The following is a 72,089-nucleotide window of genomic DNA, read 5'->3' as shown; positions in this document are numbered from 1 at the left end:
ATATATTTTTGGGCTGAGAATACATGCGCGGCTTTTATAAATGTTTACAAAATAGATACAAGTACTTAAAAATATATTCTACGTTGAGTTGTACCACTGGCATATTTCCCTGTAGCTTGGTAACTACTATTTACATGTGTATTGTAAACGCGAATCCTGTTGATAGATCTATCGGGCCTAACAACCCCAACCGGACTGGACGACCAGTATTCAACGGTTGCACAGTACTTCGTTTCGGTGACTACACTTGGTACGGTGTAGTGAGATTTCATAATAAAGGGAATATGCGACGTGATTAAATGTTAAGTACGGTTACCAGGTGCTCAACCACTTAGAATGCTTTACATACACTTGCGAGTGTATTATGTTTATGATTATGAAATCTTGTGGTCTATTAAAATATTGAATTGATTGTTATGATAAACCTATGAACTCACCAACCTTTTGGTAGACACTTTAAAGCATGTTTATTCTCAGGTACGAATTAAGTCTTCCGCTGTGCATTTGCTCAATTTAAGGACATTACTTGGAGTTGATCATCGCAATGGGACCAAATGTTGATGACTTCGTCCAGGGGGATAAGGACGGGTCCTCACAGTTGGTATCAGAGCGTTGGTCCTAGCGAACCAGGTCTTGCATTAGTATGTCTAACTGATAGTTGTTAGGATGCATTAGCGAGTCTGGACTTCGACCTTAGCTGCATATTATACGTATTGTTACCTGCTTATCATTCATAAGTCTAGACACGACTTCCTACACTTATTTGATAGATAGTGTACAGATAAATTCATATCTTAGCGTATCTGTTACTGTAGACTTTATCTGACACGTTTCTTTAAATCCCTTCGTAATCTACGTGATCTTCTGTACTATGTATAGGTATTCTATGTAATTAGAATATCATCCGATATCCGAAGATCATTTCATATCGAAAAATCCTTTATTCAATCGTACGCAATGGAACTCACAACTAGTTCAAGTCCCTCGGATTCCGATATGGAGTCCCACTCCAGCCCCAGAAGCAGCGTCACCAGAATGAATCAATCAATCAGCCATCCCCAATTCATCTAATGGATTCGAAGTAAACTTAATCAATGGAGACGAGAAAAAGGTAATCCTTTCCATCAACCTTATTCACCTCTCGGCGAAGAACCTGAAGCACTTACCGATGAACCTATCCGAAACACCATTTTTAGACTCATCTCCAGGGTAGCTCGTCACGATTATCTTTTATCTAAAATTCTAAACCTTATTCATCCGCTCGTTCCAACCGACAACCATCCTGGAATAATAGAAGAAGTCAACGAACTTCGCGCTCGAGAAATCAATTTGGAGAATATGGTGCAAAATTTACCAGCTTCAGCAACATCACCGGCACCAACATTACCATCAATAACAACACCAGTACCACTAACAACCCAAGTTTCAACATCACATGCCTCAACATCTCATTCTGTACCTCGAGCATAACCATCGTTCTACGTATCATTCTATCTACTTTATCTTCGTTCTACATATCGTTCTACATCGATTATCTTCCCTTAACATAGCGTATGTAATTTCTAAAGTTTTAGAGATTATGTAATCTAGTATTAACGATAAATCAAATGAGTTTAATATCTTATTGACTCATTAAATCCATGATTACATCTGAAGAAAATATATATGTATGTATATTTTCATAAAGATTGTAATTAAAAATATCTCTCGTACAAACTGTTAATATTGAAAATATTTTAACGGGTAGGTAATACCCGAGGAATATTTAGATTTCACATTAATAAGTATACTGTACATTCTTCCAAATCTAATTCAATAGTCATTTACGATCCTATTTACAACCACCGATATACGTATCCGTTCACCACAGAATAACCATTTTCATTCAATTTCATATTTGAATTTTGACTTATCAGAATTCAACAAGTGGCATAATGAAGAAAATATTGAACAAAATAAAATTTGTTAGAAACAAACAAATTAACTATGAGAATTTTGTTAAGAATCCACGCTAACTGTTCCTAGCTAATTGTTCCTAGCTAACAGATTACATTTTATTTATCGCAGTTTAATTATCGCAATTTACATTCCCGCAATTTTATTTATAGTCATTTAATTTCTGTTATTTACTTTACGCACTTTATTTATCGTCATTTAATTTCTGTTATTTATTTTTACGCACTTTAAATATCGGGACACGTATACAAGGTTTTGACATATCATATCGACGCATCTATATATATTTTGTGGAATAACCATAGACACTCTATATGCAGTTATGCGGGAGTTAGCTATACATGGTTGAGGTTGATTCTACAATAATATATATAGTTTGAGTTGTGATCGAGTCTGAGACGTATACGGGTCACGAAATGTATTAATTAATTCGAATATTATATATTAAACTATATATGAATTATTGGACTGTTAACTGTAGACTATCGACTGTGGACTAATAATATTGGACAATTAAAATGAATTCAAATATTGATTATAACATATGAAACTAAACATTTCTTCAAGTTTGCCACTTGATTTCATTTTAAACTTCATTTGTATCTTGGCGATTACAATCTGCGTTCAAACCTTTCATAATTCTTGAAAAAATCTCAATCGAGAGGATGAACCAACCGCACTTCATCTACAGAAGAAAAGATCGATGCATATAGCTATGCATCTAAAAACCCTCGAAACCTGAGTAAACGATAAACACGAATCTGTGCTACCTCCTTTGGCGTTGATATTATCGAAAATAACTTTACCATCCCTCTCTAAAATAGCCAATTTTGTCACAGCTCCAACAAGACTTTTCACTCAAAACAACCTTATTATAACCTTGATATATATGCGTGCTCTTTTATTGTTACCGGGGAACCTTTCATATTCCACCGTATTACCATCAGTGTTTAATCATCTAAAAACACAATTCTCCTGAATCTACCTCAGATTAATAACCAATGATTCAGATATCGTAGCATTGAATGCAGAGGAAACAAGAAAATGGTAGTTGGTCTAAACGGCCAAAAGTTTGATGATAAGGAAAGGAGTGTTAGGAGCGCTCGATAGAAAATTTGGTACTGAAAAATAGATTGAGCTAACCATGAAGGAGACCAAGGACCAATACAAGGACCAAACCCTATATTCAAAGGATCCAGGTGATTCTGGATCCGATGAAATTTTTAGAGAATATCTTGTTCCGAAGTCATGTTAAAATCTTGCGGAAAATTTTTCTTCATCAATCTTCGAACTTAGAAATTCCAAAATATCATCATAAATATCTTCGATATTTCTGAGGATATTTTCATAAATATTCTTGTCCAAAATTATCTACCTCTTCGTGTTTTCTGTATTCCATTATATTGAAAAAATTCTGTAAAATCTAAGTATAAATTATGAATGAATTGTGGAGAAGTGTTTGGAACTGAAGCATGAGTTAGTATAATATAATGCGCTTGACCAACGTGATTATATTACAGTAAGTCATGCTGAGTTTCTAATGAAATGTGATGATGGTTCACAGTAGATTATACCATCATCATGTGTCATGTTACATAACTCGTTCATTCTACATAACCTCCAAACATATCAAGAAGAATATATTCTTGATAGTTCTATCTTCAGTAATTTTGATAAATTTAAAAATCAAATCGTGCTATCACGTTCCTTCCTGCTTAGAACATTATAATCATTCAAAATTCTATATCTACGAATTCTGGATCATTATTCGTTTGACTTGAAGTCGAGAAGAGAAAACAAAAGCATAGAGCTTCGAAATATAAGGCAGAATATAAAGCCCGATAACAACGCATAAATTACAAACCGTGTATGTTAATGTTTATTGCAACATAAAGATACGGGAGAATTAAAAACACTATAACCCCAAAGGCGAAGTAGAAGAAAGTAGATTCCTCTGGTGGAAGTTGGAAAAGGAGAATGAATGTTGCGATAGTAAGGATGAGGACACGGATCAGAACTGGATTAAGCATTTTCACAATCGTTTGAAAGTATGGATCAAGAAAGAAAGAATTGGAGTGGTGAAAATAATGGAACGAAAGAAGTTCATTTATAGAGAAGATACCAGACAAAGCAATCGAGACAGATAATCACATTAAATTAAAGAGGATCCTAATTTTTCCCATAAATCCCGAAGAACCAAATCCTATAGATTTCCAAGATTTTCTTTAAATTCCATGAATTCCAGAATTTCACCATGACTACGTCAAAAGTTAGATCTCTATCTCAATCTTTTGTAATAGCTTCACTCGTACGCTTCACATGATCGAATCGTTTTATCTATATTAATCAATAATGATAAAACTCTATTTATCAACTCATATTCGTCATGAAAACATTTTTATTGTTAGCCATGACGATCGCATTCAAATTTCGGGACGAAATTTATTTAACGGGTAGGTACTGTCACGACCCAAAAAATTTCGACTAATTTTAAACCAAACTCTCAATACGATTTAATTATTAGAATTAAAGATGTAAAATATTATATGAAATAATAAAAATTGTTTATAAAATGAGTCTATATATATAATGTAAGTTAAATAAAATTATTAATTATTAAATGATTGTAACCCTCGTTGATCATTCGATTATTATTTAGATAAACTTAATTCCAACTTATGTGATTTTAAAAAGATAAACGATGATTCATAATTAAGATATATAAAATTTGGGATCATTAAAAATATTTTTACTTTGAAGAGTTGAGTTTTAGTACTCCGTATATATTACTTGAAATTAAAAATAAAATATAGACGAACCTTTTTGATCAGGTTTACAGGTAATGAGTGGAATAATTAAATATAGTCAATCCAAAAATTTGAGATTTTTAGGAACACTTTTAGATATTAACTATTTAGCAATGGACACAATATAGCCATAAAGGATAAAACTATCGGTATAAAATTCCAAGTAATATGGTTGCATTACTGTGTGACACTGTGTAAGATTGAATTACTATTCTTAATTGGTATTCTGTTTTTGTTTCTTCTCCTCATCATTTAGAATCTTACAGTGTGTATATATTATATATATAATTACATATATTACTTGATGAACTTGCACATCATAATTTTCACTCCACCCATATTCTTTATTAAATGAAACCACAAAACAACCATAACAATCAATTTGATCATCACCTTCGTGTGTTATTTATCCTTCTTACGTCGACAGCCGCAAGCAACCATCATCACCATTCGACCTCTTTCAACCCACCATTCTCCACTCCATCACCTTACCTTGATCATAACCGGGAACCACCTCACCACCATATCCGTCAACACCATCACTGCAACCATTCCAACCACCACCATCTACAAATGCCACCTTGAACCACCACCTCTAACGAGTGACCCAAAACATCATATTCTGTTCGACACAACCACAAGCTATCTCCTCTTTCCTCTGGTCTATAACCACCATAACCACCACTATTTCAACCACCTTCTCGATGCAAATGTTTTCTATCTCAGCCTGTCACCAAGTGTTCTCCAAACCTCCATTTAAATTTATTTTTTTTTCTTGCCTCCTGCTTATGTCCCATTACTGCTACGATTGATACTGCTACTATTTTATTTTATTGGGTTTTGTTTTGATTAAAACCCACAGACTCAGGATCAAACCCATCATCGCTGTTCTTGCTACTCACTTTTTCTGTTATCTGTTTCAGCCATAAACACCGACACCACCATTGAAACTGCAACCTTTGCAGCCGTAAAACAAATCCCTAAACCGCCATCCTATTCTCTCTCCCTCTTTCCTTCATTAAACCCTAAACACCCCAATATCGAACAAACCTGTAGCTGCAATCTTTCCGTCTTCATTTGACTACTATTGCAGTTATTGTGATCGGTATTTAAAGCTATTCAAACAGCAGTAGCTTTTCTTCTGTAAAAACCGTCACCATAAACGAGCCAAACACCCATCTATCGTTATTATTGTTCTTGATATTTTTCTTTTTTTTTTCTCTTTTTCGTTTGGCCAACACATGACATACAGATCACCCACTTGATTTTTATTAAAGATATAAAATAATGATGGAGATAAAAGTGACGGCTTTAATTCTGTTACGTGCAAACTGAAATCATTCAATTCCTATTTTGGGCCGTATCCCTTTGTTTACTGTTTGGGCTTAGACATTTCTGTTGGACTATTAGATTAGTATTGGGCTTTTTGATCATTTGGACTGCTGGTGAATTAAATCTTTGGCCCGTACATATATAAGGTGTAATTAGAATTAGATATTGATTAAGTAATGATAAGATGATGATAGTTATGATATACGCACAATGAAGATAAATAACGAGGATAGAGGATAATGACTATGATATAATGATAATAGAAATGATTATGATATAAGAATGATGATGGTATTTGATCATGATAATGATAATGAAATGATAAGTGGTTGATGAAGATGAACTAGTTAATCATGCGGGATGGTTGAGTGTGTTATGGGTTAATGAGAGGTCACGGGTTCGAGACCAAGCAGAGGCAGTTTTTATACTTTTGAAGCTTTTCCTTTTAAAGGTAGTATTTTACTACTAGTATTAATATTTTGATCATTATTATTATTATTGTTAAAATAAGTATTATTATTATTATTATTATTATTATTATTATTATTATTATTATTATTATCGTTATTATTATTAATATTATATTATTATTATTATTATTATTATTATTATTAACATTATTATCATAAATATTATTTTCTTTGCAAACTAAAAGACATTTATATATTTTTACAACTATATTAGATACTATTTTGTTCTAATAAAATGTTATTATAATTATGTTACAAAAAATTTATAAAGATATTTTAAGTTGAATCGTATATATAAATATTAATTTTAATACATTTTTAAGCATTTATATATAATATTATAACATATATTATATCCTAATTAAAATACTTTAATAGGAATATGTTGTATAAATATTAATTATTAATTTATTTACCAATATAACATATAAATTATTAATATAATAAGTATATTAATAAAATTAATATATAAACTTGTTAATTGTTATTATGTGTTTTAATATATATAACTGATTTAGGTTCATGAATCCGAGGCCAACCCTATAGTTGTTCAATGACGTCATATGTATTTTTACTACAAAATATAGTATGGTGAGTTTCATTTGCTCCCTTTTTAATTGCTTTTGCAATATATATTTTTGGGCTGAGAATACATGCGCTGCTTTTATAAATGTTTACAAAATAGACACAAGTACTTAAAAATATATTCTACGTTGAGTTGTACCACTGGCATATTTCCCTGTAGCTTGGTAACTACTATTTACATGTGTATTGTAAACGCGAATCCTGTTGATAGATCTATCGGGCCTGACAACCCCAACCGGACTGGACGACCAGTATTCAACGGTTGCACAGTACTTCGTTTCGGTGACTACACTTGGTACGGTGTAGTGAGATTTCATAATAAGGGGAATATGCGACGTGATTAAATGTTAAGTACGGTTACCAGGTGCTCAACCACTTCGAATGCTTTACATACACTTGCGAGTGTATTATATTTATGATTATGAAATCTTGTGGTCTATTAAAATATTGAAATGATTGTTATGATAAACCTATGAACTCACCAACCTTTTGGTTGACACTTTAAAGCATGTTTATTCTCAGGTACGAATTAAGTCTTCCGCCTTGCAATTGCTCAATTTAAGGACATTACTTGGAGTCGATCATCGCAATGGGACCAAATGTTGATGACTTCGTCCAGGGGGATAAGGACGGGTCCTCACAGGATTATGGGTTATCAACATTGGACAATTAAAATGAATTAAAATATTGATTAAAACATATGAAACTAAACAATTCTTCAAGTTTGCCACTTGATTTCCTCTTAAACCTCATTTGTATCTTGACGATTACAATCTGCGTTCAAACCTTTCATGATTCTTGAAAACATCTCAATCGAGAGAATGAACCAACCGCACTTCATCTACGGAAGGAAAGATTAATACGTATAGTTATACACTTGAAAACACTCGGAACCTGAGTAAACGTTTAACACGTATCTGTGCTAGCTCCTTTGTCGTTGTTATTACTGAAAATAACTTTGCAATTCCTTTTTTAAATTAGCCAATTTTGTCACAGCTTTAGCAAGTCAACTTCGACTTTTCACTCAGATTAGCTTATTATAACCCTGATATATAATGTGTCTTTCGTCATCGATACCGGGAAACCGTTTATATCTCACCACGTTAGCAGTAAATTTACCAACAACTCCGTTGATCTTTGACTTTCCGAAAAATCACTATATTCAGTGAAACCCTATCATTTACTCATTTACATCTTATAACGAGAATACTATACCAACTACCGGGAATTAGCAATCAGTATTTTGAAATCTCGTAGCATTTCTACATCAATAATTATATGTATACATATAACAATTATCTCCTAGAATTACGATCTTCAATTCTGAAATTTTGAAAAGGCACCCAGTTTACGAATCGATACTCTGAATGTTGAAAAAGCTGAATGAAGCAGTAGAAACTATAGGCAACCGTAAACAACCTTAGTCATCAGAAGTTTGATGATAAAGAATAATATGTTGGAAAAGCTCAGAAACGTTGGAACTGGAAAACGGATAGAGTTAACCATGAAGGAGACCAAGGACAAATACAAGGACCATACCCTATATTCAAAGAATCCAGATAATTCTGGATCCGTTGAAATCTTTAGAGAATATCTTGCTCCGAAGTCATGTTAAAATCTTGCGGAAAATCTTTCTCCATCAACCATCGAACTTAGAAATTCCAAAATATCATCATCAATATCTTCGATATTTCTGTGGATATTTTCATAAATATTCTCGTCCGAAATTATATACCTCTTCGTGCTTCCTGTGTATCATTATATTGGAAACATTCAAGAGAAAATTTAGTACCAAAAAACAGATTATGCGAAACTATGAAGAAAGTCGTGGACAAATCACAAAGAATAAGTTTGACTTCAAAGAATCCAAATGATTCAATGTCTGCTAAAGTCTTTAGTGAATATCTTGCTCCTTACTCTAAACCCTTGCAGACAATAGTTTCTATCATCCGCTGATCTTAGATATTCCGAGATATTATCGTATCTTTCATTATAAATATCCTCCATATTTCTGGAGATATTTTTATAACTATTATTATCTGAAATCATCAATCTCTTCGTGCTATCAGTATTATATCATATAGAAACTGTTAGTTTCTATATTATGTAAACTTTCGAGCTTAAAATACGAATGTTATTGAAGTAGTGTTGGGAACTGATGCATGGGTTAGTATAATATAATGACATTTGATCAACGTGATTATATTACAGTAAGTCATGCTGAGTTTCTAATGGGACGTGATGATTCACAGATCCTAATGTCATCATGTGCCATGTTACATAACTCTTTCATTATGCTTAACTTCTGAACATATCAAGAAAGTATATTCTTGATAGTTCTATTCTCAGTGATTCTGGTAATTTGATAAATCAAATTTTGCTAATACATTAGTTCTTATTTAGAACACGATGTTTATTCGAAATTCCATACTTACGAATTCTGGACCGTTACTCGCTTTACTAGAGGTCGGGAGGATAATAAAAAGGCAAAGAGCTCCAAAATATAAGAGAAAATATAAAGCCCAACAACAACACCGAAATTACAAACCGTGGATATCAGTGTGTATAGCAATATAAAGACACGGGAGGATTATAAATACAATAATCCCTAAAGCATAGTAGAAATAAACGGATTCCTCCGGTGGAAGTTGGAAAAGGAGAATGATTGTTGCGATAATCAGGATAAGGACAAGGATCAGAACTGGATTAAGCATTTTTCTGATCTTTTGAATTTGGGAATTGAGTATTGAAGTGGTGAAAATTAATGGAACGGAAAAGGTAAAATTTATAGTGAAAATATCAGACAGAGGAATCGAGGCAGATCACCACATTTAATTATAGAAATCTAAATTTCCTTATTCGCAGGAGAATCAAATCTTTTAGATTTTGAAGATTTTCTTCAAATCCCTTAAATTCCGGAATTCAACCAAAACAACGTCAAAAGTTAAGACGCATCCTGTTTTCTAAATTCAATCGTGACTATGTCAAAATTTAAGATGTATCTTACTTTCAAAATTCAACCCTGACTCTGTCAAAAATTACGACGAATCTTTACTTATCCTATTTCAATCTGTTGTGATAATTTCACTCGTACGCTTCGAATAATTGAGTTGTTTTATTCAAATCACCTGATGGTGATAAAACTTTAATTATTGACTCATATTCGTCATGAAAACATTTTTATTGTTAGCCATGACGACCACACTCAAATTTCGGGATGAAATTTCTTTAACGGGTAGGTACAACGTGTTAAGCAATCAAACTTGTTAAGACTTGATTAATTGAAATAGGTTTCATATAGACAATTGACTATGATGACCCGTGAATTTCCGACCAAATTTAAACTTAATCTTTATATGTTTCCGACACGATAAGCAAAGTCTGTAATGTTGAGTCTTAAAATTTTTAAACTGTTTAGATGGATTCATTTGACCTTTAACTATCCCCGACGATTCACGAACAATGGTTGAAAATAAAGACGTATATATATATATATATATATATATATATATATATATATATATATATATATATATATATATATATATATATATATATATATATATATATATATATATATATATATATATATATATAGTATATACAAAGGATTAAAAATGTAAAATAATATATAGAATAGTTAAGTTGCTATTAGAATGAATATATATACATATCTATGAATGATTTCTATATATCTAATAATATATATATATATTAAAATGTGTAGGTATTAAATAAGCAAATAAATAGTATATATTATATAATCATCAGGTATTACATAAATAATAAAATATAATGATAACAAAGTAAATTTGATTACAAATCAAAATCTAGTTGTTGAAATAATATAAATATTATTTTCATTATCATTATTAATACGAATATCAATCTTTGTGTTATTACTTTTTATGGTTGTAAACATTAAAAGTCTAATAAATTTAAGGTTAGGATTCTCAAAAATAAAGGTTCTGAAAATAAATATTAGTATAAGAATGATTAAAAATTGTAATTTAAATGTAATTCAAATATTATTAGTTATTATTAATACGATATTATTTATTAATATTATTACTTTTATAATTGTCATTAACATTAAAAATCATTGTGATAATTATAAGTTATCATTATTATTATAAAAATTTATCAATTACAATACTATTATCACTTTTGATTAATATCATTACTATTAGTATTATTATTATTAACATATTGATTTATTCATTTATACTAAATATATTATGAAATCAGGTATATACAAATATTTACATATAAAAATTCAGTTACATATTTATATATAAAAATAGTTATGTAGATAAATATATATACTACAATTATCATTATTATTAATAAATTTAATTGTTATTAATATTAGGTTATATAAAAATAAATATAAAAATTAAATATATAAAAGAGAGGTCATTAGCTATCTTATCTGTTATCTATTTCTTCACATGCTTCCCTTTTTCCTTTTTTTCTTCCCTTACCCGTGAACTCGTGTCTCCCCAAACATACTTACAAAACTTTGTTTACTCAATAATTGTTGTGATAAAACAGGTACTAGTACATTCACAGTTCCTGTTGTTCTTGAAATCAAATCACAGTAGCAACTCTTTTATTTACTTATTTATTTTTTCTTCTTCGTAAACCCTTCTTAATTCATAATCCATTTTTGAACTAAACACAAAAATCTAATAATGCAGAAGTGTTGGGAATAATCCATTTGAACTATCTGCCAGTTTGCAAGCTCTAATTCTTTCGTGTGTTCACGAATTTGGAAGTCAAATTCGATTTAAAAAAAGAGTCAAATAATCGGTTCATAGAAAAATTTGTAATAGTGTTGATGTTTTAATTCAAATTGTCGATTCAGATAGTTTCTATTAACGATTTGAAATAAGTTTGGTGTTTTAATCGTTGGCTAAAACATTACCAAATTGAAAATCAAATTTTTTTTTTGTTATGCAGCAAAGAACACAGACTGGTGTTTCTTTTTTTATTTTTTTTATTTTATTTAATTTAAATTAATTGTTTATGTAAACGTTGTAAATCCTAAAACCTATCCAATGCCACGATGTTATGTTTGATTTCAATTTCTGAGTCGACTGATCAAATGGGAAAAGGGAAGGAGATGAACACAGTGTTTAACGGGTTATATAATTTCATAGGTGAATAATTTCAGAAATATTACAACAGAAGATTGGTTAAGGGTTAGTGTCGGGAAGCGAGGGGTCGCGGGTTCGAGACCCTGCTCAGTCATTATATATTTTTTAGGGACTTCTTTTAAGGTATCCTATTTTCTTTATTTGTTATTTATTATTGTTATTATTACTATTAATTGTTATTGATGTTGTTTTATTATTAATTATGATCATTGTATTAGTTATTATTATTGGTATCATTAACTTCATTAATGTAAATTACGATCTTATCATTATTATTATTAGTATTATCATTTAGGAAAGAAAAACTAGTAGTAATTTGATTAGTATTTAAAGTTTACAACATAATACGCAAAAATTATTATATGTTAGCTTGAAGAGTAAGGTTTGCGATAATTAAAAATATATATTTATATATGCATAGAAAACTCATAAAAGTTTAAACACTAATACTAAATATTACTATGAACCTACTTTTAATATATACCGACTAGTATACCTTTAAAGTGTAATTATTAATTACATATAAATTATGTATATATTAAAGTATAAAATATATTACAACTATAAACGAGAATTATGTATCAAATAAATATATAGCTTAATATAGATTAATGAAACATTAGTAAATTGGTAAATATAATTATAAGACGTGGTTAAGATTATAAGTATAAAATTCAAAGTTATAAATAAAAATATATTTAAGATACACAACCTAATTATATTAATGGTATTATGTACAAAATGAAATATATAAATAATTATGTTTAACACATATAACCTAACAAATATTTTTATATATATAAAAGGAATATAAGAAACATAAATATATCATTAATATAAAAATGATATAATTAATAAGTTAGATATATAAACTTATTCAATTACAATTATGTGTACTAATATATACACAAATGTTATAGGTTCGTGAATCCGAGGCCAACCCTACATTGTTCAATATTGTCATATGTATTTTTACTACAAAATACATTGAGTGAGTTTCATTTGCTCCCTTTTACTCTTTACATTTTTGGGACTGAGAATACATGCACTGCTTTTATAACTGTTTTACGAGATGGACACAAGTAATCGAAACTACATTCTATGGTTGGATTATCGAATCGAATATGCCCCTTTTTATTAAGTCTGGTAATCTAAGAATTAGGGAACAGACACCCTAATTGACGCGAACTCTAAAGATAGATCTATCGGGCCCAACAAGCCCCATCCAAAGTACCGGATGCTTTAGTACTTCGAAATTTATATAATGTTCGAAGGAGGATCCCGGAATGATGGGGATATTCTTATATGCATATTGTGAATATCGGTTACCAGGTGTTCAATCCATATGAATGATATTTTTGTCTCTATGCATGGGACGTATGTTTATGAAAAATGGAAATATTAAATCTTGTGGTCTATTAAAATTATGAAATGATTATTTATGTTAAACTAATGAACTCACCAACCTTTTGGTTGACACTTTAAAGCATGTTTATTCTCAGGTACGAAAGAAATCTTCCACTGTGCATTTGCTTATCTTAGAGATATTACTTGGAGTCATTCATGACATATTTCAAAAGACGTTACATTCGAGTCGTTGAGTTCATCAAGATTATTATTAAGTCAATTATAGTAAGATATATTACGAAATGGTATACATGTTGTCAACTTTCGATGTAACGAAAGATTTTATTTTCAAAAACGAATGCAATGTTTGTAAAATGTATCATATAGAGGTCAAGTACCTTGCGATGTAATCAACTGTTGTGAATCATTTATAATCGATATGGACTTCGTCCGGATGGATTAGGACGGGTCTCTACATTGACCACCCAAGTTGACCGGTGATTCACGAACATTAAAACTTGTAAAAACTATATGATGACATATATATGGTTATATATAGTTAACATGATTTTATTATAAGTAAGTATCTCATTAGGTATTTTAACAATGAGTTATATACATAAAAAATGAGACTGTTAAATTAAGAAACTCGAAAACGATATATATAACGATTATTGTTATAATAACGTCTTACTAGGTGCATATGAATCATATTAAGATATTGATACACTTGGTTAATTATGTTAAATGATAAGTAAATATATCATTAAGTGTATTAACAATGAACTACATATGTAAAAATAAGACTACTAACTTAATGATTTCGAAACGAGACATATATGTAACGATTATCGTTGTAACGACATTTAACTGTATATATATCATACTAAGATATATTATATATCATAATATCATGATAATGTAACAATTTAACATCTCATTTGATATAATAAACAATGGGTTAACAACATTTAACAAGATCGTTAACCTAAAGGTTTCAAAACAACATTTACATGTAACGACTAACGATGACTTAATGACTCAGTTAAAATGTATATACATGTAGTGTTTTAATATGTATTCATACACTTTTGAAAGACTTCAAGACACTTATTAAAATACTTCTACTTAACAAAAATACTTACAATTACATCCTCGTTCAGTTTCATCAACAATTCTACTCGTATGCACCCGTATTCGTACTCGTACAATACACATCTTTTAGATGTATGTACTATTGGTATATACACTCCAATGATTAGCTCTTAGCAGCCTATGTGAGTCACCTAACATATGTGGGAACCATCATTTGGCAACTAGCATGAAATATCTCATAAAATTACAAAAATATGAGTAATCATTCATGACTTATTTACATGAAAACAAAATTACATATCCTTTATATCTAATCCATATACCAACGACCAAAAACATTTATAAACACTTTCATTATTCAATTTTCTTCATCTAATTTATCTCTCTCAAGTTCCATCTTCAAGTTCTAAGTGTTCTTCATAAATTCCATAAGTATAGTTTCATAAAAATTAAGAATACTTCCAAGTTTGCAAGTCTACTTTCAAGCTTTCTAATCCATTCCAAGTAATCATCTAAGATTAAGGAACTTTTATTATTTACAGTAGGTTATCTTTCTAATTCAAGGTAATATTCATATTCAAACTTTGATTCAATTTCTACAACTATAACAATCTTATTTCGAGTGAAAATCTTACTTGAACTGTTTTCGTGTCATGATTCTGTTTCAAGAACTTTCAAGCCATCCAAGGATCCTTTGAAGCTAGATCCATTTTTCTTATTTCCAGTAGTTTTATCCAGAAAACTTGAGGTAGTAATGATGTTCATAACATCATTCGATTCATACATATAAAGCTATCTTATTCGAAGGTTTAAACTTGTAATCACTAGAACATAGTTTAGTTAATTCTAAACTTGTTCGCAAACAAAAGTCAATCCTTCTAACTTGAATTTTAAAATCAACTAAACACATGTTCTATATCTTTATGATATGCTAACTTAATGATTTAAAACCTGGAAACACGATGAACACCATAAAATCGGATATACGCCGTCGTAGTGAAACCGGGGGCTGTTTTGGTTTGGATAATTAAAAACTATGATAAACTTTGATTTAAAATTTGTTCTTCTGGGAAAATGATTTTTCATATGAACATGAAACTATATCCAAAAATCAAGGTTAAACTCACAGTGGAAGTATGTTTTCTAAAATGGTCATCTAGACGTCGTTCTTTCGACTGAAATAACTACCTTTACAAAAACGACTTGTAACTTATATTTCCGACTATAAACCTATACTTTTTCTGTTTAGATTCATAAAATAGAGTTCAATATGAAACAATAGCAATTTGATTCACTCAAAACGGATTTAAAATGAAGAAGTTATGGGTAAAACAAGATTGGATATTTTTGATCTTTTTAGCTACGGGAAATGTTTAACAAATCTATACAAATCATATCCTAGCTAACTTATATTGTATTATACATGTATTCTAATATATTATGTAATCTTGGGATACCATAGACACGTATGCAAATATTTTGACATATCATATCGACCCATGTATATATATTATTTGGAACAACCATAGACACTCTATATGCAGTAATGTTGGAGTTAGCGATACAGGGTTGAGGTTGATTCTAAAAAATATATATACTTTGAGTTGTGATCTAGCCTGAGACGTGTATACACTGGGTCGTGGACTGATTCAAGATAATATATATCGATTTATTTATGTACATCTAACTGTGGACAACTAGTTGTAGGTTACTAACGAGGACAGCTGACTTAATACACTCAAATCTTTAAAACATAATAAAAATGGTTGTAATTATATTTTGATCATACTTTGATATATATGTACATATTTGTATAGGTTCGTGAATCGATCCGTGGCCAAGTCTTATTTCCGAGGAAGGAAATATCTGTGAAAGTGAGTTATAGTCCCACTTTTAAAAATCTAATATTTTTGGGATGAGAATACATGCAGGTTTTATAAATGATTTACGAAATAGACACAAGTACGTGAAACTACATTCTATGGTTGAATTATCGAAATCGAATATGCCCCTTTTTATTAAGTCTGGTAATCTAAGAATTAGGGAACAGACACCCTAGTTGACGCGAATCTTAAAGATAAATCTATTGGGCCTAACAAACCCCATCCAAAGTACCGGATGCTTTAGTACTTCGAAATTTATATCATATCCGAAGGGTGTCCCGGAATGATGGGGATATTCTTATATATGCATCTTGTTAATGTCGGTTACCAGGTGTTCACCATATGAGTGATTTTTATCTCTATGTATGGGATGTGTATTGAAATATGAAATCTTGTGGTCTATTGTTACGATTTGATATATATAGGTTAAACCTATAACTCACCAACATTTTTGTTGACGTTTAAAGCATGTTTATTCTCAAGTGAATACTAAGAGCTTCCGCTGTTGCATACTAAAATGAGGACAAGATTTGGAGTCCATGATAGTATGATATTGTGTAAAAACTGCATTCAAGAAACATATGTCGATGTAATATATTTCTATTGTAAACCATTATGTAATGATCGTGTGTAAACAGTATATTTTAGATTATCATTATTTGATAATCTACGTAATGTTTTTAAAACCTTTATTGATAAAATAAAGGTTATGGTTGTTTTTAAAAATGAATGCAGTCTTTGAAAAACGTCTCATAGAGAGGTCAAAACCTCGCAACAAAATCAATTAATATGGAACGTTTATAATCAATATGAACGGGACATTTCAGTTGGTATCTGAGTGTTGGTCTTAGAGAACCAGAAAATTTGTATTAGTGTGTCTTATCGAGTTTGTTAGGATGCATTAGTGAGTCTGGATTTAGATCGTGTTTTCTTTAAAAATGATTGCTTAACATTTTTGTTGGAAACTATATATTATTAACATGTAAATATTATGTGATATATTAATCTCTTAACATGTTTAATATTGTGTGATTGATGTCTACCTCTAGCACAAATCCCATTGACTCACCTAATAATAATGAAGAGTCGAATATATATTGGCAAGATTCACAAGTTCCCGAAGAACCGGAAGAAGAGGAAACGGAACCGGAAGAAGAGGAACCGGAAGAAGAAGAGGTTCCGGAGGGGGGAATAGTAGGAACCACAGAAAACCTATCAAATAAAAGAAAATCCTCAACCAATGGACCAAAGTTAATAATGGTCAATGGTGTTTCCGCTAAGGAAGCAAAATATTGGGAAAATTACCAATTTTCTGATGAATCGGATCCTGATGAGGATTCCGATGATGTTATAGAAATTACCCCGACCCAATTTAATGAGGCAAAAGAAAATAATAAGGGAAAAGGCATCAAAATAGAGAAATCTGATTCCGACCCCGATGAGCTTTATATGTACCGTCAACACCTGTATTTTCAATATCGTGACAATAACCCGGGAACCTCTAAACCACCAGGTTTTTCTAAACCAATGTGAAAAATGACGACTCGTATTAGAGGAACATCATATATCCCTAGAATATTAGGAAAAAGAACCAAGTCCGAAGAAGAAGAAACCTGTGATTCAGATTAGAGGGGTGTGAGCATGTTGTGTAATAAATGTATTGTAGTGTGCTTGTACTTTTATGTTCTATGTAAAAATTGCTTGTATTGTTTGTTTTTACGAATCTAATCCTTGTCTATTTTACAGTATAAAAACAAAATGGACGTTAATTGTAGACAACTGAATATTTTAGAAGACCTACCAGAGGATATGATTGAGGAAATCTTGTCTAGAGTCAGTCAGAATTCATCAGCACATTTAGTTATGGCGAAATTAACTTGTCAAACATTTGAAAGACTTTCCAGAAATGCCTTAGTTTATAAAAGGTTTTCCTTTGATAGGTGGGGTATATCACATTGGGGAGACTTTAAGTTACGCCGTGTTTTCTTTAAAGTGTTAAATGCGGGGAACCCAAATGCAATTTTACGCTACGGGTTAAGAACCTATTTTGACTCAACATATCCCAACATAGGATTTCGTGAATTAGAAAGAGCTTCTAACATGCAACATAAAGAAGGATGTTATGCTTACGGGTTAGTGATGTTCGCTTCTTACTAAAGTGAGAAAAAGAACATCGGATTGCAGCTTTTAAATAAAACTTTCCCACAAGTGACGGATTCAGTAATTGGAGTGAGAAACAAGGTATTTAGATTATTACGGGGCTGTTGGACATTACGAAACCCTCGTCCTTTTGACGACATTACAACATGCTGCCTAGATAATGGTCATAACGGTTATTATCCACAAGACCAAGGATGGGAAGTCGTCTTAGTAAAACCAGAATGCATGACTTGTTTCTGGACTTATGAATTACGTTTCTTTATTTCCTTTGCTGAACAACTTGCGTATTAACTAGATTTATCTTCAGAACTGTCCTGTATCATAGTGTACTATATTTCATGTTATATGTAATATAGCGAAGTTGTAAGTTTGAAGAATATTTGTATGTGATATATTATTATAATCAATTTTTCATATGGAATTGTAGTAGTTGAATTTTATATTAGCTACTAAGTATGAACTTAACAGGTAGGTAGTACCCGAATTTAAACTTCTAAAACGCTAATATGAAGAAAAAGCTTTTATAAATGAGTTCATATTATGCTACGAGATACTATTGACTACTCTTAATATTCTGTATGATTAAATTGTTTCATTTGACTATTTTGAAGGAAATGGCACCGACTACTCGACACACCTTGAATATGAGCGAAGAGGAATTTCGTGCCTTTCTTGCTTCAAACATAGCCGCAGTACAGGCCGCGCTACATACCAACAATAACTCTGAATCTAGCAATACAGCTAACGGCGTAAGAAATCGTGTAGGATGCTCCTACAAGGAATTCACTGCCTGCAAACCTTCGAAATTTGTTGGGACCGAAGTACCAATCAGATTGAAACGGTGGACCGAGAAAGTTGAATCGGTGTTTGCCATAAGTAAGTGTGCTGAAGGAGACAAAGTGAAGTACGCTACGTATACCTTCACAGGTATTGCGTTAACATGGTGGAATACCTATCTAGAGCAAGTGGGACAAGATGCTGCTTACGCGCTACCGTGGTCAGCATTCAAGCACTTGATGAACGAGAAGTACCGTCCCAGAACCGAGGTCAATAAGCTCAAGTCAGAACTTAGAGGGTTACGAACACAGGGATTCGATATTACTTCGTACAAAAGATGAATCACAGAATTGTGCCTATTGTGTCCGAGAGCATTCGAAGATGAGGAAGAGAAGATCGACGCGTTTGTGAAAGGGTTACCGGAGAGAATCCAAGAAGATATAAGTTCACACGACCCTGCCTCCATACAAAAGGCATGTAGAATGGCTCACAAACTAGTGAACCAGATTGAGGGAAGAATTAAAGAACAGGCGGCCGAAGAGGCCAACGTGAAGTTAGTCAAAAGAAAGTGGGAGGAAAACGGTGATAAGAGTCACAAAAACAACAACAACTATCCCAACAATCGCAACATTAATCGCAACTACAACAAACGGCCCAACAACAACAACAACAACAACTACAACAATCATCCCAATAATAATAACAACCGCAACAACAACAACAATCAGAAGCAGTTATGCCAAAGGTGTGAAAAGTATCACTCGGGGTTCTGCACCAAATTTTGCAACAAGTGTAAAAGAAATGGTCATAGCGTGGTGAAGTGTGAGGTCTACAGACCAGGGGTTAACAGAACAAAAAGAACAAATGGTGTCGAAACGAGTAATGGCGGAGCAAGTAGTGTCGGAACAAGTTATGCCAATGTAGTTTGTTATAAATGTGGAAAACCGGGCCACATTATTAGAAAATGCCCGAACCATGAGAACACGAATGGACAAGGCCGCGGAAGAGTTTTCAATATTAATGCGGCAGAGGCACAGGAAGACCCGGAGCTTGTTACGGGTACGTTTCTTATTGACAATAAATCTGCTTACGTTTTATTTGATTCGGGTGCGGATAGAAGCTATATGAGCAGAGATTTTTGTCCTAAATTAAGTTGTCCATTGACGCCATTGGATAGTAAATTTTTACTCGAATTAGCAAACGGTAAATTAATTTCAGCAGATTATATATGTCGGAATCGAGAAATTAAACTGGGTAGCGAAATATTTAAGATTGATTTGATACCAGTAGAGTTAGGGAGTTTTGATGTAATAGTTGGCATGGACTGGCTGAAGGAGATGAAAGCAAAGATCGTATGTTACAAAAATGCAATTCGCATTGTACGAGAAGAAGGAGAACCCTTAATGGTGTATGGAGAAAAGGGCAACACGAAGCTACATCTTATTAGTAATTTGAAGGAACAAAAACTAATAAGAAAAGGTTGCTATGCTGTTCAAGCACACGTCGAGAAAGTACAAACTGAAGAAAAGGGCATCAACGATGTTCCCGTCGCAAAAGAATTTCCCGATGTATTTCTGAAAGAATTACCGGGACTACCTCCACATCGATCTGTTGAATTTCAAATAGATCTTGTACCAGGAGCTGCACCAATAGCTCGTGCTCCTTACAGACTCGCACCTAACGAGATGAAAGAACTGCAAAGTCAACTGCAAGAACTATTAGAACGTGGTTTCATTCGACCAAGCACATCACCATGGGGAGCTCATGTTTTGTTTGTCAAGAAGAAGGATGGTACATTTAGGTTGTGTATTGACTACAGAGAGTTGAATAAACTTACCATCAAAACCCGTTATCCACTACCGAGAATTGACGACTTATTTGATCAACTACAAGGCTCGTAGGTTTATTCGAAAATCGATTTACGTTCTGGATATCATCAAATGTGAGTAAAGGAGGATGATATTCCAAAAACTGCTTTTAGGACGCGTTATGGTCATTATGAGTTTATGGTTATGCCGTTTGGATTGACTAACGCACCAGCTGTGTTCATGGATCTTATGAACCGAGTGTGTGGGCCATATCTTGACAAGTTTGTCATTGTTTTCATCGATGACATACTTATTTACTCAAAGAATGATCAAGAGCACGAAGAACATTTGAGAAAAGTGCTAGAAGTATTGAGGAAAGAAAAACTGTACGCTAAGTTTTCAAAGTGTGGATTTTGGTTGGAAGAAGTTTAATTCCTCGGTCACATAGTGAACAAAGAAGGTATCCAGGTGGACCCGGCAAAGATCGAAACCGTTGAAAAGTGGGAAACCCCAAAAACTCCGAAGCATATACGTCAATTTTTAGGATTGGCTGGTTACTACAGAAGATTCATCCAAGATTTCTCCAAAATAGAAAAACCCTTGACTGCATTAACGCATAAAGGGAAGAAATTTGAATGGAAGGATGAACAAGAGAAGGCGTTTCAGTTATTGAAGAAAAAGCTAACTACGGCACCTATATTGTCATTGCCTGAAGGGAATGATGATTTTGTGATTTATTGTGATGCATCAAAGCAAGGTCTCGATTGTGTATTAATACAACGAACGGAGGTGATTGCATATGCGTCTAGACAATTGAAGATTCACGAGCAAAATTATACAACTCGCGATTTGGAATTGGGTGCTGTTGTTTTTGCATTAAAGACTTGGAGGCATTATTTATATGGGGTCAAAAGTATTATATATACCGACCACAAAAGTCTCCAACATATATTTAATCAGAAGCAACTGAATATGAGACAACGCAGGTGGATTGAACTGTTGAATGATTATGATTTTGAGATTTGATACCACTCGGGGAAGGCGAATGTGGTAGCCGACGCTTTGAGTAGAAAGGACAGAGAACCTATACGGGTAAAAGCTATGAATATAATTATTCGTACTAACCTTACTACTCAAATAAAGGAGGCGCAACAGGGGGTTGTAAAAGAAGGAAAGTTGAAGAATGAGATACCCAAAGGATCAGAGAAACATATTAATATTCGAGAAGACGGAACCCGATATAGGGCTGATAGAATTTGTGTACCAAGGTTTGGAGATGTGAGAGAAATGGTACTTAAAGAAGCACATAAAACCAGTTATTCAATACATCCCGGAGTGGGGAAGATGTATAAAGATCTCAAGAAACACTTTTGGTGGCCGGGTATGAAAGCCGATATTGCTAAATATGTAGGAGAATGTTTGAAGTGTTCTAAGGTCAAAGCTGAATATTAGAAACCATCAGGTCTACTACAACAACCTGAAATCCCGGAATGGAAATGGGAAAACATTACCATGGATTTCATTACTAAATTTCCAAGGACTGCAAGTGGTTATGATACTATTTGGGTAATAGTTGATTGTCTCACCAAGTCAGCACACTTCCTGCCAATGAGAGAAGATGACAAAATGGAGAAGTTGGCGCGATTGTATTTGAAGGAGGTTGTCTCCAGACATGAAATACTCGTCTCTATTATCTCTGATAGGGATGGTAGATTTGTTTCAAGGTTCTGGCAGACATTGCAACAAGCATTGGGGACTCGTCTAGACAGGAGTACTGCCTATCATCCACAAACTGATGGGCAGAGCGAAAGGACGATACAAACGCTTGAAGACATGCTACGAGCATGTGTTATTGATTTCGGAAACAGCTGGGATCGACACCTACCGTTAGCAGAATTTTCCTACAACAACAGTTATCATTCTAGTATTGAGATGGCGTCGTTTGAGGCACTTTATGTGTAACATCCCAATTATTTAAGGTATTATTTTATGTGAATTTTATTGCTAAGAAATTAAATGGTAAAGGTTATTTTATTTTAGAATAGGCAAGAGTTAAGTTTGTTGGTTAAGTTAGGAAGGACTAATGGTGCAATATTAGATTTAAGGACTTCCCTAATTAGAAATATGGTGGGGAGGGTAGAAAGTGTAAATAAGCCAAAGTCATTTTAATAAAAGAAAAATTAATACCGATAATTCATTTCATCAGTTGTAAAAATACACAGAGAGTTTATATGTGTGTGTGTGTGTATATCGACATTGGCAAGGGGAAGAGGAGGATCCATCAATTGTTAAAATTATAACCATGCAAGCTTGAATTAGTGAAATATAAGACATCTCAATCACCCTAGCAAGCTTTAATCTTCCAATTTCATCTTCTTTGTGCACAATTAGGGTTCTTGAACTCTAAAAGACAAGGTATGAGTTTTATGTCTAAGTATTGCTAATATTGAGTGTTTATGATGAGCTTTATGCTTAGAAGTTGTTGATTTGTTGAATTGTGCACATTTGTATGAGTTAGAATGAATTTGTTAATGATTTTGGAAGTAGATTCATGTATGAACTTGCATTATGGATTTATGGTATGAATATGGTGATTTTGGTGATGTTCTAGCTTAATTTCTAGTCATGCACACCAAGTGTTTGTTAAAATGCCTCAATGAAAAGTTTATGTGTTCTAACTAGTAATTTTGAAGAAGAATGTTTGTGTATAAATTGTTGTTGTTGTTATAAGTTATGAAATTTGGATAGTTGATGATTTAGGGTTACTTGTAATGGAAATGGAATTATGCACATTTTGATGTTTAAAGGAGGATTTGAAGAAATTGCATGTTATGTCCATAAGAAATGAACTAGAGGTTTAAATGTTTAAAGAAATGATGTTGAATTGATAATGTTGTTGTTTTAGAAAAGATGAGATCAAAGGCTATATGTGTGTTTGTTGTAATTAGGGGGTTAAGTAAATGTGTAAGTATATGAAGATGTGAAAATTTATGAAAGTTGTGATTTTTAATTGAGTTGTATGATTAATGGGATTAGCTCATGTATAGGTGCTAATCAAGGTAAAGAGGCTACAAGTGATCAAGGAAATTCGTTTAAGCAAGGTGAGTTTATAGGGGGTAAAATGGGCGGGTCAAGAGTGGCTTAGTGTTCTCGGATTGCATCCGTGCAAGAGAGTAACGACTAAGCGCACTAGTTGTGTAGCTTAGATAGAATTATTAGGTTCGCCTAATAATTGTATCTATGGTTGGTGTTTAGCTTAGGCACGGTTATTACATTGCTAGTAATCTTGTCTATGGTATGTTTTAGCTTAGACACATTAAGTGTCTATGTATGATATGACTATGAAATGTGATTATGATAGCTTAGGCATATGAGTATGCCTATGGTTAGCTTAGGCATGATTACTAGGGTCGGCCTAGTAAGTCATGTCTATGGTAAGAAAGAATTGGATCCGAAAGTAAGCAAGCAACCGTTAGGTTGAAGGATAAGTATTGTGATCTTATGCCCAATGTTTTATGTTTTAAATTACTTGCCTATAACTCACTAAGTGTAAAAGCTTACCCCCGTGTTGTTTCATGTTTTAGGAACTAAAGGTCATCGGGAAGGAAAAGAGCCCGTTTGAAGTGTTAGCGGAGCATTGGCACTAGAGTAAGTGGTATTGCAAGTCTCTTTTGTAATCAAGCTCTATGGTTACCGCTTATCAACGCCAAGTATTTTGAATGTGTCATTTATGTTTTTGTCTAACCTTTGGGACCAAATGATGATTTGAAATGTGAAAACATGTCTTCGATGTATAATTGATGTTTGTGATGTTTAATGATGTTTAGAAACTGGTTTACTAAATCTGGTTCATGTATATTGATGATACAAAGGATTTCGGTTGTTGAAATTGTAAAACTTGTGGCTTTGATAAATTGTTACAGGTTAGATTCAGGACACGTGTTGTGTCGCGCCGCGGAAAAGGGCTCCGCGCCGCGACAATGGTCACATTTTGGTAACAGAACTTGGGTTAAGAAGGGTTATTTATCCAGTTTAAGGTCGCGCCGCGACAAAGCAGGCCGCGCCGCGGCATATGCCTTGTCTGGGCAATGACTTGATTTAAAAAAAATTAAAAAAAATAAATTTTACTCGTTCTAAGGCGTTAAAAGTTGGTATCAGAGCTGTGGTTTAAGGGACTTGGATAACCCACGATAGGGATTATCTAGGCTTAAACCATTGTTGTGAAAGGATAAGCGGTTTAGGACTTGCATGAATGTTAAGGTCGTATAGTTGTGCCATGCTCCATAGGGTAGAGTCATTGACGAGACTTGTAGTATAATGATTGAGATCATGGTTGGTTTATGTATGGAGTTTAATACTCGTTAGTCATGAGTCATAGTAGATTAAATGCGTAATGAGATAGTGTAATAACAACAGGCCATTGTTATTACTTCATTTTGGTACACATGAACGTCTACTATGGTCATGGTGAATCGAGTTAGGAATTCTTTCGATTTGTTTGGTTATGATGATGATGATGTAGGTATTTGAACTAACGGGTTGAATGTAATTTTCAGAATGGCTATTGTATCACCGAATAGAGGTAATGAGGAGGACGACGAGTACGTCCACACCCCATCCATGGAGTCTATTGAAGACTCTCAAAATGAATCCGAAGAAGTTAACATGCCAAATGACATTTCGGGGCAAATAGGGCAAGCCTTGATACGTTATACCCCAACCTTGTTAGAGAAGATAAAGACGTTGATAAATGATCAATTAGACGAGAAGTTAAAGACTCTCATGACCAATAATCCTACCCTAAGAGGAGAAGGGGGGAGTGGGGCAAGACAAGAAGAAGTAGAAGTCCCGAGAAGAAAGGATGATCGTTTCGAGTATAAGAATTTTGCTAATTGCCATCCCCCGGAGTTCCATGGTAAGGTTGACCCAATTGTTAGTCAAAGGTGGATCGATGAGATTGAGGAAATTTTTATGTTGTGTGAATGCCCCGAGCATTTAAAGGTAATTTATGCGGCTCATCAAATGAAGGGTAGTGGTTATGAATGGTGGAATTTCATAGTTAAGTCTCATGGGCGAGACGTAGCTACAAGTTTTTCATGGGATAAGTTTCGTGAAATGTTTATGACTCAATTTGCTCCACCCGCTGAAGTTAGTAGGTTGAAATCCGAGTTTATGAATATAGAGCATGGAATTAAATCGGTGACCGAGTTTAATGCCGAGTTCAATGATAAGTCTCGTTTTTGTCCGGACTTTGTGTCAAGTCCTAAGTTGATGATGGATCACTATCATAGAAGTTGAAATAGCGGATAACAAGACTGTCATGGTGTATAGTATTATTAAAGGGTGTGAAATTATTTTGGATGATGAAAAGTTTGTCATTGATTTAATACCCATGCATATGGGGGAATTTCAAGTAATTGTGGGCATGGATTGGTTAGATGACAACGAAGGGATAATTTTGTGCCGTAAGAAGATTGTGTTAGTTCAATCACCAAGTGGGAAAGTTATATGGATTTATGGGGAACGGGCTAGGCGTGCTATTCCTATATGCACGTATGCTAGGGCTAAAAGATTTTTGTCTCATGGGTGTTGTGCGTTTTTGGCACATGTGGTTGATAATTCGAAAAAGGTTGTTGAATTAAGTGATGTACCTATTGTTAATGAGTTTCCGGATGTGTTTCCAAATGAGTTGCCCGGTATACCTCCCGAGCGAGAGGTAGACTTTAGAATAGATTTGATACCCGGGGCCACGCCAATTGCCAAAGCTCCCTATCGATTAGCCCCGTCGAAAATGAGAGAAATGATGACTCAACTACAAGATTTGATAGATAAAGGTTTTATACGTCCTAGTAGTTCGCCTTGGGGAGCTCCGGTTTTGTTTGTGAAAAGGAAGGATGGGACAATGAGAATGTGTATAGATTATCGGGAATTGAATAAGGCCACTATTAAGAATAAGTATCCATTACCAAGGATAGATGATTTGTTTGATCAATTACAAGGTGCAAGCTTCTTTTCAAAGATAGATTTAAGGTCGGGTTACCATCAATTGAAAGTGAGGAAAGAAGATGTCCCTAAAACGGCTTTTCGTACGAGGTATGGTCATTATGAATTTGTGGTTATGCCGTTTGGGTTAACAAATGCACCGGCCGCGTTTATGGATTTGATGAATAGGGTTTGTCGATCGATGCTTGATAGGTTTGTGATTGTATTTATTGATGATATTTTGGTGTATTCTAAGAGTGAAGAGGAACATGCGGTGCATTTAAGGCAAGTATTAGCGACTTTAAGAAAAGAAAGGTTGTTTGCTAAGTTCTCTAAATGTGAGTTTTGGCTTCGCGAAGTTCAATTTTTGGGATATGTCATTAATGAGAAGGGTATTTGTGTCGATCCGGTAAAGATTGAGGCGATAATGAGATGGGAACCACCTACGAATCCCACCGAAGTTAGGAGTTTTCTAGGCTTAGCGGGGTATTATCGACGGTTTATACAAGATTTTTCTAGAATAGCCACCCCTCTCACCAAGTTGACTCGTAAAAGTGTGCCATGGAGATGGGAAGAAAAGCAAGAACAAGCGTTTCAACTCCTTAAGGAGAAACTTGTTCAAACTCCTATATTAGTTTTACCGGAAGGGAATGAGAACATGACGGTTTATTATGATGCTTCTAAGAAAGGTTTAGGATGTGTATTGATGCAAAATGGGAAGGTCATAGCTTATGCTTCTCGACAATTGAAGGAACACGAAAAACGTTATCCTACGCATGATTTAGAATTGACGGCCGTAGTTTTTGCTTTAAAGATTTGGCGTCATTATCTTTATGGTGTTAAGTTCTCCATTTATACCGATCATAAGAACTTAAAGTATTTATTTGATCAAAGGGATTTGAATGATAGGCAAAGGAGAGGTCTCGATTTGGTGAAAGATTATGATTGTGAGATTTTGTATCACCCCGGAAAAGCTAATGTGGTGGCGGATGCTCTTAGTAGGAAGTCGAGTCACCAACCGATTAAGATAACGAGTTTAGTTATGGTAATATCACCTCAAATATTTGATAGTATTCGAGTTGCACAAAGTGAAGCATTATGCCCCAAAAACGTGAGAAAAGAAAGGATCAAGGGGCAAGTTGATGATTTTGTGTTAGATTCTCGTGGTTTAAGGCTTAGATATGGGAGAATTTGGGTACCTTTGCAAAGTAGTGTTAGAAGTGAGCTCCTTGACTTAGCTCACAAATCTAAGTATTCGATTCACCCCGGTGCTACGAAAATGTATAGAGATCTAAGGAAAGACTATTGGTGGCCGGGAATGAAGAGGGATATAGTTAAGTATGTGCACAAATGTCTTACTTGTCTTCAAGTGAAAGCCGACCATCAAATGCCTTACGGTAAGATGCAACCATTAGAAGTACCGGTTTAGAAATGGGAACACATTACAATGGATTTAGTGACTAAGTTGCCTAAGACCCCTCGACAACACGATGCAATTTGGGTTATTGTTGATAGATTGACTAAAAGTGCATTATTTTTGGCAATAAGAGAAGCTTCATCATCGGAAGCAATGTCTAAGTTGTATATGAAAGAAGTTGTTGCAAGGCATGGAGTGCCGACACCCGATTTACATCACGATATTGGAGGAAGTTTCAAGAGGAAATGGGTACTAAGTTACATGTGAGTACCGCGTTTCACCCGCAAACGGATGGCCAAAGTGAGCGAACTATACAAACTCTTGAAGATATGTTAAGAGCATGTGTCATCGATTTTGGCGGTAGTTGGGATACTCATTTACCTTTAGTTGAATTTTTGTACAACAATAGTTATCATTCCACTATTGGAATGGCGCCTTATGAGATGTTGTATGGAAGGAGGTGTAGAACCCCGATTTGTTGGGGCGAAGTAGGTCAACGAGAATTAGGAAGCACGGAAATAGTGCAACAAACCACCGAGATGATTGATCAAATTCGTGAAAGAATGAAGGCGGCACAAGATCGACAAAAGTCCTATGTGGATAAAAGGAGAAAACCGATAGAATTCCAAGTAGGTGATAAAGTGATGCTAAAAGTTTCTCCATGGAAAGGCATCATCCGTTTTAGAAAGAGGGGAAAATTGGGTCCAAGGTTCGTGGGACCATTCGAGATAGTGGCAAAGGTTGGGAAGGTGGCCTACCGTTTGGCTTTACCCAACGAATTGAGTAATATACATGACACGTTTCATGTGTCACAATTAAGAAAGTGTTTGGCGGATGAATCAACTTATGTTCCTTTGAATGAAATCGAGGTCGATAATAAGTTAAGATGTGCGGAAAAGCCAATAAAGATTTTGGATCAAAAGGTTAAACACTTGAGAAATAAGTCGGTAATATTATTGAAGGTATTATGGCAATTTAGAAAAGGTTCTGAATGTACATGGGAACCCGAAGAATGGCTTATGAAGTATTATCCGTCGTTGCATCAAGAATGGTTCGCGAGGACGCGAACGATCCAAGAGGGGGAGAGTTGTAACATCCCAATTATTTAAGGTATTATTTTATGTGAATTTTATTGCTAAGAAATTAAATGGTAAAGGTTATTTTATTTTAGAATAGGCAAGAGTTAAGTTTGTTGGTTAAGTTAGGAAGGACTAATGGTGCAATATTAGATTTAAGGACTTCCCTAATTAGAAATATGGTGGGGAGGGTAGAAAGTGTAAATAAGCCAAAGTCATTTTAATAAAAGAAAAATTAATACCGATAATTCATTTCATCAGTTGTAAAAATATACAGAGAGTTTATATGTGTGTGTGTGTGTGTGTGTATATCGACATTGGCAAGGGGAAGAGGAGGATCCATCAATTGTTAAAATTATAACCATGCAAGCTTGAATTAGTGAAATATAAGACATCTCAATCACCCTAGCAAGCTTTAATCTTCCAATTTCATCTTCTTTGTGCACAATTAGGGTTCTTGAACTCTAAAAGACAAGGTATGAGTTTTATGTCTAAGTATTGCTAATATTGAGTGTTTATGATGAGCTTTATGCTTAGAAGTTGTTGATTTGTTGAATTGTGCACATTTGTATGAGTTAGAATGAATTTGTTAATGATTTTGGAAGTAGATTCATGTATGAACTTGCATTATGGATTTATGGTATGAATATGGTGATTTTGGTGATGTTCTAGCTTAATTTCTAGTCATGCACACCAAGTGTTTGTTAAAATGCCTCAATGAAAAGTTTATGTGTTCTAACTAGTAATTTTGAAGAAGAATGTTTGTGTATAAATTGTTGTTGTTGTTATAAGTTATGAAATTTGGATAGTTGATGATTTAGGGTTACTTGTAATGGAAATGGAATTATGCACATTTTGATGTTTAAAGGAGGATTTGAAGAAATTGCATGTTATGTCCATAAGAAATGAACTAGAGGTTTAAATGTTTAAAGAAATGATGTTGAATTGATAATGTTGTTGTTTTAGAAAAGATGAGATCAAAGGCTATATGTGTGTTTGTTGTAATTAGGGGGTTAAGTAAATGTGTAAGTATATGAAGATGTGAAAATTTATGAAAGTTGTGATTTTTAATTGAGTTGTATGATTAATGGGATTAGCTCATGTATAGGTGCTAATCAAGGTAAAGAGGCTACAAGTGATCAAGGAAATTCGTTTAAGCAAGGTGAGTTTATAGGGGGTAAAATGGGCGGGTCAAGAGTGGCTTAGTGTTCTCGGATTGCATCCGTGCAAGAGAGTAACGACTAAGCGCACTAGTTGTGTAGCTTAGATAGAATTATTAGGTTCGCCTAATAATTGTATCTATGGTTGGTGTTTAGCTTAGGCAAGGTTATTACATTGCTAGTAATCTTGTCTATGGTATGTTTTAGCTTAGACACATTAAGTGTCTATGTATGATATGACTATGAAATGTGATTATGATAGCTTAGGCATATGAGTATGCCTATGGTTAGCTTAGGCATGATTACTAGGGTCGGCCTAGTAAGTCATGTCTATGGTAAGAAAGAATCGGATCCGAAAGTAAGCAAGCAACCGTTAGGTTGAAGGATAAGTATTGTGATCTTATGCCCAATGTTTTATGTTTTAAATTACTTGCCTATAACTCACTAAGTGTAAAAGCTTACCCCCGTGTTGTTTCATGTTTTAGGAACTAAAGGTCATCGGGAAGGAAAAGAACCCGTTTGAAGTGTTAGCGGAGCATTGGCACTAGAGTAAGTGGTATTGCAAGTCTCTTTTGTAATCAAGCTCTATGGTTACCGCTTATCAACGCCAAGTATTTTGAATGTGTCATTTATGTTTTTGTCTAACCTTTGGGACCAAATGATGATTTGAAATGTGAAAACATGTCTTCGATGTATAATTGATGTTTGTGATGTTTAATGATGTTTAGAAACTGGTTTACTAAATCTGGTTCATGTATATTGATGATACAAAGGATTTCGGTTGTTGAAATTGTAAAACTTGTGGCTTTGATAAATTGTTACAGGTCAGATTCAGGACACGTGTTGTGTCGCGCCGCGGAAAAGGGCTCCGCGCCGCGACAATGGTCACATTTTGGTAACAGAACTTGGGTTAAGAAGGGTTATTTATCCAGTTTAAGGTCGCGCCGCGACAAAGCAGGCCGCGCCGCGGCATATGCCTTGTCTGGGCAATGACTTGATTTAAAAAAAAAAAAAAAAAAAAAAAAAATTTACTCATTCTAAGGCGTTAAATTATGGTAGAAAGTGTAGGTCTCGGATTTGTTGGAATGAAGTGGGGGATAGACAGATTACGGGTCCAGAGATAATACAAGAAACTACCGAGAAAATCATCCAAATTAAACAACGATTGAAAACCGCCCAGAGTTGACAAAAGAGCTACACGGACAGTAAAAGAAAAGATATAGAGTTTAAAATTGGAGAAATGGTCATGCTTAAGGTTTCACCTTGGAAAGGCGTTGTTCGATTTGGTAAACGGGGGAAACTAAATCCAAGGTACGTTGGACCATTCAAGATTATAGATCGTGTCGGACCAGTAGCTTACCAACTGGAGCTACCTCAACAACTCGCTGCTGTACATAACACTTTCCACGTCTCGAATTTGAAGAAATGTTTTGCTAAAGAAGATCTCACTATTCCGTTGGACGAAATCCAAATCAATGAAAAACTTCAGTTCATTGAAGAACCCGTCTAAATAATGGATCGTGAGGTTAAGAGACTTAAGCAAAACAAGATACCGATTGTTAAGGTTCGATGGAATTCTCGTAGAGGACCCGAGTTCACCTGGGAGCGTGAAGATCAGATGAAGAAGAAATACCCGCATATATTTCCAGAAGATTCGTCAACACCTTCAACAGCTTAAAATTTCGGGACAAAATTTATTTAACGGGTAGGTACTGTAGTGACCCGAACTTTTCCATATTTATATATATTATTTGAGATTGATATTTACATGACTAAATGTTTCCAACGTGTTAAGCAATCAAACTTGTTAAGACTTGATTAATTGAAATAGGTTTCATATAGACAATTGACCACCCAAGTTGACCGGTGATTCACGAACGTTAAAACTTGTAAAAACTATACGATGACATATATATGGTTATATATATAGTTAACATGATTTTATTATTAGTAAGTATCTCATTATGTATTTTAACAATGAGTTATATACATAAAAAATGAGACTATTAAATTAAGAAACTCGAAAACGATATATATAACGATTATTGTTATAATAACATCTTACTAGGTACATATGAATCATATTAAGATATTGATACACTTGGTTAATTATGTTAAGGGAGATGATTCGTACACCGCCAAGTTTTAGCCATACACCACTAGTTGTGCTTTAAAGCACTGTACAATTGTCTAATGCACGTTTAGTGGTGTATGGCCAAAAATGGTGGTGTACGAATCAGCTCCCTTATGTTAAATGATAAGTAAATATATCATTAAGTGTATTAACAGTGAACTACATATGTAAAAATAAGACTACTAACTTAATGATTTCGAAACGAGACATATATGTAACGATTATCGTTGTAACGACATTTAACTGTATATATATCATACTAAGATATATTATATATCATAATATCATGATAATGTAACAATTTAACATCTCATTTGATATAATAAACAATGGGTTAACAACATTTAACAAGATCGTTAACCTAAAGGTTTCAAAACAACATTTACATGTAAAGACTAACGATGACTTAACGACTCAGTTAAAATGTATATACATGTAGTGTTTTAATATGTATTCATACACTTTTGAAAGACTTCAAGACACTTATCAAAATACTTCTACTTAACAAAAATTCTTACAATTACATCCTCGTTCAGTTTCATCAACAATTCTACTCGTATGCACCCGCATTCGTACTCGTACAATACACAGCTTTTAGATGTATGTACTATTGGTATATACACTCCAATGATCGGCTCTTATCAGCCCATGTGAGTCACCTAACACATATGGGAACCATCCTTTGACAACTAGCATGAAATATCTCATAAAATTACAAAAATATGAGTAATCATTCATGACTTATTTACATGAAAATAAAATTACATATCCTTTATATCTAATCCATATACCAACGATCAAAAACACCTACAAACACTTTCATTCTTCAATTTTCTTCATTTAATTGATCTCTCTCAAGTTCCATCTTCAAGTTCTAAGTGTTCTTCATAAATTCCATAAGTATAGTTTCATAAAAATCAAGAATACTTCCAAGTTTGTAAGTCTACTTCCAAGCTTTCTAATCCATTCCAAGTAATCATCTAAGATCAAGGAACCTTTGTTATTTACAGTAGGTTATCTTTCTAATTCAAGGTAATATTCATATTCAAACTTTGATTCAATTTCTACAACTATAACAATCTTATTTCGAGTGAAAATCTTACTTGAACTGTTTTCGTGTCATGATTCTGTTTCAAGAACTTTCAAGCCATCCAAGGATCCTTTGAAGCTAGATCCATTTTTTTCATTTCCAGTAGTTTTATCCAGAAAACTTGAGGTAGTAATGATGTTCATAACATCATTCAATTCATACATATAAAGCTATCTTATTAGAAAGTTTAAACTTGTAATCACTAGAACATAGTTTAGTTAATTCTAAACTTGTTCGCAAACAGAAGTTAATCCTTCTAACTTGACTTTTAATATCAACTAAATACATGTTCTATATCTTTATGATATGCTAACTTAATGATTTAAAACCTGGAAACACGATGAACACCATAAAATCGGATATACGCCGTCGTAGTGAAACCGGGGGCTGTTTTGGTTTGGATAATTAAAAACTATGATAAACGTTGATTTAAAAGTTGTTATTCTGGGAAAATTATTTTTCATATGAACATGAAACTATATCCAAAAATCAAGATTAAACTCAAAATGGAAGTATGTTTTCTAAAATGGTCATCTAGACGTCATTCTTTCGACTGAAATGACTACCTTTACAAAAAAGACTTGTAACTTATATTTCCGACTATAAACCTATACTTTTTCTGTTTAGATTCATAAAATAGAGTTCAATATGAAACAATAGCAATTTGATTCACTCAAAACGGATTTAAAATGAAGAAGTTATGGGTAAAACAAGATTGGATATTTTTGATCTTTTTAGCTACGGGAAATGTTTAACAAATCTATAAAAATCATATACTAGCAAACTTATATTGTATTATACATGTATTCTAATATATTATGTAATCTTGGGATACCATAGACACGTATGCAAATGTTTTGACATATCATATCGACCCATGTATATATATTATTTGGAACAACCATAGACACTCTATATGCAGTAATGTTGGAGTTAGCTATACAGGGTTGAGGTTGATTTCAAAAAATATATATACTTTGAGTTGTGATCTAGCCTGAGACGTGTATACACTGGGTCGTGGATTGATTCAAGATAATATATATCAATTTATTTCTGTACATCTAACTGTGGACAACTAGTTGTAGGTTACTAATGAGGACAGCTGACTTAATACACTCAAATCTTTAAAACATAATAAAAATGGTTGTAATTATATTTTGATCATACTTTGATATATATGTACATATTTGTATAGGTTCGTGAATCGATCCGTGGCCAAGTCTTATTTTCGAGGAAGGAAATATCTGTGAAAGTGAGTTATAGTCCCACTTTTAAAAATCTAATATTTTTGGAATGAGAATACATGCAGGTTTTATAAATGATTTACAAAATAGACACAAGTACGTGAAACTACATTCTATGGTTGAATTATCGGAATCGAATATGCCCCTTTTTATTAAGTCTGGTAATCTAAGAATTAGGGAACAGACACCCTAATTGACGCGAATCCTAAAGATAGATCTATTGGGCCTAACAAACCCCATCCAAAGTACCGGATGCTTTAGTACTTCGAAATTTATATCATATCCGAAGGGTGTCTCGGAATGATGGGGATATTCTTATATATGCATCTTGTTAATGTCGGTTACCAGGTGTTCACCATATGAATGATTTTTATCTCTATGTATGGGATGTATATTGAAATATGAAATCTTGTGGTCTATTGTTACGATTTGATATATATAGGTTAAACCTATAACTCACCAACATTTTTGTTGACGTTTAAAGCATGTTTATTCTCAGGTGAATACTAAGAACTTCCGCTGTTGCATACTAAAATAAGGACAAGATTTGGAGTCCATGTTTGTATGATATTGTGTAAAAACTGCATTCAAGAAACATATGTCGATGTAATATATTTCTATTGTAAACCATTATGTAATGGTCGTGTGTAAACAGTATATTTTAGATTATCATTATTTGATAATCTACGTAATATTTTTAAAACCTTTATTGATAAAATAAAGGTTATGGTTGTTTTTAAAAATGAATGCAGTCTTTGAAAAACGTCTCATATAGAGGTCAAAACCTCGCAACGAAATCAATTAATATGGAAAGTTTATAATCAATATGAACGGGACATTTCAAGATCTAGACTTTTTAGTCTAGGATCTTCAAGATCTAACTAAGATCTAAGTTCTACAACTTAAGATCTTGTTTATTTAGTTTACTTTCAAGTTTGTAGCTTAATATTACTATTAGAACTCATGTATGTGTCGGATCTAAGATCTTGATGTAACTTTGGTTCATCAACCTACTTGCAACCCTTAAATGAGTTGTGCTACATATCTTAGACATACACAAGTATTATGATGGTCAAACCTTGGTTAAGATGATTCAAACACATCAACGAGTTGTACACTTGAAGCTATAAGCATTAAGGATGAAAACCGTGATGAGCATCAAGCACCAATAACCCACCGGAACACTTTTCCTACTGTTTTCTGGGTCTGATCAGGTCACCTGGTCTACTGAAAAGTTGATTTCCAGTTAGTTCGGTTCGAGTAGATGATTTTCCATTTAGGCCTTGTCTTAATCCGACTTACGGTTTAGGATTTATAGCCTTCCGAAAGTCACTACGCCCTATTAACGTTATGCTGAAATTTCTGATCTACTCGCACTTAAACCGTCACCACGGTCAAACAAATACCAGTTTTGTTCTGGAAATTGGTCAGCAACTAGGGGACTCATAGACGGAGCCATGGCCACTAGTCTCACCTTATTTCAGTTTGTATAAAGGTCGTGGTGACTGAACGAAGTCAGCCTTTATTTCAAACTCTATTCTTGATTGAAACTTACTTTACACTTTTTGATTAATGATGAATGATGATGATACTTAAGACCTAATTTACATACTTTTAAACCTTTGGGAACGATTTACTGACTTAGTAACTTTTGACTTAGGTTGAGGACCTTTCGGACCAACTACTTGCTAACTTATCTCGTACTGACTTTACTACTTTCCACTGTGAGTTATAGCATCCCTTTTTACTTTAACTATTTTGGGAATGAGAATACATGTGCGTTTTACGTTTTACATGCTAGACACGAGTACTTAAACTTTATATATGTGTGGATTATACAACGGCATAAACTTTCCCCTTAGCTCGGTAACGTTTAGTCATTGGTCTTTGAACCGGTGAACGCGAATCTTAGATATGGATCCATAGGGTTTGACATCCCCACTCGGGCTAGTAGCGCTAGCATTTAACGGGTGTTTAATACTTCGTAAATATACTCACTCGCCAAGTGTACTTTTAGGGGGTGATATTACGTTAAGTTAGTTACCAAGTGCCCACGGTTGAACATATACTTTTCATACTGTTTGAAACACTGAAATCTCGTTGCCTGCTTTACATTACTGTTATACTTAAACTATAGCTCACCAACATTCGTGTTGACGTTTTTAAGCATGTTTTCTCAGGTGCTTAGAGGTTTGATTGTTTCCGCTGTTGTAGTATTGCTGTGTAGACACCCGCTGCTCCTGTTAGAGATGTCTCCGCATGAAACATTTATTTTGCATTCAAACTATGTTACTTTTGAAACAATGAAATTGTAACGACCTACGGGTCTCGTACTTATGTTAATTGCTTCTATTCATAGAAGCCTACTTTCGTATGTTAAACATTTGACGTTGGTTATGACGTCACCTTTTCTTATGAATGCGAACTTATTTTAAAACAGCATATAGTGTTTGACCTTGTAATGATCCTGTTGTTGATGATTCGTACACGTTAATTTTGTACGGGGCATCACATTATCGAAAAAAAGAGTTTTTCTACTTTTCGCGCACCCCAGCTTTGATGGGTGCCATAAATCTAATGTTCTCATTGAAGGCATACCAGGTTTTGTGCTGCCTTTTGCATGAATACACGTTCTTAAAAAGATCCAGAGTGGGTTCGAAGTTAAAAGCGTTACAGTACATTTCAAAATATGTAATGCGGCAGGCGCTGTAGGAGTGCCGTTGGCCAACCCCGATACAGAAATGATGAATAATGCGCATGAAGAAAGGTGTAGAAGGGTAACGCATGTTTCCTTGTCGCATGACCTGAGCATATACAATAACCTTACCATCAAGAGGATTATTGGCCTACTGTTTCTGTTGAGGCGCAATGGGATTAAGCGCAGATATCGGCGGAAACCACGCGTTGATTCCCCTTATGAATTTTCTCGTAATAACTGAAGATATTACTTCAGAGTTGTCAAGTTCAACAACGGACGTGGAGGCCATTTGTATAAAACTAAAATGCTATAAAAGTTAAAAGAAAGGGATAGATTACGCGCTAACCTGGGAGTCTAAGAATGAAGAACACTGATGAGGCGAAAAAAGTATTATGCGATGAAAAAAACCTAATTGTCATGCGAATAGAGAAGGTAAAAAACTTTGTGAGAGAATTAATAACGTATTTATAGGAGAAGTAAATTCGAAATGGATTCATTTGAAAGGTAAAAAGAGCGGTTAAAAATGAAAGGCCCAAAACTGAACACGTGTCTAACGTTGTGTGGATCGAAAGATGAAGTGATGGATGGTGGTTGAAGTGACAGTTTGTTCCCTGAGGGAATGCTGACAGACGCCAAATAACAGATCTTGCATTAAAAGAACTTCACCAACCACACCCATTTCCTTTACATTTTTTGAATATAACTAAAAACTAATGTTTCTTTTCTTCTGAAGTACTAGTTGAGTTTAACATCATGCGTCATACTTGCACATAATATCGAACGGGGGGACGGGGGGAGGGGGGGACTTAATGGTACGCATACTCAAACCTCTGATGACCCCATGTCGAGTTACAGCCCTAATCGTTACTAACACGAGGCGCTAAGCGCAATAATGCGCACGCACGAAAGACAAGACAAAAAAGCGATGTCATATGTAGACAAGCGTTGACCATAATCTGCATAAAAGGTTTCCACATGTGATACGCAAATAAAACACAAAGAACCAAGTGATAGTGTAGCACGATCCCAACACTGTACGTCCCCATAACCTTTTGAGTGGTTATGACCGACAAGAAAACAGATCCGATAGGTTACTTTTACTTTTGCCAACTTTGCAGGCAAAACAGTACGATCAGGATCAAGCATGCTCTTTTGACCTATTGATCAACACTCGTGGACAAACTAGATTGGGCTATCAATAAGAGACCAAAACCTCCATTTCTCAACTTCGAAGACGTTGTCACATCACACCTATACTATTATTAGCAATCTCCGCTAGCAGATCTTACGTTGCTTACCTGCGCTACCTAACTTAGCTTTTAAAGCTCACCTCAAACGGTTACAAGTAACGTTCTATGAACACTAACTCTAATACCCCCTTTGAGCCATGAATGCCGGCTATTACGATGATGGTGGGTTGACGTTTAACCACCTACGTTGAGGTCTTCATCTCACAATGGAGTTATTCACGGTGCGCCAGATCGGAGAGTTAAAATCGAATGACTCTTAAATCTCCCTCTTATTGTCAAGTGTAGACTGACCCCGTTATATATTTATGGTATTTTGATCTTATACCACATTTTATAAAAGTTGTAGCTTGTAGTAACACAATCTTGATATTCAAACAAAGAAAAATATATTTAAAAAATTGTTTTAACAACCAACTACTTCTTCAGTAACATTTTAACTGTACAAAAGAAAGATAAATGACAAATGATAAAATCTCATCTTAATCCAGCTAAGACATCTTCAGATTAGCTAAAATTGAAGTGAGCAATAATTTTGGAATAGAACTAAAATAAAACGCTAGAATTAAATTAGGAGTACTTAAAATAAGATTAATAGCTAGATCAAGATTCATACTTCAAACCAGAAGAAGCTGTAAAGATGCACCACATCCCTTTTTCTTGCACAGTCGCATGATAACGATAGACTTGTACACAATGAATCAAAAATAGTACCAAGTGATGTTGTTTACAAGATTAAAGCAATAAGGCATACTTCACATAAAGGATCTTAATTTTTACCCAGTTTTCTTGCATTACAGAACACTATAAAAAGGAAAAAAATTTCATAATATTTGTTTTCATATGACTAAAAGCTCACTGTGAAGGGGGTCAAATGGTGCTCAAAGAGCTACAACAGAATTGTTCTAGCTCACAGGTTTCGTTCTTGAACCGGAGCTATCGTACTACCGATTAACTAAAAGATAAGCACTTGTGAGCTTATTTATCTTAATTTTAGGCAGCAAGATTGATTTTTTACTGTGTAGGAACACCAACCCAAAATGGGTCATAACTATGTGCTTCTGATCCTTAATTTTTAACTCTCCTTTTTCTTGATTTATCTCAGTCGCATCCAATCATTAGCTGACACCTGGCTGCATCAATGGAAAGAAAGACCAATTCTTGATCGACCCGTTTTCCCTTCCAAGAACTTTCTCATTCGACCACCAATCGGATTCAGGCCCATCTGTACTATCAAAGTTAAATTCTTTAACAGATCCAAACGTGGTGGTGGATCTATGCTTCTGATGTCTTTGCCCACCCTCCCCAAATTCATAGCTTGCCACGTCAGCACATCGTCGTCTTTCAACACATCTGACAACTTGTTCCGGTGTCACCTCAAACGAGACCCTGTGATCAACCAAATGTTGCTGATCTTCATTTCTTGATTCCCACTGACCGGGCGATATTTTTTCGCTTGTTGTATAATGATGAAAGTGGGCCCCACCACGAGTGTAATCTCCTTCTAGAAACGGGCTAGATGTGCCCGAACTAAAAATTCCCGAACTTGGTGATTTGAGATGACCCATTGGGCTACCAGGGTATAACTGATAAGATTGGAACTCGTACGGTATCACATTACTTTGGTTACTCGATCCTACAAGTTGAGCATACGGGACTTCGGGAGAAGACGGTGTAGTAAGATGAACGGATTCGGGTGGCGGTGTAAATGGCGCTGTGGACGGTTCGGTTGTATATGTAGAGAACACGGGCGGTGACACTAATTGGGTTTCATGGGCATACGGGCCGATAGCAAATACGTTAGCGGGCCCGCTAGGTGAATACATGCTGGCGGACACGGAAGTAAACGATAGGAAGCCGCCAGGCGAATGAGAAACGGAAGGTGGTTCGGATTGAAGAAAAGATGCCGGAGATGATGGTGGTGCGATAAACGGAAGAACCATGGAAGATGGTTGATGATGAGACAGGTTTGTAGTTGTTTGAGGTTCGGTTCTTGATGAACCGGGCTCGGGAACAACATCTGCGTGCCCGATTCGCTTGCTATGTTTATGAGATCTAAAACACCATGAAATGTTCCAACAGCTTCCCCATCTTCTTTTCTGTAATAAGGCCAGTCAAATTTAGAAGTTAAGTTTTGACTTGTGGTAATTTAAAAGTTACAAGTTAAAATTTGAAACCTATAATGACCAGCAGAATGAAACATAAAACACCACATACTCTAATAAAAAAAAATATCACTTTTACCATTATACATAAAAAAAAAAAAAGGTTTTCAACTTTTAGTGCGATTCATATTTTTAAAATGATTGCAATTGAGGTAATATGTGTCATGTGTCATCCATGTGGCTGCGACCCATCAAATCCGATGAAGTGGCAGCCAGTCATCATCTCTTATGGGAAAACTTTCTTCTTGTGAAGTTTTCCGGCCAAAATTCTAATAACGTGATTGCCACCTTATCAGATGGCGGCCAAGTGGATGCCCCGTGGATGACACATGGCACATATTAACTCAAATTTAACCTTTTAGAAATATGGATCTTTTATGCGCGCTAAAATGAAATCAGACTCATTTATGACTGAAGCTTAATTTTTTTAATTTGCTTATACTGATCTTACCTAATGATCTAGTGTCAACAAGTCAATTTACTTCATGTTCGATTTCAAAACTCAAAATTTAAGTTGTTTTATTAATAACCAGACCAGAGGGCAGAGGGGGTACTACTATCTTCTTAGACGAGCAAAATGTATTCTACAGTATAAATTATGAATTCATCATTAAAAATTAAAGTTCCCATCTTTTCGAACATTTTTATTTCAATACCAATTCAAAAGATACTATTTAATCAAACAGAGCAAAAATTTCAAAAACATATTAAACTTCTAATCAAATTCACCTTTTATATTTAAGTCTAGTTCATTCAGCTCCAAAAATCAACAGCATACACATAAATATACATGATGCTATGGAGTATTTATATATAAAACGAGAAAACAAGATCTCTGATTATGGATGTGATCAAACAAAGAGCCCAGACCTTAACTTTTCAAGAAATCAAAAACCCATCACATAATTTAATCAAATAACAACACCCATCAATCACATGATTAAAATTAGCATAATCAAGTAAAAAAGATTGAAACTTTTTCGCCTTTTACCTGAACTGAAGAAGATCTGTTCTCCGCCGCCTGGATCACCGACGCGGCGGCGTTAATCGTCACCATGTTATCATTCACACCTCTCATCTTCAAAAATCAAAAAACCTTTCAATTTCTCACTCTAAAAGTATATGATTATCTCTCTAAAAGTATCAACTATAATGCTCTTGTATATCACTTTTGAGGTCAAACACGGTAATGACTTTTGAGATTTTGTTTAATTATTTGTATGCAAAGTATAAAAAATTTGGTATTGGAAATATAAGCTAAAAAGTCTAAAAGGTGCTTTCACATATATAGGGATGTTAATAGTCAAATGACATAAATACCCTTTTGATATTCATGAATATGGAATTTAATATATGCACCTGAATTTCACTTGCCTCATTGAATGATTCACCTTATTTACATTTGCATTTAAAAAGCTCACACAAAATGGGCATTGTTCCTGCACTTATTAAACCCTAGCTTGCCAATTACATGAATGTGGGGTGGCTTCTTGTTGTAGGAGTTATTGCTTGGTATAATTGTAAATAGAGTACACGAAATTGTGAAAATGATCACCTTTAGATAAATCTTTTTATTAATTATGTAACACAAGTGTACTTTGAAATCCTGTGTCCGTGAAAATTACTATTAGAGGAGAATAAAGCAAGTGTAAGGTGAAGTGGATGATGTTTATGATTGTTTGCAAATTAGATTACTAAAAGTTTTCTAGACAAGATATTGAAGAAAGTTGTTATCCTTTGAATTAAATTTCTAAGCAATTAAGTTGAGCTACCCTGTTTCATTGTCTTTGATGAGGTTAGGTGCTCTTTTAAGTTTCAATTATTTGGTTTATGGTCGTTACCCTATGAGGGTATTTTGGTCCTTTAGAAAGGACATTATCTTGTTATGAAAATTAAAATCCAATTAATTTGAGTAATCAATAGTTAATGATTAACTCCGTAATATTATAAATAAAATTAATTAGTTATGGATTACAGAACAAAGAGGATTCTTTGTAAAGTAGGAGTATAATAATGGTGTGCACGTGTGTCCATCCACTTCTTTTATGGCCTTTTCCTTGCTCACCTCTCATATCTCTAGGTATCAAGTGGGTCCTTACTCTTATAATATTCTATTATCAGACAATTTTACCCCTTTAAGATACTTTTTTTTTTCTCCAATAGCTCTCAACTAGTTGGTAAACCCTCGCTTCGCGCTGGGGGTTCGATTTTCAATGTATTTTATTGCGTTTAGTTTGTAAAATTATTTCGTAGCTAAATAATGATGTCGTTGAAGCGCAACTCGTGTCGAACTAAAAGGTATAACCCGTGAAAAATTTAAATGTTATTTTAAATTAACAATATATGTTCATCTACGCGTTTAGCTATGTAATTATCGACTTTTAAAAATTCAACGCAAAATCAATGTGTATGAAAAGTATCCCAAATATTTAGCATTTTTGAAAAGCGTCCGTTTTGCGTATAGTTAGTGACATTGTGTTCCTAAAATTATTTCGAGTTTAACGATGGTGTCGGAAAAATTTAACTCGTTGCGAGCGAGAAGATATGACCCGTTGAATATTTGAGTGGAGTTTATTTAAGATTTTTTTATGAAAATCGTTATTTGACACTTTACCCCCTGTTGGGGGGTTGACTTGAAAAAAGTGTGGGGGTCTTTTTTGTTGTAGTGAAATTTAATTAGAATTAAAAAAAGACCAAAGGACGAAAATGCCCCTAGTTACTATTCACCATTTTTGTCTATTAATATAGTAACTAGTTGTGGAGCCTCACTTCGCGTCGGGGGCTCCGTTTTAAATGCGAGTTAAAAAAAAGTGTTGCTCTATTTTGTAAAAAAGAATTTTTTTCGACATATAACATTGAAGGGTTGTTCCTTTTGTGAAAGTTGCTTCTTTTAGCGTTCGTTTTTTTTATTATTTTTTTAAAAAAAGTTAGTTGATCTATTTTGTAAAAAAAAAATGTTTTTCGACATTTTTTGGTAGCATTGAAGGGTTATTCCTTTTATGAAAGTTGTCTCCTTTATCGTTGAGGAAAAAAAAGAAAAAAAAAGGAAAAAAAAAGGTTAGTTGATTTTTTATTTGGTAAAAAAGAATTTTTTTCGACATCTTTTGGTAACATTGAAGGGTTGGTTCTTTTATGAGAGTTGGTTCTTTTATGAGAGTTGCTTCTTTTATCGTTGGAGACCACAAAAAAGTGAAATGACGAAAATACCCCTAATTACTATTGCTGAATAGTGCTACAGGGTTTTGTCTATTAGATATATAGATAATTACTCCATCCGTCCCAAATATATAATCCATTATTTCATTTTAGGATGTCCTAAATTAATTGTCCACATCCATAAATAAAAAAGAATAGTGTGATAAAAGTCTTTTGTGCCCCTACTTTATGCATGTATGACAAAAAGATAGGTAAAAAGTAAGGGGAAAAACTGGAAAGTAAACAGAAAAGTACATGTGACAGGTATTTTTTCTTAAACTGTGTATTTTTTGTCTGACGACAATAGATTTGAGACAAAGGGAGTAATAATTTAGTTAATAACTAATACTCTTTTTTCCTCTAAAAACATAGATTTAAATTAAGCATATAAGGAATTGTTTGTTGCGTTATATTCCGACGAAACTAGCTGAAGCTGAAACTTCTAACTGTCATTGGAACTCACATATGAAGTTCGAGTTAAAACTTATTTTTAAAGTTAAAAGTTGAAGTTTATTACGGAGTAGTTTTTATAGATGTTTGATAAAGTAACTTGAGTTGAAACTTATAATTGTAAATTGCGACTAAAAAGGACAATAATAAAATAATTTTGTAAAATTCTTTTTAGTATATCTATATTTTGAATATTGTTAGAGTTTCAGAACTTTCGTGTAGGGTGAAATTTTTGATAGCCGGATATATTATTGATTCGTGGTATCACTTTCCTTAAGTAATTATTCGACTCTACTCACCTGAGCTACATGACAAAAACTTTAGGATAAGACAGATATTAGTTCTTGTTTTTGGCAGAGTAACAAGAACCCTTTTGCATTAGAGTATTTTAGGTTTCGTATTGTGTATCTCTATATATTCGAATCAATTATCCGATTGACTCTTCATAAATATCTCTCATAATATTCAAATTGATTATAATAATAATCTTTTCAATAAGGGTTAAAGCTACAAATATGCTATATATTTTCTTAAATGTCCCAATGTCGTTCATATACCCACTTGCATCTCACTTTCGGCTATATACTTTCAAAAAGTGTACCAATAAAAGCCACTATACTTTTTTTAACTTCAACGAAAACAATTGATGTCGTGACTTCTAAGTAGTCATGACACGTCGGTGATACTGTTAGGTCTGATTACGTATGAATACCGTGTACATTGATATGAATGTTGAGAGAATTAGTCAAATATACAATATTGACTAATTCCACAACTCTCTTGAACTCACTTAGGTACTTTGGCTATGTGTGATGGCTTACTTCTAAGGTTGCCTTGTGGGATATTTATAGCCCTCTTCAATATCCCACCATTCTAAGGCTTAGCACACAATCCATGCAATTCTCGGGGTTCTAACAATCTCCCCCTTTGCATTGATTGTGTGAAAAATTTAGCAACCTTACTAATTACATACAAAAGATCTAAATCTACAAGTCTAGTCTTCGATTTATGTATGTAGCCGTTGTTGATGATCTTGAATTTCTTGAATTCTTGGAGCTTCAACGGACTTCTTGAGGATCTTCTTTGAATTTGCGAATTGATGAAGACCTCGTACTTTCCCTTATATCTCCCCCTCAAAACGTGATTAACACTTAAGCATATTTTGATCTGAGAGGGAAAGGGTATCAGAGTCTACACAAAGATAATCGGCATTGAATCTTCATGCATAGCTCCCCCTTGACTAATGCGGAAACTTAATCAAGGTATCAGAGTCAGGAATCGTGGTAAGCATGTGTTCACTCCCCCTGGAAAGAATAACCGGTGCTCCCCCTGGAAGTAAGAACACTTTCTCCCCCTTGACAAGTTACGTTAGTCAAGGTATGATGTTTAACATCTCTTTGAAGACCGGGTCCTATACAGAAGTATATGGAAATCGTAGTGAAGTTAAATCATCGTCGTTTGAAATACCACTGGTAGGTATTATCAATTGCATCTATGGATTCTTCACTCCACTTTGTTGGGACACTTGGTTTAGCTTTTGAGAATAGTTCCGGTGGTACTGAAGGGAATGAAGTTTTAGCTATAATCACGGATCTTGGCTTAAACTTGAGTAACTCTTGAAAAGAGTATTTGGTTGTAGTTGTTGCTGCGGAAACAGGTGTGGTGCCAGCTTTGATTGACACTTTTTTCGGAAACTGAATCTTTGAAGTTTTAGAAACTAGGTCAACTTTGGTGCGAGGGGTTTTTCTCGGACCTATGGATGACTTCTTGGTTTTGTGTGGAAACCAACCATATTGATCGCGATAACCCGTAATTTCTCCATTCTCCCCGTATGTGGTTTTCAGAAACGGACGATTCACGTTGGTTTCATAACCGGAATAAATCTTTTTGCTCGAGGAAAATGTTGTCTTTAGTTTAGGAACTGTAGGAGGAGATGATTCCGTCTTGATGACCTTCTTCTCAACCGTTTGAGGAGAATCTGGAATCATAGTCGTTGATTTATCCACTACTGATATTGGATCAGTATTAACTCCTAGCGACACCATTTTGGGTTTCGGAATTGGTATTGATTTAACATCTACCTCCTTTTGTAACTCAGAAATTCGTTTCTCAAAGTCACAAATTAATGTTTGATTTTGCTTGCGAAGTTGAGTGATGATCTTTGAATCAAGCTCACATTCCTTGGAAAGTATTAGTTTTTCAACAACATGTGAACGAAGATCCTGAATGATGTGAGCGTTACTCTCATTTTTTTCTTTGTAAGTCTTTGTTTGACTCTCTAAGTCACTTTGAAGAGTAGTCACTTGCTTTTGAAGCTTTTCAGATTCTGATTTACTATATGCAACTTGAGATTCCAATTTATTGATTTGAGCTTGCACCTTGGAAATCTCTGAAGATGTCGTTTGAACTTCTTGTTCTCGCATATGTTGAAGTTCTGTTTGAAGTTGTTGATGAAGTTTGTGTTGTATAAAGATACAATTGGAAGGTTCACTTCTGTTGTGGCATGAATAACTATATTCATAATGTGCAGTCTTTTCAACAGACGATGGTTCGGGTGGAGTCATTAACAAAGCAATCGACTCAAGATTTGTAGCTTTTGTCGCTTCCACAAATCTGATAAAAGCACTTTTTTGGGAGTGTTGTAGTAACAAGAACATCTCTTGTCTCGATGATTGAATCTCACAATGAAATCGGGTGTCATCATCACAAAATGTTGAATAATATCAAGTATTATCGCCTTTTCTCCCCCTCAAAATATGATTCCGGTGAATCAAATTTTGTTTTTGAACGTTTCGCTGACTTTCGTTAAGTCTTCGTTAGTTCAGATTCGGTAATGGACTGTCCTTGTAAATTCTGATAAACTGACAGGGACTGAAAGTGTCAAATTTGCCCTTAGATTCGGTACAGGACTGTTGTTGCAAAAATCTCAAACTTGGCAGGGACTGATCTTGTAAAATTGTCAAATTGGACCAGATTAGGTAAGTGGACTCAAGTTTATGTCTTTTGGGCTTAGTACATTCGGAAGGCCCAACAGGTACTAACAGATTCGGTAAGTGTGAAGGAGATTCGGTATTAGAGAGAATTAACAAGATTTACATTCCACAACTTCCTTGAACTCTTTACATATCTTTGGCTAGGTTGTTAGTGAGATATGGGAGGATGGCATCCTATATATAGCCCTCATCTATAGGATCCTCCCATACAATACTTGACATATAATTAGCTCATTATCTGACCTAACAATCTCCCCCTATGAGGTGATTGTATGTCAAATATCGCTCACTAACAAAAAAACATACAAAATTACATGAGATGGAATTAACTATCACTAACTAACTCCCCCTCGAATCTTGTACGGCCGTTGAAGTAGATCTTGAATGTTGAACATCTTCTACCTTCAATGTTCTTTGAGTATGCAGCAAAATTTCAAGTCTTGAACTGATGTTGCTCAAGAGTCTTACGTCAGTTTTTAGAATCTTCTTTGAATTTGCGAATTGCTGAAGACCTCGTACTTTCCCTTATATCTCCCCCTCAAAATGTGATTAACCCTTAAGCATATTTTGATCTGAGAGGGAAAGGGTATCAAAGCCTACGCAAAAATAATCGGCGTTGAATCTTCATGCATAGCTCCCCCTTGACTAATGCGGAAACTTAATCAAGGTATCAGAGTCAGGAATCGTGGTAAGCATGTGTTCAATTCCCCTGGAAAGAATAACCGGTACTCCCCCTGGAAGTAAGAACACTTTCTCCCCTTTTCTCCCCCTCAAAATGTGATATACAAGAAAGTAAATCACCATTTTGATATATTCTCAAGAAAATGAGTTAACTCCCCCTTGAAATATGATATCAATGAGTTACCTCCCCCTTTCGTAACCATTGAAATTTAATCCCAGAAAGTTAACAGAATTCTAAAAATAAGGCTCCCCCTTGAAAGATGTTATGTAAAGCATAAGAAGTAATTGCTCCCCCTAGAATATATCTACTCCCCCTAAACACAAGATCCTAAGTATAAGTCCCAACAGAGCTAAGGAATGTCAAGCACTATACTCTACCATGCCAATCTCTTTGATCAAGAACTTTAGCCTAAGTTCATCTAAGGGCTTAGTGAACATGTCAGCTAATTGCACTTTGGTAGGCACAAAGTATAACTCTACATCCCCTTTTTCTACATGGTCCTTAATGAAATGATAACGAATATCAATGTGTTTAGTCTTAGAATGCTGGACCGGGTTGCTCGTAATTTCAATAGCACTTTTTGAATCGCAGTAAATTGGGGTCTTAGAAATCTTAAAGCCATAGTCCAAAAGTTGAGTTTGCATCCACAAAACTTGTGAACAACAGTGAGCTACATCAATGTACTCAGACTCAGCTGTTGATAAAGACACACAGTTCTGCTTTTTGAAAGACCAACCAACTAGCCTATTCCCCAACATCTGAATTGATCCAGATGTGCTTTTTCTATCAACATGGCAACCGCCATGATCTGCATCAGTATAAGCAGTGAGATTGAAATCGGATCCATGAGGATACCAGATCCCAAGGTTAGGTGTATCTTTAAGGTACTAAAAAATCCTAACAATCGCTTTGGAGTGAGATTTCTTAGGGTTGGACTGAAATGGGCACAGACAGTTACAGCAAGTGTAATGTCTGGCCGACTTGCAGTCAGATAAATTAAAGAACCAACCATGCTTCGATAAAGCGTAACGTCAAAGGGTTCCTAATTAGCATCAGTATCCAGTAAAGTCCTCATTGGGGTTGTCATTGGTTTTAAATCAGTCATTTTAAACCGTTTTAGCATATCATTGATATACTTTGTTTGACTAATAAAAATTCCATTTGGTAATTGTTTTACTTGTAACCCCAATAAGAAATTAAACTGGTCAAGCATGCTCATTTCGAATTTGTTGGCCATAAGGTCACCAAAATCTTTGCATAAGGCCGGGGATGTGGAACCAAAAATAATATCATCAACGTAAATTTGAACCAATAGAATGTGACCGTGGTTTTTACGGTTGAATAGCGTTGTATCAATCGTTCCATGAGAGAAGCCATTATCCAGCAAATAATTTGTTAAGGTCTCGTACCATGCACGCGGTGCTTGCTTCAGACCATATAAAGCTTTCTCCAAGTAGTAGACGTGATTTGGATGAATGGGATTGACAAAGCCTTCTGGTTGATCAACATAAACTTCCTCTTGAAGATGACCGTTCAGAAAAGCAGTTTTGACATCCATTTAAAACACCGTGAACTTCATATGAGAAGCAAATGCAAGGAAAAGATGAATAGACTTAATCCTAGCAACCGGAGCAAACGTTTCATCATAATCAATACCCTCTTGTTGTCGATATCCCTTGGCCACAAGACGTGCCTTGTTTCGAACCACAATTTCATCAGAATCCTTCTTGTTCTTAAAAATCCACTTAACCCCTATTGGTCGTTGACCCGTTGGTCTTGGAACTAATCGCCACACTTTCAAACGATCAAATTAACTGATCTCTTCTTGCATTGCTACTACCCAGTTCGGATCTAGTAAAGCTTGAGCAACCGTTGTTGGTTCAATCTTACTAAGAAAGGCAGTGCATAAACACATATTCCGAGTCGCCCTTCGAGTTGAGATTGGAGCAGATGCATCACCAATGATAAGATCAATTGGATAACTTTTAGTCCATCGATTGTTATATGGAAGAGGTTGTACATCAGTGGTATCCATTGAAACATCAACCGTTGTTGACGTTGAACCTTGATCCATTTGATCGGATGTAACACCATCTAATGGATTCAATTGAGTAGCTGGAGAAACAACTGGAGTTGTATCAACGGAATAATCTTGAATTGGTTCAAGATTATCTGTATCTGGAGGAGGAAGGGAGGATGAAGAAGCAACGGGTGAATCAGTTGGTGTTGTATCTTCATCGAAAAGACTTGATTGAGTCTCCACAGTAGTTGACTGTGATGGTGTAACCGGTACGGTTTGAACATTTGCATTCTGTTGAGGAGCATATAGACTATCAAACAAGACATCCAGTTCCTCTGTTGTTACTGTAGGAACACCCTTCTTCAAGAAAATTGAGTTTTGCGCAGAAGAAGTAATAGACAGGTTAGGATCGGGTTTTGAACTGAGTTGTTCAAAAGCCATTCCCGAAAATTCATCGAACCTTACATTAATGCTTTCCTTGATCGTCTTTGTCCGTTTGTGATAAACAAGATATGCAACTTTGTTCAAAGAATAACCAAGAAATATGGCCTGATCGCCATGAGGATCAAACTTTCCGAGGCTGTCAAAATCGTTAAGCACATAGCATATACAACCAAAGACACAGAAATATTTGACATTCGGGCATCTACCATATAGTAACTCATAAGGAGTTTTATCAAAACGTTTATTAATGATGCAGCGATTTTGGGTATAACATGCAGTAGAAATGGCTTCCCCCCACATTTTCGGAGGTAGTTTGGAGTAAGCAAGCATCGTTCGAGCTGCTTCGCACAATGTACGATTACGTCGTTCGACTACTCCATTCTGTTGAGGGGTTCGTGCAGCAGAGAACTGATGTTCAATGCCTTGGTCTTTCAAATAACTATCAAGCAGGTCATTCTTAAATTCCGTCCCATTATCAGTTCGAATACTCTTAACATGTTTGTTAAAAGAGCGTTGAGTCTTTTTAATGAACTCAAAGATAATGGCAGGGGTTTCTGACTTTGTTCGTAGAAGGAAAATCCATGTAAATCGGGTATAATCATCAACAATGACAAGCACATGTTTCCGGCCACCAAGACTAGAAATCCTCATGGGTCCACATAAGTCCATATGCAATAATTGCAAGGACGATGAAGTACTGGGGTGTTGCTTAAGCGGATGATTAGTCCGTTTCATCTTACCCAGTGCACATGATGGACAAACATGATGCTTATCATATTGAAAGCTTGGAATACCATCAACTAAGTCTTTAGAGACGAGTCGATTAATACCCTTGTAATTCAGGTGAGACATCCGGTGATGCCATAACCATGAATTTTCCTTTGTTGAATGAGTGACCAAACACATGGTTCCATGTGATGGTGCATCATTGAGGTCAATAGTATAAAGTGAAGCACAACGTTTACCAACAAGGAGATCGTTTCCATCGGTGGATTGCACCGAGCATTGACGACGTTCAAACAAAACCTTGAGATCTCCATCACAAAATTGGCTGACACTAAATAAACTGTACCCCAAACCCTCGACATATGAGACCCGTTTGATCGTTATGCCATTTTCACAAAATCTCCGTAACCCGTTATTGCTGCAATCTCATCATTTCCAAAAGTAACCGTTCCTAGGAATTTGTCAACGAAATTGATAAGCAAGGATTTATCGCCCGTCATGTGTCGAGAGCAACTGGAATCGATATACCAAACACAGACGTCGAAACCCTGTAAATGTTAATTTCCTATAGTTTAGGTACCCAAAGTTTCTTGGGTCCTTTACGGTTAGTACCAACAATAAACTTTGGATCAACAATGAGATAATCACGTAAAGCATCATGCAATTTAGACAATAAAGCATCATTTAAAACCATATTACATGAAGCATCATACGCAATATCAAGTTTTACATCGTTATCAGAAGTCTTAACACACAACTTATTCCAAATAGATGTTTTGTTCACAGACGAAAATCAAAAAACATGCGATGATTTCCTAGGTCGACTAGCAGATTTCTTTGGTTTAGTTGCTACTTTCTTTGTCGTGGACTTAGGAACCCATACAGACTTGTAAGTCAAATTTGGATTATAACCTGTGACACGAAAAACACCTCTGTTAGTTAGACGTCCAAACTTTTCAGTTGACACATGAGATGATTGATTTCGCAAAATTTCCAATTTGATTTTACGTTCCTTTGCATCATACTCACTCAAATCAGGTTTTGGACTTGTGTGTTGTGTTAACTTGACTGATTTCGGTAAAAGACTTTCCTTTGATTGATTTGACATTGGAATCATAGGAGTCTTTTCAGTTAACACGGAACCATTTTGAGAATGACCTTTCTTGACAACAAGTTGTGTTGAAGGTGCAACTTTTGAAACACGTTTACCAAATTGAGAACGTAATGGGTTTTTAAGAATAGTAATGTGTTTTGCATTCGTAGATGTTGTCCCCTTCCCCTTCTTATAAATCCCACTAACACATTCAGACACATTGGTTTCAATAGTAGATGATTGCTTAAGTGTGTTAGCCTATTTCAGTTGAATTATTTTTTGTTTTAAGCTCTTAATTTCAAGACATAATTCCCCTGCAGAAACAAGCACTTCACCTTCCGTAAAATCATAAGTACATTTTTGCTTAGGAAGTGGAGGCAATTTATCACACAAAGCAAGCATTTGTTCTAATGATTGACACTTAAGTTGCAAATCAACATTTTCCTTTTCAACTATACCTAATATACGTTTCAAGTTTCGTACAACAGGTATGTTTTCATAAAATTCATTAATTGTTGTGTCAAAGTCTATCATGTTTTCAACATTTGGTTCATCTCAAGGTTCTACCTTTACATCTAAATTAGGTTGACCTAGGGATTCTGTCTCAAAGAAGACAGTTAGTTCATGTACTAGGTCTTCACGAAAAACATTATCAGAACATGCAGTTAAAGCCGGTAGAATTGGTTTCACATCAAAAGTTGGTTCATCAAACACCTCATCTATGACAATAATGCTAAAACTAGGTTTGTTAAACACTTCATTCTCAAGCATTAAAATATATTTCTCTAGCATGAGTGTTGGGATATAAACCAGTCTACGCTTAGGCATATAATTTTCACGTTGCATATTCTTTTCAGTTTCAACAAGTTCCTTCAAGAAATCAGGATTTGATTTACCCATTTTAGCATTGATTTTCTCATACATTAAGCTAATTTGATGGTATTTCCTAGATTTTCGATTAACAATAATATCATCAAAATCAACATCAGAAGCATGCACAAAATGATATGGTAAACCAGTTTGAAAGTAATCAGAATGATATAATCCTGGAATCTTTTTGGAAGCATTTTCTAAGATCTTAGGATCTTCATAACCCAACCCCCACTTGTCACCATGAATTTTTTTTGGCCTATTCATGAAAATCGTTTGTTTTGAAAGTTCCATATTCATGATAGCTTTGGATTGATCTGTTCGATAAAGTTTTTCCTCATATCGAGCAAGTTGTGCTTTCATTTGAAAAGACTCTTTTAACAACGAAGAGATTTCAGAGTTCTTTTCAATGATGGTGTTTTCCAATTGAATAATTTTCTTGTTTAGCTTTGAAAGTGTGGGTTCATGTTGAGTTTTCAAATCAGAAAGATCTTTTTCTAGAAATTGAACTTTTTCTGCAAGTTGTTCCGATTTTAGGCTATAATCTGTCCTTTTAACCTTAATCGAATGAACTGATTTTTTAAGATCTTCCAACTCAATTTCCGTGGAGCTGAGTTGGACAGTCAATCTTTGCAATTCCGATTGTAATTTAGATGAAGATGGTTTGGTCTCAAAAAGTTTGATTTTATCTTTTAAAACCTTGTTTTCAGATTTTAAACCTTTGACTTCTTTTGACATTGAGACCAAATTTTTCATCATGTCATTTTGCACTTTGATAAAATCAGGTGGAATTTCAGATGATTGTACCTCATCATCATCAGATGCTGAGTCAGAATTCTCCATTGCTTCCGTAGCTTTGATGAGTTTAGTTACCTTACAAACATTTGCATGTTCAACCTCTGAATCTAAATCGTCAGTCCAGTTAAACCAAGTATCATCAACCGGTTTCAGCTCTCCTTCAGTTTCTCCAATCCTAGCCATCAACATCTTCTTCTTTTAGTAAGCTGCATCCTTCTTCTTAGGCATCTTATACTCACGAGATTAATGAACAGCTTTGCCATAATTGAAACAGATTGAATCATCCTTCTTGGAATTATCAGCACGTTGTTGTTATTTTGATTGATCAGCTTTCTTGTAGTACGAGGAAGACGATGAATTCTTGCGTTGATTGCTTGATTTGCCTTTGAACTTGTATTTGTTCAAGGCTTTTGTGAACATGGCTGCCATCTTGACTAATTCAATTTGAGAATCATCAACATCAGATAGATTCAACTCTTCAGAATCAGTTGATTCTTCAACAAGCACTTTCTTGGACAAGCTTTTGGAAGTCGTAAATGATTTGCTATTCTTTTTGGCAATGGGAGCAAGAGGATCACTTGGAGATGACTCTTTCCTTCCTTCTTGAAGTTTAGACACTTCAGGTTGGTAATGCATAAGAACTCCAACAAGCTCATGAATAGTCAACTTGTCAATCTCTTTGTTCGATCGAACAATGGTTCCATAAGGAAGCCAATCAACATTGAGCTTTTTGAGAAATTTCATGTTGACTTTAGCATTTACTTTTATGATCTTGCACCTTTTCAACTCATTGAGAACACCATTGAAACGATGATAGGTATCCTTGAGTGGTTCATCAGGTTCCTGCTTGAAATCTTCATAAAATCCCAGAGCCTTATTCAGTTTAGTAACATCTGACATGTCATAACCTTCTTGCTGTCGTTTGATCTCATGCCATATATCTTTTGCTGTTGTGTTGCTATCAACATTTTCAAACAACTCATACGGGATAGCTTGCATAACAATGTTCTTTGCCTCTATGTTACCCTGAGCTCTCTCACGTTTATCACCAGAAAGTTCATAGACTGGAATTGGCATACCAGTATCCAGATGATAATCTACAACTGGACCATCTCTCAGAGAATCCCATATGTACTTTTCTTTCTCACCCTTGTAGTCTATGTACTAAGTGATACGGTGAAGCCACTGAGTGTACTTGCCATCAAACAACACTGGAGGACGGAAATCTGATCCAATGATCATAGTATCTTGAGTAGACATCTTGAAAATGAGGTAGATTCGGTAAAGATTCGGTATTACTCAAATCTAAGATGAAAAATCACAACAATCTAACACAAATGTCAGATTCGGTAACTGATTCGGTACTGTAGCAGATTCGGTACAGATTCTGTACTGTAGCAGATTCGGTAAACCATATTCTGTATCAGAAACTGATCAAAAATACAAGTAACACACCCAGATTCGGTATAGATTCGGTAACCACAAGATTTGTAACATGAGAACACTTAAAACCAATGAATGAAGTGATACCGAGATCCTGATTCGATATATGACTCAGTAGTTAGATTCTGTATGAATTTGAATTCAAACACAATTCAATTCCTTTGAATTAGATTCTGTAACCTTGCTGCACAAGGAAACTAGTTAGTATCACACAAAATATCAAAGATACCGAATGTATAGGATACCGAATGTCAACTGTAGCAGTTGACAATACCGAGTCTAAGTATGAAAACTTAGAATTCAAATGAATCTTTTCTCAATTCACACCAATTAGCTACGTATGACCAAACCTATGACAACCCGGAAATTTTCGACTAAATTTAAACCTAACTTTTATATGATTCCGACGATTCACGAACAATTTTATGTAAATATATATAAATTAAAAACGTTACGTGTTATAATAATTTCTATTATTTAAACGATTTTAAAAAAAACTTTAAAATATAATTGATTTTGAAAAACTAAATATTAAATAAATATTTCAAATATATATTTCGAAATGAATATATATATATATATATATATATATATATATATATATATATATATATATATATATATATATATATATATATATCAATGTAATGAATTAGTAAAAAGAAAATAATACTTATCATGTAGTAAATGTAATAATAATAATAATAATAATAATAATAATAATAATAATAATAATAATAATAATAATAATAATAATGAGACTAAAAAGAATCCTAAACAAATACATCCTTATGTTGACTAAAAATAAATAAAAGAGTATAAACTAGTACATCCTTATGTTGACTAAAAATAAAATTATAAACTAGTATACATATAGTCAATTTTGGTACATAAAGTATGTATTTTTATATTGAAATTTTAGGCTATAAATACTCATGAATGCAAGCATTAAACTTGCACCATTTCTCACACTTACAAAGTGTTTCTTTCTTTCTCTCCATTACCATATTTGTTCTTACACTTCATTATTAGTATTCTTAATCAAGAATCAAACCACTAAAGGTAGTTATAAGCCTACTGAATTATAATATAATCGAACCACTAAAGGTAGTTATAAGCCTATTAAATTATAACATATTATTATTTATACATAAAATACTACGACGAAGTCATGAGCGGGTCATTTTAAAACGGGTTTTATGAGCGGGATAGAACTAAGGAAAGTATGGGTTATAGCTATGGAGGTTATGGGTATTGTTCGTGAGGTCAACCTAGCATTTGTAATGTCCGTTATATCTGCGTACTTTTTCCTGCAATATTGAGCCACTATATTGATACGTGAGTGATGTTTCCATTTTCAATTATTATTATTATTATTACTATCGTTATTATCACCAAGGTTATAATCAAGATAACGTGCACTATATATGAACCTCAACGCTACTTAAGGCCTAGGGTGATCGTTGGTACCACTATGGGATGCTTGTGGATTTCGAATGCCAAACTTAGATTTTGGTCGAGAAATCCTGGGCCAACCGGTAAAAATAGATCATTCAAGTGACTCGGCGGTGGCATAGATGTTTGGGTATGGTGCACAATATCAAACTCGACTATAGTAATCATACACTCACTAAGTGAACAACACTTAGTCACTTACATACTTAATAAGTGGTGGACTTATTAAGAACAACTCACTATATTCAACACTAACTTACTAAACATGAAAACTTACTAAAAGTGGAAACTTTCCATAGATAGTAACCTTTCTGAAAATAGAATTTCTTTCAGAAAACCATTATCATTGGTATAGTTACCATACTTATGTCTATTAGACAACATCTGATCGTACATTCTATCTCTAGGTTGAGATCCCGGTCACTTATTTCCATTCATTTCATTCCTTTCAAGGAATACTTCAACTGCTATTTAAGGTGAGTTTTCATAGTTCCCTTTTTATCTATATTTTTGGGCTGAGAATGCATGCGCTACTTTTATAACTGTTTTTATGAAATGAATACAAATACTAAAACTGATTTTTTGTGAGTTTTCATAGTTCCCTTTTTATCTATATTTTTGGGCTGAGAATGCATGCGCTACTTTTATAACTATTTTTATGAAATGAATACAAATACTAAAACTGATTTTTCGTGAGTTTTCATAGTTCCTTTTTTATCTATATTTTTGGGCTGAGAATACATGCGCTACTTTTATAACTATTTTTATGAAATGAATACAGATACTAAAACTGATTTTTCGTGAGTTTTCATAGTTCTTTTTTTTCATAGCTCCCTTTTTATATTTTTGGGCTGAGAATACATGCGCAACTTTTATAACTGTTTTACACGGTAGACACAAGTACCAACTGCTAAACCTATGCTATACCCGGCTATGTCCGACTAAGTCCCTACAGTGATATTTTTAATTGCTCGATGAACGCATTCTTAATTATTGGGGATAGGCCTATCGGGAGTAACTTCCCCGATACATTTGACTAAGTGTTTGTATTACTTAATAATGAAATTAAACCGACAAGTATAAACTACAACTTGTCTTGGGGCAAACTTAAACGTTTTGTTTAAATATCACGTACTTGCATAACTTTTTGATCCTGCGGGAGATCAACTTGACTGGATCTGAGTGATCTACTTATGAAAACAAATCTTGTGGTCTAACACTATTATTGAAATTATTATTTATGACAAACCTATGAACTCACTCAACCTCGTGTTGACTTTTTAAGCATGTTTATTCTCAGGTACTTAAGTATTGCTTCCGCTGTATATCTGCTGCTTTGGTGATGATTGCTTGCAATGCTTGGAGTCATGCATTTCATATCATATCAATTAAAGACATTTAATGCATTGTTCATTAAATACAATGTAATCTATTTATCTTCCGCTGCAAAACTCAATAAAACGTATCATATAGAGTCGTTCTCGTTTATACAACTGTGATTTGATATATTTAGTGACGTTATTCTTCCAGGCCCTAACTGGGGACGTCACATATTGGTATCAGAGCAGTGTTGTTGTATAGAATCAGAGTTGCATTTTATGTGTGCCTTATACAATTAGGTACCTTCACAATGTAGGACTACAACTTTCCTTGACCATAGTGCCTTTAATTGTTGCCTTTAACTGTTAAATACTACACTATACCTTAGAAACTTTACTTATCTTAGAATGAAAATCCAATCTAAGAACTTTCCCAAGTATTATCCAATTCCGCTGCCGAATTTAAATGCAACACCATGATTTCAGAAATTCTTGACATTCCTATGTCATTTATCATGGTTTTGTGTATTACATATGTATTACATGAAATATTATCCATGATTTTTGAAACTCCTATATTCGTTACTATTCATACTCAAACGTATATAACTCCCTGTTATATCACGTACCTATATACCTTATTCCTTTATGCATCGGTTTGCGAACCAGAAAATGTCATTGGGTTATCACAGTATACGAATTGAGAGTCTTTAATCGAAAGATTATTAGATTACATACTTATCATTTTATGATCTCGACACGTCATACTGCCATTATTGGAGTATAGACAAATTATATCTTATTATATCTTATTATATCTATCCCAGTAGATTTTGTCTGACACTTTTCCTAAATTTTCTCTGTAAATCACGGAAATCTTTTTACTATATATACGTATTCAAGGAGACAAATACATCATTCAGTATTCAACACCCATTTCATATCAAACCCTAATTCCAATCACATAATATGGATTACTCACTTGATTCTTCGAGCTCCAATAGCAGTGTAACCGGAATGAACCAACCAATTAGTCATCATCTATTTTGGATGAATTGGGGGTGGGTTCGTAGCCGACTCAATCAATGGAGGCAAGAAGGAGGTGATCCCTTCCACCAACCGAATTCACCACTTGGCGAAGAACCTGAAGCACTTACCGGCGAACCAGTCCGAAACACCATTTTCACCCTTATTTCCAGAACAGCTCGCCACGATTATATAATATCTAGAATTCTAGATCTTATTCGTCCCCTTGTCTGAACCGCCAATCATCCCAGTATAATAGAAGAAGTTAACGAGCTTCGCGCTCGAGTTGTGGCTCTGGAGAATATGATGCAATATCTACAAGCATCAGCAGCACCAGCAGCATAACCAGCACCACCAGTACCATCAGCATCACCACCAACATCACCAGCTTCATCAACAACAACATCCGCATCTCACGCCTCAACATCACATTCGGTACCTCGGGTATCAACATCATACTCCCCACAGATACCAAGGAATATTAGTAATAATGAGTTAAAATGTATTGACTCATTCTTCCTGAAGAATTATATATGTATACGTTATATATATATATATATGGTTTAGTAAATCTTTTCGTACTAAGCTATTACGCGTGAATCTTAACTAGTATATACTACTTGGTTAATTCATATCACTAATATGCTATGATGTACATCCTTCATTAATGACTTAACGATTGTTAATCACTGCTTCAGCACAATAAACTCCATTTCATAATAAACCAAGTGTATTATTCAAATACATGTTTGATCTTACACTCCTATTTTCGATGTACTCGAAACTTTCTAGAAAACATTATTCGTGCCTTGTGAATTTCACAAGAATTCCACGAGCACCAACATCATATACTGAGGTATATCAATAACAATGAACGATGAAGTATTGATTCATAACTTCATTTAATCCGCAACAATTATGAAATCTCTAAGGTTTTGGAGATTATTTATTCTCGTTTTAACCGCAAATCAAATGAGTTTAATATTATATTAACTCATTAAATCCATGATAACATCTGAAGAATATATATATGAATAGATATCTTCATAAAGATTGTAATTAAAAACTCTTTTGTACAAACTGTTAATTGTGAAAATATTTTAACGGGTAGGTAAAACCCGAGAAATATTTATATCTCACATTAATATGTTACATTGTACATTCTTCAATTCTGATTCAGTAGTCAGTAAATATACTACTTACAATCACAAGATATATGTATTCGTTCACTAAAGAACAACCATTTTCAATTACATATTCTGATTTTGATATATCAGAATTCAAGTAAAGCTTTAGCAGGTGTTATCTTCCTAAAGATCACTACATTCATGAATTATATTTATTCGTATTCTATGATGAATTATCACATCAAACCACCGAAATTATCATTCATTACTTTTGAAATCAACAACGCCTATTCGTCAATCAATAGATCCATTGACGATTACAATCAGCGTTTAATCATCTAAAAATAAAATTTATTGAAACCATCTCTAATTGATAATCAATGTTTCCGATTCGTTAACCTTGAGAATGCTGACGAAGTAGCAAAAGCTATAGATGGTCTTAATGTCCAAAAGTTTGATGATAAAGAATGACGCATTGAAAAAGCTCAGATTTGGAACTGGAAAACGGATTGAGCAAATCATGAAGGAAGCTGTGGACAAATCACAAGGACTAAACCTGTAATCAAAGAATCTAGATGATTCAATTTCTGATGAAAACCACAGAAGATTTTTTTACGCATTCTAAATCTTTACGGAAGAATTTTCCTCATTATCATTCGATCTTAGAAATTCTAAGATATCATCGTATCTTTCGTTATAAATATTCTCTATATTTCTGAAGATATCTTCATAACGATTCTTGTCCGCAATTAATTAACTCTTTGCGATATCTTTATTTCATCATAAAGGAAACTGTATTAGTTTCTATATTCTGTAAAATTCAAGTTTAAATTATAAATGTTTTGAAGAAGTGTTGGGAATTGAAGTATGGGTTAGTATAATATAATGACGTCAGGCCAACGTGATTATATTACAGTAAGTCATGCTAAATTTTAAATAGAAGATGATGATTCATAGACTTTGTAATCATCATTCACCATGTTACACGACTCTTACATTCTATTTAACCTCTAAACATATCAAGAAAATATTTTTCTTAATGATTCGGTCTTTTTCGGATATTCTGGTAATTTGACAAATCAAATTGTGCTATTACCTTTCCTTTCTACTTTATATATTATGATCATTCGAAACTTCATACCTACAAATTCTGGACCATTACTCGCTTGATTTAAAGTCGGGAAGGAAAAACAAGAGCATAGAGCTCCGACATATAAGGGAAAATATAAAGCCCGATAACAACACCGAAATTACAAACCGTGTATATCAATACGTATTGCAACGTAAAGACACGGGAGAATTAAAAACATTATAACCCCAAGGGAATAGTAGAAGAAAACAAATTCCTCTGGTGGTAAATGAAAAAGAAGAATGACTGTATATATGGTCAATATAATAACAAGAATCAGAACTGAATTAAGCATTTCCTTAATATTTTAGAAGTTTGAATTGAGAAAGAAAGTATAGAAGTGGTGAAGATAATGAAACGAAAGAAGCTAATTTATAGCAAAATTCCAAACACAGCAATCGAGGCAATTCACAGCATTTAATCAAAGAAAATCCTAAATTCCTTAATTACCGGAGAATCAAATCTTATAGATTATGAAGATTTCTTTAAATCCCTAAATTTCTGGAAATCAACTTTAACCATGTCAAAAGTTATAGCAAACAGATATTTCATTATTTCACTATTTTGTGATAGCTTCATTTATACTCTTCCTGTAATCGAATCATTTTATCCATATTATTCAAAGATGATAAAACTTTATTTTTCAACTTATATTCATCATTAAAATATTCTTGTTGTAAACAATGAAGATCTCTATCAAATTTCACGACTATGATTTTCATGAACTCCTCTTTGTTTTGTCTATTGTGACATAAACGCTCAAGGCTTTTAAATAAGCTCACTATTATTCATAACACATTTCATGTGTTCAGTTTACTGAAATGCTTGTATAGCACCATCATTCCTTTTGAAAATAACCTAGTCAAATGACACTCTTGTTAATCCTTTAGATAACCTCCGCATTAATGATAAAATGCACTTCATAGAAGAACCTGTAGAAATTATGGTTCGTATGATTTAAACTCTTGAAACAAAACAATATTCTATCCGTTGGAATTCATGAAAGGCCCCGACCATACCTGGGAACGTGAAGACCAAACAAAACGTAAATATCCTCGTCTATGTACGAACAACGCCAATTGATGGCAACAACTAAATTTCGGGACGAAATTTCTTTTAATGGGTAGGTACTATGACAACCCGGAAATTTCTGACTAAATTTAAACCTAACTTTTATATGATTTCGACGATTCACGAACAATTTTATGTATATATATATATATATATATATATATATATATATATATATATATATAAATTAAAAACATTACGTGTTATAATAATTTCTATTATTTAAACGATTTTAAAATAAACTTTAAAATATATCTGATTTTGAAAAACTAAATATTAAATAAATATTTCAAATATATATTTCGAAATGAATATATATATATATATATATATATATATATATATATATATATATATATATATATATATATATATATATATATATATATATATATATATATATATATATATATATATATATATATTTCAATATAATGAATTAGTAAAAAGAAAATAATACTTATCGTGTAGTAAATGTAATAATAATAATAATAATAATAATGAGACTAAAAAGAATCCTAAACTAATACATCCTTATGTTGACTAAAAATAAATAAAAGAGTATAAACTAGTACATCCTTATGTTGACTAAAAATAAAATTATAAACTAGTATACATATAGTCAATTTTGGTACATAAAGTATGTATTTTTATATTGAAATTTTAGGCTATAAATACTCATGAATGCAAGCATTAAACTTGCACCATTTCTCACACTTACAAAGTGTTTCTTTCTTTCTCTCCATTATCATCTTTGTTCTTACACTTCATTATTAGTATTCTTAATCAAGAATCAAACCACTAAAGGTAGTTATAAGCCTACTGAATTATAACATAATCAAACCACTAAAGGTAGTTATAAGCCTACTGAATTATAACATATTATTATTTATACATAAAATACTACGACGAAGTCATGAGCGGGTCATTTCAAAACGGGTTTTATGAGCGGGATAGAACTAAGGAAAGTATAGGTTATAGCTATGGAGGTTATGGGTATTGTTTGTGAGGTCAACCTAGCATTTGTAATGTTCGTTACATCTGCGTACTTTTTCCTGCAATATTGAGCCACTATATTGATACGTGAGTGATGTTTCCATTTTCAATTATTATTATTATTACTATCGTTATTATCACCAAGGTAATAATCAAGATAACGTGCACCATATATGAACCTCAACGCTACTTAAGGCCTAGGGTGATCGTTGGTACCACTATGGGACGCTTGTGGATTTCTAATGCCAAACTTAGATTTTGGTCGAGAAATCCTGGGCCAACCGGTAAAAATAGATCATTCAAGTGACTCGGCGGTGGCATAGATGTTCGGGTATGATGCACAATATCAAACCTGACTATAGTAATCATACACTCACTAAGTGAACAACACTTAGTCACTTACACACTTAATAAGTGGTGGACTTATTAAGAACAACTCACTAGTATTCAACACTAACTTACTAAACATGAAAACTTACTAAAAGTGGAAACTTTCCATAGATAGTAACCTTTCCGAAAATGGAATTTCTTTCAGAAAACCATTATCGTTGGTATAGTTACCATACTTATGTCTATTAGACAACATCTGATTGTACATTGTATCTCTAGGTTGAGATCCCGGTCACTTATTTCCATTCATTTCAAGGAATACTTCAACTGCTATTTAAGGTGAGTTTTCATAGTTCCCCTTTTATCTATATTTTTGGGCTGAGAATGCATGCGCTACTTTTATAACTATTTTTATGAAATGAATACAAATACTAAAACTGATTTTTCGTGAGTTTTCATAGTTCCCTTTTTATCTATATTTTTGGGCTGAGAATGCATGCGCTACTTTTATAACTGTTTTTATGAAATGAATACAAATACTAAAACTGATTTTTCATGAGTTTTCATAGTTCCCTTTTTATCTATATTTTTGGGCTGAGAATACATGCGCTACTTTTATAACTGTTTTTATGAAATGAATAAAAATACTAAAACTGATTTTTCGTGAGTTTTCATAGTTCTTTTTTTTCATAGCTCCCTTTTTATATTTTTGGGCTGAGAATACATGCGCAACTTTTATAATTGTTTTACATGCTAGACACAAGTACCAACTGCTAAACCTATGCTATACCAGGCTATGTCCGACTAAGTCCCTACAGTGATATTTTTAATTGCTCGATGAACGCATTCTTAATTATTGGGGATAGGCCTATCGGGAGTAACGTCCCCGATACATTTGACTAAGTCTTTGTATTACTTAATAATGAAATTAAACCGACAAGTATAAACTACAATTTGTCTTGGGGCAAACTTGAACGTTTAGTCTAAATATCACGCACTGGCATAACTTTTTGATCCTGCGGGAGATCAACTTGACTGGATCTGAGTGATCTACTTATGAAAACAAATCTTGTGGTCTAACACTATTACTGAAATCATTATTTATGACAAACCTATGAACTCACTCAACCTCGTGTTGACTTTTTAAGCATGTTTATTCTCAGGTACTTAAGTATCTGCTGTTTTGATGATGATTTCTTGCTCTGCTTGGAGTCATGCATTTCATATCACATCAATTAAAGATATTTAATGCACTGTTCATTAAATACAATGTAATTTATTTATCTTCCGCTGCAAAACTCAATAAAACGTCTCATATAGAGTCGTTCTCGTTTATACAACTGTGATTTGATATATTTAGTGACGTTATTCTTCCAGGCCCTAACTGGGGACGTCACAAAACCGAATGTGATAGAATCACAAACACACCACAATCTGCAACACTGATTGAGAATTAATAGCTTTGAAGCAGATTCGGTATGGCAGTTACGATACCGAATGTGTATCAAATCTTCAAAACTTGAAGAATTGATGAAATTAAACCGTCAGAAATGTGTTTAAACACCTCACGATCACAACTGAAACCTCAAATCTTTACTTAACTACAGAATCAAGCTGTATTTGATGAATACCGAGAGTTTTAGCCACGAACTCTAAAAATTAACTTGATTCTCCATAATTGATGTTAAAAAGCTGTAATGATGATTAAAACTCTTTCTAATCAACCTAATACACCTTCGCTGAACTTATCACAGGAATCTGAACGTCAGATTATCAGATTCGATTATACCGAATCTGATTCAATATACCGAGAGTGTTCAGATTCTGTAATCTTCAATCTCTGGATCGATCTAGTGATGTAATATCACTCCCTGGAAGCTCTGATACCAAATAAACTACAAAACAGCTTCAGATTTCCAAAATGATGATGAACAGTAGCAGATATTATCAAAAGAACCTAAAATCCAAAATTAAGATCTGATGCATTTTAGACTTTAGTTCCTTCATGAATTATGCTTTAAATCATTCAACTAACGCTCGAAATTCATCAAAGGAACCATAAATTCAACAGAAATCACGAATTTGATATAGGAAAATTCGGTTGACTTTTTGTCACGAACTTTGACTTCAAAATTCGAGCTTGATGTTACGAATTAGGATCTACAAATTTGCAGATAGTATCATGAAACGATTAGTAACAACAAGGCAATTTTACTTTTCTTCAATTCGTTCCAAAACGATCCGGAGTCTAAAACGCTATGAGTTTATTAAGAACGAAAATCTCGGATAATTAGAGATGAATTTGTTGATTTTAAGCTATGATGACGATGTGAGAGGTTTCGGTTTGGAATCATGAACATGAATTCGCTATCAATTTGTGTTTAATTTGAGGTAATCGAAGCTGAGTTGATCCATGGAGCTTCAAGGTGTTTATTGATGAACTCAAAATCAAACTTGATGAATCTGAGTTAGAGATCTGTTGATGATGAACGATGGAGGTTGAAGATGATGTTTAAAATAATAAACTTGTTAGATCGATGATGAAGATGATGATCTATGAAGATGAAAGTTGAAAACAGATTCGGTATCGCGTTTAGTTTTTTGTTTTATATAAAAGTTTACTAGTACAGTATTGAGAAAGAGAGGATCACGTGTTGTTTGTTTGAGGAGAGATAAGAAGATTGATGATGTCTGTATTCGGTACTGTATATGTCAGATCTGATCAAATAAAAAATGAGATTCGGTAAATGAAATTTTTATTTTGTTTTGAATAATTTTTGAATTTGATAAAATTTTGGTTCGAAGATTCGGTATGAAGATATGAAGATGAGTATGAAGATTAGATGAATATTCGAAGATGAGTATGAAGATGTGTTGAAGATTTGAAGATTCGATATGAAGATGGGTTGAAGATACACACGATATTCGTAGGGATCTCCTTCGTTTCGTTGAAGGTCCCGCTCTGATACCACGTGTTAGGTCCGATTACGTATGAATACCGTGTATATTGATATGAATGTTGAGAGAATTAGTCAAATATACAATATTGACTAATTCCACAACTCTCTTGAACTCACTTAGGTACTTTGGCTATGTGTGATGGCTTACTTCTAAGGTTGCCTTGTGGGATATTTATAGCCCTCTTCAATATCCCACCATTTTAAGGCTTAGCACATAATCCATGCAATTCTCGGGGTTCTAGCAGATACATTGAAACAAAAAATGAAAATATATAGCCTACATCGGAACAAAACTGAAAGTATATGACCTATTTATAACCATATAAAATGAAAAAATAATTAAATAATTAACTTTAACGATTCAGTAGGTAACCGGTAACGAAATATTGACATTGGTACACTTTTTTAAAGTATATAGCTGACAGTGAGACACAAATGGGTATATGGGCAACATCGGGACATTTGAGAAAGTATATAGGCTATTTGTAGCTTTAACCCTTTCCATAAATATAGTCAAGTCGGATACAAGAATTATATTTTCCATAATTATCATTTAAGATAATTATAAGACTAATTCTTCAGCTTCAAATTCGTATTTGTTGACAATATTTATTGTAATATTTAATATCGTGTGCTTTATGTCGTGTATTAGTCTAGTGGCGTGTGCGTTTTAGTTTTATTATTGTAATAGTCTAGATTAGGCTATTTACCACGGTAACTTAGTGTTTACCATGTATTTGTAACTTGGGAGCTTGCTACTATATAAATCAAGCTTCCCACCCTTGAACAAAAAGCTAGTCATTAATAACACTTTACTTTCTCTCACTAGCATCTCTCTACAAGAAACACTCTCAAAACCCACTAACACTATCAATAACAGATCGATCACCCTAATTTTTTATTTTTTTTTTAGAGAAAGTAAAGTGTTATTAATGACAGGTCCCAATTTAACCTCGGTGGTGGACCCCCATAGAGATCAGAGTGGCACAGCGGAAGCGTGGTGGGCCCAAAACCCACAGGTCCCAGGATCGGAACCTGGCTCTGATGCCAATTGTTAGTCCACAATTAGGGTGTTCAATCTGTTCTTGATAGTGTTAGTGGGTTTTGAGAGTGTTTCTTGTAGAGAGATGCTAGTGAGAGAAAGTAAAGTGTTATTAATGACTAGCTTTTTGTTCAAGGGTGGGGTGCTTGATTTATATAGTAGCAAGCTCCCCACCCTTGAACAAAAAGCTAGTCATTAATAACACTTTATTTTCTCTAAAAAAAAAATTGTTAATGTGTTTGATTTTTTATTTATCTAAGAGTTTGGATCAATCATCAGATTCAATGTTAAAACCATAAAATCAAACACAAAACATTTCTGTCTGATTTCATTATTATTTTTTTATTATCATCTAGAAATTTAAAATCAATAGTTCATACACATGATTTTGCAACTACAGTAACGAAAATCTAGATTTAAAAAAAAGAAAAAAAAAGAAAAGAACAAGTATTGTACATTCATCTTCATCAACATGAAACTTCAACTTCTTTGATTCATGCTTCTTGCCTTAAATTGGCAACAAATCTGAGTACCTTGTTCATTTGAAATTTTTGAAGCGTCAATCGAGTCAAATATATCTTAATATTGATTCAGATCTGTGTTCTTCCTTGTTCATCATAATTTCACCAAATTTTGGTCTCTAGATCATGTTATCAATTTTCGGATTAAATTGATTGTTGATTTGAGATCCTTGATGCTTGATTGTGTTGAAGCAACCTTGAATCGAACAAAAAACATCAACAAAATTTCTAGATCTAAAAGTCAAAGTTCATGAGTTTTTGGTTAAAATTTCAATTGGCTTGATTATGTAAATTTCGAGATAATCTGATGCATACCGAGTGTTGTAAAATTGATTTCAAACACTTTTCATGTTAAAATCAACACCTAATTCGTGCTAATTTGTGAAATCATTTTTAGTGTTCATCTGTTTTTTTTGTGATCGAGAACTTGTTGTAATCCCTGCTGAAACTTGCTCGAAAACAATTGTGTTTGTCCTCCTGCTCGAAAATAAATCATCCATCTTGCTCGAAAACTCTGTTTAATCTGCTCGAAAACTTCTTCCTTGTGATAAGTGGATCTGCTCGAAAACTTCCTTATGCTCGAAAATATTTAGATTGTCCATCTGCTCGAAATATCTTTATTAACCTGCTCGAAAAAAGAAAAAAAAATTGGTGCTTGAAATTTTTTTTGGTGCTCGAATTTTTTTTTGGTTCTGGTTTTTTTTTTAGCTTCTAAGGGATGAAGAAGCAAATTAAAAAGGGCGATGGCATGGCTGTAATTTTTGGGAAGTTTGATCAGGTGGTCCTACAAGAATGTCTGCTTGTCCATCCAGCTTACAATACAAAGAGAGTGAACCGTTCCATGTCCTGGTCACATTTTTATTAAACTAATTTTACTTGGACTGAACCCAGCAGCCCATGAACCCCATGTAATGTCTTTGAACCTGGTCACTATTTAAAACATTGAACCCCCATTCCTTTGAACCACTCATTAATCATGAACCTCAACCCAGTTCAGATCCATAACTGACTCGATTTTTTATTAAAAAAAGGAGTAAAAAGGCGGGAAAGCCTGAGTAATATTTATTTTTTGCTACGGACTAAAAAGAACATTTTTACGCGAGATTTAAATTTTCACGATAGAAAATATTTCGGGCCCAAAAACAACTCGAAAACGCACGATTTTGAACGAAATTTGCCAGCAAATTTCAGAAAAAGTCAAATTTTTTTCTCAACCCCTCGGTCACATATTAGCTCATATCTCAAAAGTTTACGACATAAATTTTTTTTTTTGTCAAAAATTTTGGAGGGAAAACCAAAACGTGCACTTAACTGACACTTAACTGACACTTAACAGAAAGCAAACGAAAACAACGAAACCTTATTTTCAAAATTTGATTCATGTGAATCATATTTTGAGGGGGAGAAAAGTGATATTTCTTAGGTTTATTTGTCGCTTCGTGGTTACCCGTCAAGTTAACATGGCAAATCGTGATGATCATGTGTCCACCGATATTGAGAAAGAGGTATAATTATACACTGATATTACTCATGAATGTTACAACTCTGTAAAAAATAATTATATGTTTATATCTGATGTATTTCAAACTTGTCCTGAAACACCTCTTGATCTAAATGATACAATTGCATGTAGCTCTGCTTGTCATACTCCACTCCCACATGTCCAAATGAAACCGCCCATTAAAACTGAATCTATGCCTGTCTATGATGAATGTGTGTTTCCTATACTATCTGATATGTATGTAGACAACTTTGCCAAGATGAATAGAGACCTTAGATCATTTGCTAGTCAAATTAGCGAACTAAAAAATGAGAACTCTAGGTTGAAATCAGAATTGGAAATAAGAGTGTCAAATCATACTTATTTGAAAATAAAACGAGGTCTAGCTAACAAAGTAACTGAATTAAGAGAGCTAGAAAGTAGTGTGAAACCCCTACGGATAGAAATGACAGATTTTAAACTGAGGAACGCAGTTCTCTCGAAAAAAGTTAACAACGTTGAAAAAGAACTTAAGAAGCTTAATGATTCTAAGATACTTTTCCTAGAGACTGTAGAACAGAAAACTAGAAAGCCTTTGAATGACCTGGCCGATAAGATTTCTGAATGCTCTAAGTTAATTACATAAAACTTAAACTTAAAAACCCAAAAAGGTTTATTTGAAGAGAAACTATACAAAACTGACCAAGCAAAAGTAGTCTTAGATGGCCACATTTCTAAACAAGCTCTGTTCATGAATCGACCCAAAAACTCCTACCAAAAACACCAGGGTTAGGGTTTGAAAATCCTCAAATACAGTCCAAGATCTCCAAAGCCGAACCTAGTTTATGTGATGGTAGATACATTAAGATAGGTTTGCCAGAGAGACTCACTTTTGCCAATGAAAGTGAGTTTGAGGAGAGAATAGCCAATTGATCAACAAAAATGAAACGTGAGGTGTCGTTAACTTATGACAAACTAAATACAACTTACTTGAGAAAAGATGGTTCATATTATAACACCCCTCACGATTTATTCAATGATTTTGAAAGTTTGAATGCTCAAAATAGTCCTAAAAAGCGTATAATCTATTTACCAACCTTGGTTTTAGAAAGATACATCATCAGTCTGGATGACGAACTTGATCAAAACAAAATCAAATATTTTAACAACGAACTCAAATTTCAAATGATCATTAAGGCTTTACAACACCAAATCTCTGTCATTGAAACCCAAAACAACAAACTGGTCTCCAATGTTCATAAACTTGAAAATCAAGTTGTTAAGTTTTGTGAGATGATTTTAAAGAAAACCGAATCACGGGACTCAA

At 33.9% G+C, this 72,089-nt stretch overlaps 1 protein-coding gene across 1 annotated transcript; it reads right to left on the bottom strand.

The window, feature by feature from the left end:
• Nucleotides 1-39,994: 39,994 nt before the first annotated feature.
• LOC139891637 (uncharacterized protein At1g76660-like) lies at nt 39,995-42,824 on the bottom strand. The gene is made up of 2 exons (XM_071874614.1): nt 42,584-42,824; nt 39,995-41,526 (listed from the first exon to the last, which is right to left on the bottom strand). Exons 1-2 carry the CDS (start codon nt 42,668-42,670, stop codon nt 40,546-40,548), a joined length of 1,068 nt encoding a protein of 355 aa, XP_071730715.1. The 5' UTR covers nt 42,671-42,824; the 3' UTR covers nt 39,995-40,545.
• Nucleotides 42,825-72,089: the final 29,265 nt, after the last annotated feature.

This window comes from Rutidosis leptorrhynchoides, chromosome 2 (assembly GCF_046630445.1).
Source record: "Rutidosis leptorrhynchoides isolate AG116_Rl617_1_P2 chromosome 2, CSIRO_AGI_Rlap_v1, whole genome shotgun sequence".
Lineage (NCBI taxonomy): Eukaryota > Viridiplantae > Streptophyta > Magnoliopsida > Asterales > Asteraceae > Rutidosis > Rutidosis leptorrhynchoides.
This window is presented reverse-complemented; position numbering and strand designations above follow the sequence as displayed.

Excerpts from the sequence above, each read along its gene's own strand:
- LOC139891637 (XM_071874614.1), bottom strand. The coding sequence starts at position 42,670 with ATGAGAGGTGTGAATGATAACATGGTGACGATTAACGCCGCCGCGTCG. Across the intron at positions 41,527-42,583 it reads ACAGATCTTCTTCAGTTCAG|AAAAGAAGATGGGGAAGCTG; the intron begins GTAAAAGGCGAA and ends GCCTTATTACAG.